The 72,089-nt window shown below is 40.7% G+C and overlaps 5 protein-coding genes across 7 annotated transcripts in view; 4 read left to right on the forward strand and 1 right to left on the reverse strand.

The window, feature by feature from the left end:
- The first annotated feature begins 5,701 nt into the window (after positions 1–5,701).
- snrpb2 (small nuclear ribonucleoprotein polypeptide B2) lies at positions 5,702–13,716 on the forward strand. The gene is made up of 7 exons (XM_084074999.1): positions 5,702–5,752; positions 6,932–7,000; positions 7,232–7,404; positions 9,119–9,256; positions 10,108–10,143; positions 12,069–12,157; positions 12,765–13,716. Exons 2-7 carry the CDS (start codon positions 6,937–6,939, stop codon positions 12,922–12,924), a joined length of 660 nt encoding a protein of 219 aa, XP_083931125.1. The 5' UTR covers positions 5,702–5,752; positions 6,932–6,936; the 3' UTR covers positions 12,925–13,716.
- A 23,993-nt stretch (positions 13,717–37,709) lies between these two features.
- aplf (aprataxin and PNKP like factor) lies at positions 37,710–55,558 on the reverse strand. Of its 2 annotated transcripts, XM_084073935.1 has the most exons (13): positions 55,502–55,558; positions 54,243–54,339; positions 53,381–53,452; positions 47,287–47,453; positions 46,210–46,387; positions 45,563–45,640; positions 45,141–45,234; positions 43,420–43,499; positions 43,219–43,380; positions 41,371–41,636; positions 39,632–39,763; positions 39,010–39,056; positions 37,710–38,033 (listed from the first exon to the last, which is right to left on the reverse strand). In XM_084073935.1, the coding sequence occupies exons 2-13, from the start codon at positions 54,333–54,335 to the stop codon at positions 37,801–37,803; spliced, it is 1,602 nt and encodes a 533-aa protein (XP_083930061.1). In that variant the 5' UTR covers positions 54,336–54,339; positions 55,502–55,558; the 3' UTR covers positions 37,710–37,800. The 2 variants fall into 2 exon arrangements, with proteins under 2 accessions (XP_083930061.1, XP_083930060.1); XM_084073934.1 differs by having other exon boundaries at positions 43,219–43,499.
- An 858-nt stretch (positions 55,559–56,416) lies between these two features.
- fbxo48 (F-box protein 48) lies at positions 56,417–61,145 on the forward strand. The gene is made up of 4 exons (XM_084081632.1): positions 56,417–56,508; positions 58,390–58,472; positions 59,302–59,592; positions 60,319–61,145. Exons 2-4 carry the CDS (start codon positions 58,416–58,418, stop codon positions 60,478–60,480), a joined length of 510 nt encoding a protein of 169 aa, XP_083937758.1. The 5' UTR covers positions 56,417–56,508; positions 58,390–58,415; the 3' UTR covers positions 60,481–61,145.
- Positions 61,146–62,456: 1,311 nt separating this feature from the next.
- cnrip1a (cannabinoid receptor interacting protein 1a) lies at positions 62,457–67,219 on the forward strand (the record flags this gene model as incomplete). The annotated part of the gene is made up of 3 exons (XM_084076631.1): positions 62,457–62,635; positions 65,048–65,192; positions 67,055–67,219. 3 exons carry the CDS (start codon positions 62,457–62,459, stop codon positions 67,217–67,219), a joined length of 489 nt encoding a protein of 162 aa, XP_083932757.1.
- Positions 67,220–70,078: 2,859 nt separating this feature from the next.
- ppp3r1b (protein phosphatase 3 (formerly 2B), regulatory s1ubunit B, alpha isoform, b) overlaps positions 70,079–72,089 on the forward strand; it is a 16,781-nt gene continuing 14,770 nt past the window's right edge. The window contains exons 1-2 of one of the 2 annotated variants that reach the window (XM_084074020.1): positions 70,079–70,096; positions 70,176–70,296. In XM_084074020.1, the coding sequence (XP_083930146.1) occupies positions 70,294–70,296 (3 nt within the window). In that variant the 5' untranslated portion in view covers positions 70,079–70,096; positions 70,176–70,293. Of the gene's footprint in view, positions 70,097–70,126; positions 70,297–72,089 lie in introns of those variants that run through there. The other variant, XM_084074019.1, reaches the window with a different exon arrangement.

Here is a 72,089-nt window from a genome sequence, read left to right on the forward strand (position 1 = left end):
GAGACAAACAATCAGACCTGATCATCTTGAAGAGCAAAGAAAAACAGGTGTGTGTGTGTGTGTGTGTGTGTGTGTGTGTGCGTGCAACTCACTGATTGTAGCTTTAAGTAACCAACAGCTTTTCTGTCCAGGACCTTGTTGAGAGAGTTGTTCCCAGAGGCCACCACGTGTGGATTGGTTTGACTGACAGAGAAGAGGAAGGATCCTTTAAGTGGGTGGATGGAACACCACTGACGTCACCAACGTAAGACTTACGAGAGAGAGAGAGAGAGAGAGAGAGAGAGAGAGAGAGAGAGAGAGAGAGAGAGAGAGAACGAGAGAGGGGAGAGTACAAGAGAGAGATATGAGAGAGAGAGAAAGAAAGAGAGGGGAAAAAGAGAGAGAGAGAGGAGAGAGAGAGAGAGAGAGAGAGAGAGAGAGGGGGGGGCGGGAGAAAGAGAGAGAGAGAGAGAGAGAGAGAGAGAGAGAGAGAGAGAGAGAGAGAGAGAGAGAGAGAGGCTTTTCACAATATGTTCATCTATAGTAACATGCTCCACATAGAGACTCCAGGGTTTAAGAGGTTAAAAAAAACTAAACATTTAGAGAGAAAATAAATCATTGTTGTAAATGTATTGAAATGGTTGAAATGTTCTTTATTTCTACAGGATCTGGAGAGATGGTGAGCCTGATGACTTTAGAGGAAAGGAAGACTGTGCTTTCTATTATAATGTTGGAGGGTCTGATAGAAGATGGGGTGACACTTCATGTTCTGACCTTCGCCCTTGGATGTGTGAAAGAGTTGTGTAGTGAAATCATCATTGTCACAATGTATCAGTTATGTACTGAAACATGTATTAATACCATGTTTCAGTGTTAAATCTACACTGGTTATGTGTACTGAAACATGTATTAATACCATGTTTCAGTGTTAAATCTATACTGGTTATGTGTACTGAAACATGTATTAATACCATGTTTCAGTGTTAAATCTATACTGGTTATGTGTACTGAAACATGTATTAATACCATGTTTCAGTGTTAAATCTATACTGGTTATGTGTACTGAAACATGTATTAATACCATGTTTCATTGTTAAATCTATACTGGTTATGTGTACTGAAACATGTATTAATACCATGTTTCAGTGTTAAATCTATACTGGTTATGTGTACTGAAACATGTATTAATATCATGTTTCAGTGTTAAATCTATACTGGTTATGTGTACTGAAACATGTATTAATATCATGTTTCATTGTTAAATCTATACTGGTTATGTGTACTGAAACATGTATTAATACCATGTTTCATTGTTAACGCGGACCCCCATCTCAACGTGTTTTGTTCCAGGGACCCCCAGAAGCACAGATCAGAGTTACAAATGTTCTCTTTAAACACATTTTCAAGATTTTTCAAAAATAGCAGATCTACAAGCTCGTTTTGAATAGCCCAAACTATACAATAATGGATATAGCTTTCTATATATAGATTTCTTTTGCTATTCAAAAATAGCAGATCTTCAAGCTCGTAGCTTGTAGATTTGCTATTTTTGAATAGTCCAATGTATAAATTAAATAACCTTCATATTGTTGTAAAGTGTGTTTATTTCTCTATTTTAACAATGTTTCTTGACAATAACCTTTATATTGTGGTAAAGCGTGTTTTTATCATTTGTAAAGAACATATATCTGTGGGATGTTATTTTGGGGTGAACTACTCCTTTAATCATTGTGTTTTTATTGTTTAATATAGTTTAATCTGTTTCCTGTTTTTATGCATTTTATGTAAATCACTTTGAGCTGCTTGCTTTGCATGAAATAATAAATAATAAAGTTTATTTCGGAGACACCAATAATAGTTATTATTATTATTATTATTATTATTATTATTATTATTATTATTATTATTATTACTGTTATTATACCAGAAGCAGTGTTTTCAATGAATTTAACATGGTAAAAAATTGAAGTTACAATGGGTTTACATAGGAAGTCCTATGTCTGATAAAATTAATATCAAATATGTAAAAACTGATTCAGCAACTTATAAAGTGTCTGATGTGAAACACAGAAGCCTGAGTAAACGTTAAAATGACTCTAAACATGTTAAAATGACTCTAAAGTTTAGAGTCATTTTAACATGTTTAGAGTCTAAACATGTTAAAATGACTCTAAACATGTTAAAAAAGTGTCTGTTGTGAAACACAGAAGTCTGAGTAAACTTGAGGAGGTTCCAAAGGGTCCCTAGCACAGCTGGTTAAGACAGTAGTGTCCTGACACAACAAAGTTTGAGAACCACTGATCTAGATCAGATCTTTATTGATCCCACGTAGTAGTTTTCAAAATGGCTGCAACTGTGCCATTGTTTCAATTCAATTCAATTCAATTCAATTTTATTAAAGTGTCAAATCACAACAAGTTGTCTCAAGACACTTTACATGTAGAGAGACCCGACATCCCACCCTGAGCAAGCAATTTTGCGACGGTGGCAACAAAAAACTCCCTCTTAACTGGAAGAAACGTCAGGCAGACCCTAGGCTCTAGGGTGACCACCTTCTGCCTCGACCGTGTCGGGGGAAAGAAGAGAGAGAGAGGGAGAGACAGAGGAGAGACAGAAAGAGATACAGAGACAGAGGATAGACAGAAAGAGATACAGAGACAGAGGATAGACAGAAAGAGATACAGAGACAGAGGATAGACAGAAAGAGATACAGTGCAAGTAGTAACAATAACAATAGTAGCACATATAATAGTGTAAGATAGTATATGATAATATAATATAGTACAGCAATAATGTGTATGCATGCAGTATATAATGGTATAGTATAAGAATGTTAAGATAATATACAGTATAGTGTAGTAGTGGTATAGTGTAGTGTAGTAGAAATCCACGGTCGTGCTCCATGTTTTGGACTATATCACTTTGCTGGGGCTTATTTTAATATATGAGAATATGTTCTGGAGGTATTTCTACCAAGTAAGATAAAAAATAACATTAGGTTCCAATTTGGCAGCATGTTTTCCAATATGGCTGCCGATAAATAGCAGAAATGTGCATCTTATGGTTAATCCACATGAGCTTGTAGTACATGTATTTGTATTAATTATCATACACAGAATCCATTTATGGAACATTTCAGACCAGGGCTGTGTGTGTTTGTTGTGTACCTTGCTGTGTGTGTTCGTGTGTGTGTGTGTGTGCGTGTGTGTGTGTGTGTGTGTGTGTGTGTGTGTGTGTGTGTGTGTGTGTGTGTGTGTGTGTGTGTGTGTGTGTGTGTGTGTGTGTGTGTTGTGTACCTTGCTGTGTTGGTGTGTGTTGCTTGTGTTGTTATGTTTGTGGAGATCTCCTCACACTCCTGCTCAGTCTGTTAGGTCTGCTGCTCATCTTCACCTTAAAGAACTACAAACTGACCGTAGAACTACAAACTGACGTCACAACACATCAGCCACAACGACGATAACGATCCTTATTCATGTAGATTTGATGTTAGTTAACCTGCTGTTGTGTTATATAGATCTATATACGTGTATATATGGGTCTGTAGATCTGTTTTAATGTTTGTTTTCAAACGTCCCGCCGCCATGTTGTTTTGCTCCTCCCATGATGCATTTCGGTGGGGACGTTCGGGCGCGTCGTAGTTGCGCCTCAGGCTGCCCATGCGTCGTTCTGTTGTTGATGTTGGAGAGAGTCAAACCTGCGCGGCGCAGCACAGGATATTTTTTTTAACTTTATTGGAGTATTTCTAATTGTCTATACTTCTACTTCTACTCCACTACATCTCAGAGGCAAACATTGTACTTTTACTCCACTACAATTATTTAAAAACTTTAGTTACTAGTTACTTTTCAGATTTAGATTATTATTACAAAACATACATTAACCACTTCAGCCCTATATATATTTCGACCATTTGAAAATAGCAGATCTACAACCGACGCATTGTGAGCTTGTAGATCTGCTATTTTCAAAATATATATATATATATTTTTTAAACTTGTTAAATGAGACATCCTGCATAATGACTACTTTTACTTTTGGTAATTTAAGTACATTTTGATACCAATACTTTTGTACATTTACTCAAGTTCATTTTTAATTTCGGACTTCTACTTATAACAGAGTATTTCTGCATTGCAGTAATACTTTTACTCAAGTGAAACACATTCATTACTTTTTCCAGGACCGAGGACATAAGGTAGTGTTTAGTGCCGTGTGTTTCTTACTGTCAGGCAGCCTGCTGTTAGCCCTGACACATGACTGTCACATATTATAGCAGTGGTTCTCACATTTTTTCATGTCAAGGACCCCCAAATTGACACTTATTAGCCCGTGGACCCCATTTCAAAAGATATACCAGATATGACCCCCACAAGAGAAGATTTTTTACGGCTCTAGCAGTGATTCTCAACCATTTTAATTTCAAGGACCCCCAGTTTGACATGCATTAGGGTACGGACCCCCATTTAATGGTATTTCTATCACTTGGACCGCAATTTATATTGTAAAATCTATGTCAATTTAACTCTGAGAGTGTACAAATGGAACGGGTCCATTTGGTTCCCTTTGTACACTCTCAGAGTTACAGACCCATAAGGGTCCATTTGGTGCCTAAATTAGGCACCTAGATTAGGCTAATCTATCATTTAGCTGGGGACCCCCTGGAACTCCCTCAAGGACCCCTGGGGGTCCCCGGACCCCACTTTGAGAACCAATGTATTATATGACTAGTCATGGATGAGCTTCAAAATAGTGTGTGCACTTTCTCCTTTCTTGGTCCGTACATCTATATAAACGTTCAAATTTCAAGTATAAAGTACTGACCTTATGCCTGCGGATGTTATAATTGTGTACGGGCACTCAGAAGTATCCGTATCTTCAGTATTGTTCAATAAAAAGCATTTTACACCGAGCGATGGTCATTTTCTCCGCGTTCTCTCCACGTGACCCTATCGGTTAGGAGGTGTATTGCACTCTGATACATATGAAATCATAATGAGAAAATAGGCACTGATCTGATTAAAATGCTTTTTATTGAACAATACGGAAGATACTGGTTCTTCTGAGGACCCGTAAACAATTCTAACATCCGTGACCATGAGTTAAACACTTTATATTTGAAATATGAACGTTTATGTAGATGTAAGGAGCAAAAAGGGAGAAAGCACAAACACTATTTTGAAGATCATCCATGACGGTCAGTCATAACGGTCAGGGCTATCTTTTACCAAAATAATGTATATATTTATTTAAACATTGAGTAGTGAAGTGAAGTCAAATTATTATTATTATTATTATTATTATTATTATTATTATTATTATTATTATTATTATTATTATTATTATTATTATTATTATTATTATTATTATCATATAAATGTGTCGTGTAGAAAAATAAGGCAAAAATCCAACCTGTGCTAACCAGAGAAAATTATAACTAATTTACTAATTACTAACTATTAACTAATATTAATAATTGTTGACTTGAATTAATCCACAGTTTAAATAATATAACTTATAATAAAATGTCTTATAATAATATGTCTTGCTATGAGCAGCACTAAGTTAAAGTAACTTTAATAAAACGTTAATTTAAAATGTAGTATCCTATCTGTTGTTGCAGCTGCTACTCCCAGCCTGTAGAGGTCAGTAAAGAGACGCTGTATTCAGTTATTAAACAAACAGATTACTGCGTTTCCGTTTCCGGTTAGTTCTTACCAGAAACGGAAACGCGTGTAGTCCACAGTGTTCAGTAGAAGTGTGTTTTGGAGGAGAGGTGAGTTACATACAAACTCATAACATTATTATTATTCCACACATAAATACACACTTGTATGTTCATAACGCTTCATTATTAATGCTTCATAATGTCTTTATAAATGTTTTATAAATCACGTGGTTGGTTATTTATGAATGAATGAGTGAGTTGTAATGTTAGCCAGCAGGTAGCATGTTATAGTAGCCATGGATCACATGACGCTGACGTCATGGAGCAACTTGTTCCTGCTGTTTGTGCTTTCTCCATTTACAGGCCGTACATCTACATAAACGTTCATATTTACAATATAAAGTGTTGACCTCATGGCCACGGATGTACAATCATGTACGGGTCCTCAGGAAAACCCGTATTTTGTGTATTGTCCAATGAAAAGCATTTTAATCCGATCGGTGGCCATTTTCTCTGAATTACCTTCATATGCTTTCAACCACGTGCCCCTATCGGGTTTGGAGGTGTATTGCACTCTGATATACGTTATAACTCTATGAAAATATGGCCGCCGATCGGATTAAAATGCTTTTTTATTGAACAATACGTAAGATACGGGTACTTCTGAGGACCAATATATGATTATAACATCCGTGGCCATGAGGTAAACACGTTATATTGTAAATGTGAACGTTTATGTAGATTTATGGACTGTAAAATGGAGAAAGTACAAACACTAGGTTGAAGTTCCGCCATGACTCTAATGATAGTCATGTTTCAGGGCTAGCATGTTAGCTGCTGTTTAGCTAGGCTAACGTTGCTAATGAATGAATGAAGCTAACTACTGTTCGGATCAGTGGTGGAAAGTAACTAAGTACATGTACTCAAGTACTGTATTTAAGCAGTGGTGGAAGAAGTACTCAGATGTTCTTTTGAGTAAAAGTACAAAAGTATTGGCATCGAAATGTACTTAAAGTACCAAAGGTAAAAGTACTCATTGTGCAGAATGCCCCATTTCACGTTTTGAAGTGTATAACAATCTTTTGAAAATAGCAGATCTACAAGCTTGCGACGCATTGTGAGCTTGTAGATCTCTGTGAGTAATCTCTTATTTTCAAATAGCCAAAATGTGAAGGGGCTGAAGTGGTTAATGCATGTTTTGTGATCATTAATAAAAATCTACAAAGTAACTAGTAACTAAAGTTTTCTAGTAATTGTAATGGAGTATAATTTCCTCTCTGTCCACAGTCATCATGGACATCAGACCCAACCACACCATTTATATCAACAATCTAAATGACAAGATCAAGAAAGACGGTAAGAACGTGGATGGATTTATCATTTCATACTTTGGCTTTAAAAAAAATAGCAGATCTACAAGCTCATAGAGCCGCACTGTAAGCTTGTAGATCTGCTATTTTTGAAAAATCGTGAAAGTTTGTGCACAGCTTTAAATGTATATATATATATATATATATATATATAAACAATGTATTTTTAAAGCAATAATTTTTAACTCTGTGTGTGTGTGTGTGTTTCCTCGTCCAGAGCTGAAGCGGTCGCTGTACGCTCTGTTCTCTCAGTTCGGGCAGATCCTGGACATCGTGGCTCTGAAGACGCCGGCCATGAGGGGGCAGGCCTTCGTGGTGTTCAAGGAGCTGGCCGCCGCTACCAACGCCCTGAGACAACTGCAGGGTTTCCCCTTCTACAACAAGCCTATGGTACGACGTTAGCATGTAGCGTGATGGTTAATAGGTCTACAACAAGCCTATGGTACGACGTTAGCATGTAGCGTGATGATTAATAGTTCTACAACAAGCCTATGGTACGACGTTAGCATGTAGCGTGATGATTAATAGTTCTACAACAAGCCTATGGTACGTACGACGTTAGCATGTAGCGTGATGGTTGATAGTTCTACAACAAGCCTATGGTACGACGTTAGCATGCAGCGTGATGGTTAATAGTTCTACAACAAGCCTATGGTACGTACGACGTTAGCATGTAGCGTGATGGTTGATAGTTCTACAACAAGCCTATGGTACGACGTTAGCATGCAGCGTGATGGTTGATAGTTCTACAACAAGCCTATGGTACGACGTTAGCATGCAGCGTGATGGTTAATAGTTCTACAACAAGCCTATGGTACGACGTTAGCATGCAGCGTGATGGTTAGTAGTTCTACAACAAGCCTATGGTACGATGTTAGCATGTAGCGTGACGGTTAATAGTTCTACAACAAGCCTATGGTACGACGTTAGCATGTAGCATGACGGTTAATAGTTATACAACAAGCCTATGGTACGACGTTAGCATGTAGCGTGATGGTTAATAGTTCTGCAACAAGCCTATGGTACGACGTTAGCATGTAGCGTGATGGTTAATAGTTCTACAACAAGCCTATGGTACGACGTTAGCATGTAGCGTGATGGTTAATAGTTCTACAACAACCCTATGGTACGACGTTAGCATGTAGCATGACGGTTAATAGTTCTACAACAAGCCTATGGTACGACGTTAGCATGTAGCATGACGGTTAATAGTTCTACAACAAGCCTATGGTACGACGTTAGCATGTAGCATGACGGTTAATAGTTCTACAACAAGCCTATGGTACGACGTTAGCATGTAGCATGACGGTTAATAGTTCTACAACAAGCCTATGGTACGACGTTAGCATGTAGCATGACGGTTAATAGTTATACAACAAGCCTATGGTACGACGTTAGCATGTAGCATGACGGTTAATAGTTCTACAACAAGCCTATGGTACGACGTTAGCATGTAGCATGACGGTTAATAGTTCTACAACAAGCCTATGGTACGACGTTAGCATGTAGCATGACGGTCAACTCCACTTAAATAATAATGTTTATAATATTGTTCCAGAGGATCCAGTATGCTAAGACAGACTCTGAGGTTTATAATAATGTGCATAATGATGTTTATAATAATTATAATGTTCCAGAGGATTCAGTATGCTAAGACAGACTCTGAGGTTTATAATGATGTTTATAATAATTATAATGTTCCAGAGGATTCAGTATGCTAAGACAGACTCTGAGGTTTATAATGATGTTTATAATAATGTGCATAATGATGTTTATAATAATGTGCATAATGATGTTTATAATGATGTTTATAATAATTATAATGTTCCAGAGGATTCAGTATGCTAAGACAGACTCTGAGGTTTATAATAATGTTTATAATGATGTTTATAATGATGTTTATAATGTTTATAATGTTCCAGAGGATCCAGTATGCTAAGACAGACTCTGAGGTTTATAATAATGTTTATAATGATGTGTATAATGATGTTTATAATAATTATAATGTTCCAGAGGATTCAGTATGCTAAGACAGACTCTGAGGTTTATAATAATGTGTATAATGATGTTTATAATGATGTTTATAATGTTTATAATGTTCCAGAGGATTCAGTATGCTAAGACAGACTCTGAGGTGATCTCCAAGATGAGAGGAACGTACGGAGACAAAGACAAGAAGAAAGAGAAGAAGAAGAAAGCTCTAGAACTATCCACCAACGTCGCCAAGAAACCAGCCGTGCCAGTGAGTCATACATACATCCACTAGGGGTGTGACTGCCGACACACTCATTTCACGATACGATACGATACTGGGCTCACAACTTCGATACGATTTCGATACGATACACACCTTTTTTATTATGAAAATATATGGGGGAGAAAAAAAGCAAATGCAAACAAATAATTCTGTTTTTGCATTATTCAGACATGCAAACTTGTAGCTTTTCAGCTACAATAGCCGTTTTGAATCCAAATAGGGCAATAATGTGACACCTGACCCCAAAAAAAACCCAACATGTTGTCACTCTTTTCACCTCGGGGCTGTTTGCATGCCTGATTTATTATGATTGTAAAAAAATATATGTTTTCTCAAAACGATATTTTTTGTTTCCAAAACGATACATATCGTCACGAAAACCGGAAACGGGGCGGACCGGAAACGAAATAATACTGTTTCCGGTTTTTGTCCCGCCTCCGTTTCCTGTCTAGTGATCAACTTTGGAAGCCATTATCTCTTGTTGTTTTGCTCTCCGCATCCTCCACTCTAACATTTTCGCCTCGTTCTTCAAAATGGAGGATCGGCTCGCGGCGTGGTTTTCAGCGTTTTGTTCCGTCGGTCCCGTGTTTGTGTCGAACCAAATGAACGCGGATTTTAAACGGATTTAGCGGGGGCTATGGCGGAATCAAAAAAACAAAAAAGGACAAAAAAAGCTTGGCACTACGTTGGACGTTCTGAGATTAGCCGTTGGCGGCGGATGTGTTAATGATACACACAGACCCTTCTTTACTTCTATAAAGCTGTGATGTGAGCATAATGAACGTCTACATGTTGTGTCATAATGAACTCTTTGTCTTTGTTCTCCACGTCTCCAGGGATCGAACAGCCAGACTCACACGCCTCCTGAAAAGGTAAAGTGCTTATATGTCACGATATACCGCTGGTTTTATGAAGCTGCATTTATCATTCATTAAACTGGTTTTATAAAGCTTCATTTACCATTCATTAAACTGGTTTTATGAAGCTTCATTTACTATTCACCATTGAGACCTGAAGCCGATTCTACATGTCTCCTAAATCTCAACAGTTTTCTCAAAATCGTATGTTTCTATATCAGTGGTGCTCAACTTTTTCATGTCAAGGACCCCCAAAATGATATGTATTTGGCCGCCGACCCCCATCAAAATATTTTGTTCCAGGGACCCCCCAGAAGCAAAGACTTGAGTTAAAAATGTTCGCTTTAAATATATATATATTCAAAGATTTGCACACATTTTCACGATTTTTCAAAAATAGCAGATCTACAAGCTCATAGCGCGGCACTCGGTGCCGCGCTATGAGTTTGTAGATCTGCTATTTTTGAATAGCCCAAACTGTAAAATAATGCTTTTTAGCTCAAATCTAAAAATGACACAGTTCCAGGTCAGTGGGTGGTTGGGAAGGTGTTTAGGCTCAGGGCTCAGACATCTAAATATCTCTTTCATCCACTGATCTCCTGAATGACATTATAACTTTACAGTACCGTACATTTATGGCTTATTATTATGTTATGTAAATATGTCAATATTTACCCATAAAGAAACAGTTTGTTTGATCGATTGATTGATTTTTTTATTAGGCAAAAGAATGTAAAACAACACAGTTACATTTATAATACTTTTTGTCTAAAAGGTCCGGCCAAAAAAGTCCTTGCGGGCTTGTTTCCGTTGGGGTCCTTGAATGAATTTCATAGACATATATAGTAGCAACCAAACAGTTCAAATATCAACATAAAAATACAGAGAAAAAATGTCACTATGTACAAAAAAAAAGCAGCATGAAAAAAAAAAAATATATACGAAAAAAAAGCATGAAGAATAAATATATATACAAAAAAAAGCGGAGGGGGTCGTCTGTCTACCGCGTTGGTTCTCAAAGTGGGGTCCGGGGACCCCCAGGGGTACCTGAGGGGGTTCCAGGGGGTCCCCAGCTAAATGATGGACAGGAACCAAATGGACCCTTATGAGTCTGTAACTCTAAGAGTGTACAAATGGAACCAAATGGACCCTAACGGGTCCATTTGGTTCCATTTGTACACTCTCAGAGTTAAATTAACATTGGTTTTACAATGTGAATTGGGGTCGCAGAGGTATAAATGCCATTAAATGGGGGTCCGTAGCCCTAATGCATGTTAAACTGGGGGTCCTTGAAATTAAAATAGTTGAGAATCACTGCAAGAGAGCTGTAAAAACCTTCTCTTATGGGGGTCCCTCGCACGTCTTTTCAAATGGGGGTCCGCGGGCTAATAAGTGTCAATTTGGGGGTCCTTGACTTGAAAAAGTTTGAGAACCACTGGTCTACCGGGAAACTGGTACTAGCTCCTCTTATGTCTCGGGGAAAACTTGACAGAATATCAGTTTCCATTATAGGACAGATTGAAAATTATTCTCTAGCTATGAGCTTGTAGATCTGCTATTTTTGAATAGCCAAATACATATCATTTTTGAGAGCCACTGATATTACAGCAACATACGTTTTTTTTCAAAAACAGAAGACATTAGAAGGCATTTATAGAATCCCCTCAGAAGCAAAGATTTGAGTTACAAATGTTCGCTTTTAAAAAAATGATATATTCAAATATTTGCACACATTTTCCACATAAAAAAAAGAAATAGCAGATCTACAAGCTCGTAGCGTGGCACTCGGTGCTGCGCTACTAGCTTGTAGATTTGCTATTTTTTTATAAGTCTGAAAATGACAAATTTCTAACATTATTTTAAAAGTAAACGTTAATGATATTATTCATATTATAATACATGTTAATGCCGTTATAATATTATAATATTGTCTTCCTCAGGTTCCTGACAACCCGCCCAACTACATCCTGTTCCTTAGCAACCTGCCAGAAGAGACCAATGAGATGATGCTCTCCATGCTGTTCAACCAGTAAGATTCATTTATGTTAATGAGATGATGTTCTCCATGCTGTTCAACCAGTAAGATTCATTTATGTTAATGAGATGATGCTCTCCATGCTGTTCAACCAGTAAGATTCATTTATGTGAATTATAAGGCCGTTTCAATTCATTTCCTATGGAATTCACGTGTTTTGATGAAGCTGACTTGCCTCGCCGCTCTCTGGCTTTCAGTGCAGTTGAAAAAAAGGCTTTAGAAATGTGAGAGAAAAACACCTGCCATGGCTCACTGGACTTGTTTGTTAAAAGTTTGTATACACGTTTGAAGGACCATGACAAAGACTTTTAATGTGTGGTAAAACTGAACGTCATGAAACCTTTAACTGTGTGAGCAGCGGTGGCCTAGTGGTTAGAGGGGCGGCCTTGATACCGGAAGGTCCCTAGTTCGATTCCCCAATTCATCACATCAATCATGAATCACCGCTGAATAGCCCTTGAGCAAGGCTTCCATGCAGGGTCCGGCTGGAAACAAGCTTCGTGCTTAGTCCGACACCCTGGGTAAATAACAAACTTTGCTTTGCTTTGAGGGGAAAGGCCTCAAAGGAATGAATGCACTTAAACACCCTGTTTTTTCCCAGGTTCCCCGGCTTCAAAGAGGTGCGTCTGGTCCCCGGCAAACACGACATCTCCTTCGTGGAATTCGAGAGCGACGGACAGGCGGGCGTGGCCAAGGACGCCTTACAGGGCTTCAGGATCACGGCCACCTGCGCCATGAAGATCACCTACGCCAAGAAATAGTTCCTTCTGCCTGAACCAGGAAATATAGTTCCCCCTGCGTTCTAGCGTTCCAGCTGAACCAGTGTAAGGAACTCAGAGACTCTGACTTAGAGACGTCTGCGTTTGAACCCATTAGGACCGGGAACGCATCTGTGTGTCGTTTTAACATTTCTTTGGGCTGTTCAGAAATAGCAGATCTACAAGCTCATACCGCGGCACTCTGTGATTTTTGAAAAATCGTTATTTTTGCAAATCTTTGAATATATATATATACATTTTTTAAAGTGAACATTTTTGCTTTGCTTCATGGGGGGTCCCTGGAACAAAATATTTTGAGATGGGGGGGGGGGGACGACGACAAATAATATCATTTTGGGGGTCCTTGACATGAAAAAGTTTGAGAGCCACTGATATTATAGCAACATACGTTTTTTTTCTTCAAAAAACTGTTAGGATTTAGAAGACATTTGTAGAATCCCCCAGAAGCAAAGATTTGAGTTACAAATGGTCGCTTTAAAAAAAATATATATATATATTTTCCCCCCAAAAAATGCAGATCTACGAGCCCAAAGAAATTAAAAAATAAATACACAGATGCGTTCCCGGTCTTAACTCTTAATGGGTTAAATTCCCTTTTTTTTTAATTCTATAAAACGATGCAGGATTTATTTTCCTGGAGGTTTGTTTGTTTGTTTTCATTTTTTTCATGAGTCGTCATTGAGCCGTTGAAAGAGATAACGTTTTGACCTCCCGTTTTTTATTTTGTTTTAGTTTTTTTGTAAGAATGGATAATAAAAGGCTTTTGTGTAATTTGTTGAGTTTATTGTTATGTTGTCTCCTGGCATCTTCACCGGGCCCCCACAGCCGTGACATTCCTGGAAGTATTTTGAAATTAAAAATCAGCGGTTCCGGTAGGATATACAAAGGAGACTCTTTGTGTCTCCTACCGGAACCGCTGCTGGTCATCAAATTATTGTCTCAGGAATGAGACAAAATATATAAAATATCCATGAATTCAAGTCTCCATGGGGTGAGTAATACATAGGGAAAAAAAGTCATTTTTAACATGGGTGAACTATCCCTTTAAACCCAGAAACTTCCATAACCTGAACCTTTACAGCATTGGTTCTCAAAGTGGGGTCAGGGGACCCCCAGGGGTACTTGAGGGGGTTCCAGGGGGTCCCCAGCTAAATGATGGATAGGAACCAAATGAACCCTTATGGGTCTGTAACTCTGAGAGTGTACAAATGGACCCTAACGGGTCCATTTGGTTCCATTTGGTCCTTGACATGAAAAAGTTTGAGAAGCACTGCTTTACAGGACTCATGAAATGATCAACCAACCCTGGAGGGTGGAGGTACGTCGTTAAACAAGTGTTTTTATGTTTTGCTGCTTAACGTTTTTTTTAAATTGCAAAAACATCTGATCTAGAAGTTGACCCAGAACTCACGTTGGGTTAAGGCGACTACATCCTGAGCAGGTTCTGATGTTAGTAGGCTGTACTACCAGGGGTCCCCAGCTACATCTTTTTAACACAAATCTTCTCTTCTAGGGGCCACAACATTTCCAGATGGGGGTCCGCGGCCTAAATACAAGTCTATTTGGGGAAAAGTTTAGGAGCCACAGCTTTCCATGATGGCACGGTTCACTGTAGGTGAAAAGAGGCCTTAAAGAGTCTTTAAAGAGTCTTTAAAGAGTCTTTAAAGAGTCTTTAAAGAGTCTTAAAGAGCTTTAAAGAGTCTTAAAGAGTCTTAAAGAGCTTTAAAGAGCCTTAAAGGAAAGGAGTTTCATACACAATAGCCCGTCTGCCAAAGATGACCTCTGTCACATCTTTTTGAAATCTGTAATTTCTTATAAACTCTGTATAATTGTAGAAACCTGTACAAAAAGACACTAGGTCTAAAATATGGTGGGCATACATTTGCACGTGCATGAATGTGCACGTCCATTTCAGCGGTCCCAGTTTGGGGGGGGGGGGGGGGGGGATGTGATTCATTGTTGATTACTGAAGTAACTGATCTGTTCTCATGATTTATGTAAGAAGTGATCATCTGAAAAGAGTCATCAGAATGAAATACATATTATTTGATCAGTAATACTCATTAGGCGATCCGTTGGTTATAAAAAATAGATTTATTACAGTGAAAGCATAAAAGCATTTAGTAAAGAATAATAAAGCACAAAGAATGCAGCCTGTCAAATCATGTTAGCTAGGCTGGGACAGAAGGCTGTGATGTGTAGACACCACTAGATGGTGCTACAGTCATCCAAACCTATATATATATATATATATATATATATATATATATATATATATATATATATATATATATATATATATATATATATATATATATATATATATATATATATATATATATATATATATATATATATATATATATATATATATATATATATATATATATATATATATATATATATATATATATATATATATATATATATAGGGGTGCGGGGTTTGTTCAAAAAAGTCCCGGTGGCCTTGTTTCCATTGAGGTCCTTGTTTCAATTCATAGTCATATATAGTGGCACCAACAGTTCAGATATCAACACAAAAAATACAATAAAAAAAATAACACTAAATGTATGTCTAATATCTAATATCTCCCCCGAGCGAGAGCGGTTAAGATGTTGGCTTTCCACGTGGGAGACCCGGGTTCGAATCCCGGGCGTTACATGTACAACGGGAAAACATAATGATACTATATGTACAAACAATGGGGGGGGGGGGTGAGAGTCAAAGCATAAAGGGTGGTCCATGGCATGAAAAGGTTTGAGATCTATGGAAGTATCATATGTTATGCACCAAAAAGTAGCCGATCTACAAGCCCATACATGGTATTAATACATGTTTCAGTACACATAACCAGTGTAGATTTAACACTGAAACATGGTATTAATACATGTTTCAGTACACATAACCAGTGTAGATTTAACACTGAAACATGGTATTAATACATGTTTCAGTACACATAACCAGTGTAGATTTAACACTGAAACATGGTATTAATACATGTTTCAGTACACATAACCAGTGTAGATTTAACACTGAAACATGGTATTAATACATGTATAACTGATACATTGTGACAATGATGATTTCACTACACAACTCTTTCACACATCCAACAGGTAGGGTCAGAACATGAATGGTCAAACCATCCTCTATCAGTCCCTACATTATTATAATAGCCAACACAGTCTTGGTGTCCTCCTCCATTAGGCTGACCAAATCCCCAGAACCTGTAAAAATAAAGAACATTTCATTCATTTCAATACGTTTATAACAATGATTTATTTTCTTTCTTTCTTTCTTTCTTTCTTTCTTTCTTTCTTTATCTCTCCCCTCTCACGTTCTCTCTCGTTCTCTATCTATCTCTCTCTCTCTCTCTCTCTCATAAAGAGGGTTAGGGTTAAAACATTTTAAGTGCAGAACTCCAAAAAGTTAGTGTCTGGCTAGCAGAAAACAGTCTCTCCACCTCGGCAAAACTGAGTCCATTCTTTTTGGGTCAAATGCCAAACTAAAGAAGTCCCCTGGGTTTAAAGTGGTGGTAGGTTAACTGTGAAGTCACAACAAAGGAATCCATTACTTATTTGGGGTGCATTCTGGATAACAAGCCATCAGGAGAGAGTATGGCTCTAAAAGTAGTCTCAAAGGTAAGCCAAAGAACTAAGTTTTTAGGTAGAATATCCAATCTTTTAGACACAAACACCCTAAAAACCCTGGCAGGGGCCCTTGTACAATGTCACTTTGACTATGCGTGTACATCCCGGTACACTGGCATTTCTATGGGCCTAAAGAAAAAACTTCAGACCTCTCAAAATAAATTGGTTAGAGTGATCTTGAAGTTGCATCCTAGAACTCATCTCCTCCATGCTCATTTCACCAGTCTTGGGTGGCTTAGAGTAGAGGAGAGAGTATCCCAGTTTAAAATGTGCTTGGTTCACAAAATTAGAAGTAATGTAGCGCCCAATTACTTCTGTGACTATTTTAACAAGGTCAGTGATACTCACAGCCATTTCACCAGGGGGAGCCCTACTGATTTTAAGCCCTACAAATTTTCCACCAATCTGGGAAAAACATCATTCCTTTACTCAGCAGCAGTTCAATGGAATGATTTGCCTTCCAGCCTCAAATTGACTGGTTCTTTTGACAATTTTAAAATGGCATTAAAGAGATGGTTGGCCATTAACATGATGTAACTTTTAAACAAAAACATTTAGATATTTTTAAAAGTAAAAAAGAGAGAGGGATCTTAGTTTTTGTTTAGTTGATGTTTAGTCTTCTGTTTGTCCTTTTAGAATTTGTAAGTTTTATTTGGCTTTGTTTTATGTTTTTTATGTTATTATATTGTATTGTATTTGTATTGTTGCTCCCTATGTCCCCTTTCCCAAAGGACCACAATTGAAACAAGCCTACGGGCTTTCTTGTGTTTTCTATCCTTTTGAACTGTAATATTCAATAAACTGATCAATCAATCAATCAATCAATCAATCAATCAATCAATATATCTCTCTCTCTCTCTCTCTCTCTCTCTCTCTCTCTCTCTATTAAAGGGACTACACCATGCATTTTTACTTTTCCTTCTTTTTTGTGTGTTTTTGGTCTTCTATCCCAAAAATACCCCAGTTTGAACACTCAGGCTTTCACAGCATATCTGTTTTTTTTTGTAAATTGGTCTCAAAACAGACCAAACTGATTTTCACCGTGACGTCACGTCTGGTACAATCCCTCCTGTTTTTTCAGTTCCAAAAAAAATGCTCCTATATATATATATATATTTTTTTTTAAATTATTATTATTATTTGTTTTAACTTTTTCCACACAGAACCAGGAGATAACATGCATACAAACTGGCTTAATAGCGCCCCGTGCCAAACAGGACAATGTGGTATTGCAGGTGAAAGTGCTTTATAAACCAGAGAGAAGTTAGTTGGAATGAGTATATCTGAGGCTTGATTTAGGCTCAAACATTTTGGGAAAACGTTTGAGGGATATAAACAATATATATTATTACACATATATATATATATTTTTTTTTTATTCATGGTGTAGATCCTTTAATGAAGGTAAAGTCTTACGTTGGTGAGGTCAGTGGAGTTCCATCCATCCACTTAAAGGATCCTTCCTCTTCTCTGTCAGTCAACCCAATCCACACCCACTGGCTGGGAACAACTCTCTCAACAAGGTCCTGGACAGAAAAGCTGCTGGTTACTTAAAGCTACAATCATGAGTTTTATGTCTTCTCCTTGCAACTATAAATGGTAAATGGTGCATTTATATAGCGCCTTTATCCAAAGAGCTTTACATAGATTGTGCATTACATTCACCCATTCACACACACATGGAGGAGGAAACCATGCAAGGCACCAATATGCTCATCAGGAGCAACTAGGGGTTCAGCGTCTTGCTCAAGGACACTTCTACACTAACTCTAGGGGAGCGCTCCAGCCCGGGATCGAACTGGGAACCTGGCGGTTTCCAGTTCACTCTACCCGGCCACTCTACCCCTGAGCCACTGCCGCCCCTCTAAGACACAGGATTTGAACCCGGGTCTCTGGTGTGGGTAACACCAGAACACATAACCTTGTCAACCAGTAGGTTTAGTAGGTAGTGTAGTGAGACAACCTCCAACCACTGTACATGTACTTTAACATACTCTACCATACAGATTGTATAAGTTATATTGTATTAACATACTCTACCATACAGATTGTATGAGTTATATTGTATTAACATACTCTACCATACAGATTGTATGAGTTATATTGTTTTAACATACTCTACCATACCGATTGTATAAGTTATATTGTATTATTTGTTAAAATAATATATTATTCATGAAATAAAATACTGCTGCTTCATGTGCAATATGTACACTAGATGTATGTATTAAAGTGGAACACACACACACACACACACACACACACACACACACACACACACACACACACACACACACACACACACACACACACACACACACACACACACACACTCTCTCTCTCTCTCTCTCTCTCTCTCTCTCTCTCTCACACACACACACACACACACACACACACACACACACACACACACACACACACACACACACACACACACACACACACACACACACACACACACACACACCTGTTTTTCTTTGCTCTTTATGATGATCAGGTCTGATTGTTTGTCTCTACAGTATTGTCTGCTCTCATCCCAGGTTTTCTTCTCAGTAGAATTAGAGATGTAGTAACACACACCACCATCCAATGTAAATCCATGTGGTGCTAATAACACAGAGAATAATATTAGGCACTGTTTTCTTTTTTTCTTCATTTGCTCATAGATAAATGATGAACAACATGAAATAACAACTAGAAATATAGCTGCAAGCAGCGATAATACGGGGCCAGGGATTGCAGAGAGAAGAAAGAAAGAAGCAATGATAAGTAATACGCACAATAAGCCATAGAAACATAGAAGACTGAACTTGAGAGAAAGAAGACCATGCAATTAACAAATGAGCATTTTAAACCCATAACCCTAACCTCAGTAAAACTATGCCTTCCCCTAACCTCAAGAAATACTACGCGTAAGCCTACGAATGCCAAATCACGATCACCTCGACACATCGCCGGGGCCAGGGATCGTACCGGTGACCTCTGGACTCCTAGGTTGCCTTTCTTCTCATTGAGCTAGAGATATGATAGGTTGTGTCTGTTGATATTTATAACTCATTCCGTCCCTGACGGACCAGGTCTCTGTTTTGCTAACTACTCTAGATCAATGGTTCCCTAACCATCTACCGACAGAGAAATTGTATGTCTCCTCGGAACAGAAACCAGTGAAAGTAGCCGATCTATATGATGATGAGAGAGTGAGAGGCAGAGAGAGAAAGAGAGAGAGAGAGAGAGAGAGAGAGAGAGAGAGAGAGAGAGAGAGAGAGAGAGAGAGAGAGAGAGAGAGAGAGAGAGAGAGAGAGAGAGAGACATGGAAACGGAATACATTGAAGAGAGAGAGAGAAAGAGAGAGCGAGAGAGACATGGAAACGGAATAGATTGAAGAGGGAGAGAGAGACATGGAAACGGAATAGATTGATGAGAGAGAGCACTAAGATCACTCGTTCACAAACCATTTACCAATGAAGAAATTGTACATCTCCTCAGAACCAAAACTTGTGAAAGTAGCATATCTACAAGCTCACAAACCATTAAAAGTTATGAGATTGTAGTTCGGCTATTTTCACAATGAAGTATGTTATACATTGAAAAAACATACTCTCGTTGCTATTTGAAAAGTTGTGAGATTGTAGATCAGCTATTTTCACAATGAAGTATGTCATAAAAACACACTCTCAAATAAGCATTTCATGTTATCTTTAAAAATTGCAGATGTATTCATTGATACAGTCTTGTTGTGTGAAATGCAACTTAAATGAAGTGTGCACCAAGTGAGGATTGAGCCTGCGTCCTTGAGGTTGTGAGACATACACTTAAGCGGGAAGCTATCGGATCAACAGATGAGAACCTCTGAAAAAAGAGATCACACTGATGATACAGTTTCACGCAAATAGCTGAAAAATCCTGGGTTAAAGTGTTTTTCAAACTGCTCAAAATTGCGGACAATCTAAGGGCGGAGCTTACTGGTCCAAGCGATAGATGTGTTCCTCATGAGTCAAGGCACAAGTGTAAGCAAGTTTCACGACTTTCGGCCAAACGAGGCATGACTTTTGCCTGTTTAAAGTTTGCATTTAAAAGAAATTGCTATAGCGCCCCCCTTTGGCCAATTGGAATGAGATTGTTTTCAGTGATATTTGGAATGACCCTCTACATTACTGCAAAGTTTCAAAGTAATGTGAGTCTTGCATGTATGTGTACAGTTAGGGGCAGATGAATAATTTTCATAAAACTGCAATAGTTAAAACCTCCTGCGATTTTTGAGTAATCTGCACGAAACATTTTACACATGAACTTAGGACCTTTGCCGACATAACGATGGGAGCGGAAAAAATGCAGAAGTTAGGAGCCAATGACTGTTTTTCATATAATTCAATTTGGTGGGAGATCTAAAGGTCAGAGGTCAAAAGTTGTTCATCATAAGGAGACGCATGTGTGTATCCAAGTTTCATGGCTGTAGGTCAAACAGGGCATGAGTTGTACCTGTTCAAAGTTGGCACTTTCAATTGAGTGCTATAGCGCCACCTTTTGACGAAAGATTGTGTGAATTATTTATTGATAGTTTTTCATGACCATCTACCATATGGCCGAGTTTCATAAAAAGCGTATGTACGGTTAAGCCAGAACTGCGAAAAGTGGCAGAAGAAGAACTAAAATACAGGCAATCTTAAAACAGGTCCAGAGCTGAGAGCTCTGGCCCCGTAAATAGGACGGAGCATGCTGCCATGCTGGCAGCCTGGCCCCGTAAATATTGTTCCTGAAGAAACAATGTGGGTTTGCTTTAAAGCCCCAAAAAAAGTTATAAAAAGTACAAATTCAGTTTGAGTTGGTATCTCTGTATTTATGTTATGTGTGGGTGCAGACTGGCTGATCAGATCGGGAGCACCTGTTATCATTCTCCTAATTGTCATCAGTTAAACACCTGCTTGAATAGCTGATGGTAGTAAGGGGATGGAGGGGTATAGGGGTAGGAGTGATGGGTGCGCGGTGCTTCCCCGCTGGCTCCAGTGAGCTTGTAGATTAGCCTTTACTATGGTTTAAAGTGTGTGTGTGTGTGTGTGTGTGTGTGTGTGTGTGTGTGTGTGTGTGTGTGTGTGTGTGTGTGTGTGTGTGTGTGTGTGTGTGTGTGTGTGTGTGTGTGTGTGGTGGGTTTATGTTGACCGATAGAGGATATGCGCATGCTTAAAGTGAATGGCACATCGAGTGGCAAAGCGAGTGGCAAAGCAACATGCAAAATGAGTTTAACATTGTTTAATGTTGTTTAATGCAATCAGATATGACTTTTCTGTTTGGATGCATGGGCTGTCAAGGCCAGAAAGTATTTTTTTGACACTCAGTAGGCATTCCTGCATAACTTCCGGGTTTGATGATGATGTCACACGCATATCCTCTATACACACCATTTGTGTTAAATTGGAGCTTGAATTGGATTTACTAAATGATTGCCATCAAAATTTCACCCATTCATACACCGATGGAGGAGGAAACCATGCAAGGCACCAACCTGCTCATCAGGAGCAATTAGGGGTTCAGCGTTTTGCTCAAGGACACTTCGACACTAACTCTGGGGGCGCCCGGGATCGAACTGTGAACCTCGCAGTTGCCATCCGGCCGCTCGACCAGCCACTGAGCCACTGCCGCCCCCTGTACTCACACTTTCCAAAGACTGTCAAGGTTTTTTACAAAATAGCAGATCTAAAAGCTCACAACGCATCACATTGTAGATCAGCTTTTTTAAATAGTTAAAAGTATGACAGAAGGGGGTATGTCATGTGGTGTGGGAGGTGGGGTGGCGGTGGAATATAGGGTGTGTGTGTGGGGGTGGAGCTTGAAATCTACACACGTTTTAGCATCAAAATATACTTTGAGTACCAGAGTAAAAGTACTCAAATTTTCAGAAAATAGCAGATCTACAAACGCGTCACATTGTAGATCGGCTGTGTGTGGTTGCTGTAGGTTTTGTATTAATAATCAAATCAGAGAGAGAGAGAAGGGGGGGGTGGGGGTAGGGATCTGTCCCCACATGGGAGGAAAAAAAACCTGTAAAAAAAAACAATAAACAGATATATTTAAAAAAAATAGAAGTAACATGATTGTAAACAAGTTAAAGAAAAAGGGGTTTTCAGTTGAAATAACATTGACTTTCTCATAGACCTTTTGGGGTGTTTAAAGTTGCTGCTGCAGCGAGCCCACAATGAATAAAAACAGTAATGTCTCACTGACCACACAGGTCAGTTAGAATCTTCTTGATGTCATCTCGTTTAATTAGTCGGTTGTAGCTGGACTGTATCTGGTCCATGTCTTTGACCAGGTTGTCTTTCTCTGTCATCCAATCAGAATTTGTAAGAAGAATCAACAAACTGATGAGTTTTACATACATTACAGTCATTTAGCAGACGCTTTTATCCAAAGTGACAGTAAGTGCATTCCCCCTTACATAGGTAGGGAACGAAACCCCTAATCACCAGAAGTATTAAGTGCATTCTCTTCTAAAACAAGCAACTATAAGAGTATACCTAGCACTAAGGTAAAAGTGCAATATCAGCTACCTACTTTCTTAAACAGACAAATAGGAACATCAAATGAGCAAGAGCTAAAACAAATAAGTGTATCAAATAAACAAGATCCAATAAAACAAGAGCTCGTACAAATAATTGACAACAAGTAGGCAAGGCGAAGAGGAAGGGTAGTGTTTCCTGAAGAGGTGGGTTTCCAGTCTGCGGTGAAAGATGGACAGTGACTCTGCTGTCCTGACATCAGTGGGGAGTTCATTCCACCACTGTGGAGCCAGAACAGAAAAAAGCTGTGACCGTGTAGATCGGCAAGAAGGACCCTTAAGCGACGGGGAAACCAGTCGCCCTGAGGTGGCAGACCGAAGTGGTCGGACAGGGGTGTAAGCCTCAACCATAGCCCGGAGGTGAGAAGGAGCTGTTCCTTTCACTGCCCTATAGGCTAGCACCAGGGTTTTAAACTGGATGCGAGGCGCTACGGGGGGCCAGTGTAGAGAACGGAGAAGGATAGTTGTGTGGGAGAACTTGGGACGGTTGAACACCAGACGAGCCGCAGCTTTCTGAACAAGCTCCAGAGGTCTGATGGCAGATGCCGGAGCACCAGCAAGGAGGGAGTTGCAGTAGTCCAGGCGGGAGATGACAAGAGCTTGGATGAGAACCTGCGCTGCCTTCTCCATGAGGAAGGGGCGAGTCCTCCTGATGTTGTAGAGGAGGAATCTGCAGGACCGTGTCACCGATGCGATGTTTGCCGATAACGACAGTTGATCGTCCAGGGTCACACCCAGGTTCCTCGCAGTCCGAGTTGACGTCACCACAGCATTTTCAATGGTGATGGCCATGTCTCAGTGCGGACAGCCCTTCCCCAGGAGGAACATCAGCTCGGTCTTGTCTAGGTTGAGCTTCAGGTGGTGTGTCGACATCCACTCCGAGATGTCAGCCAGTCATCCTTAACTGTTTAGTTCATAGATACGTATGAATATGAGGTTCCCATTTATTCAACATAACAGGGAATTACAGCAAGGTTTTGTCAATGTATATAGTAAAGGTAAAAAAATGTGTGATCTCCTCAGTGTACCTAAACCATGCCATCATTAACTGGCTTGTTGCACCTGTGCCTATGAACCTGCCGGTTGCTACGGCAACCCCCCCTCAAGGTGAACCCGCCCACAACTGGCTTAAAGGCACACAGGCAGAATGTCTCCTTCACCCCGGCCCCTAATTGTGAATGTACAGGTGAACAATTACCAAACCAAAAAAGGAGCCATAATTCATAGTTCAACATTAAATCATACATTACAATGCTTCTGCAGGAAGAGCTTGGATAAGTAGTAGTGAATCGGTTGATTCAAATGAAGCCCTGACCGGGGCCTCCACATTGCCCTTCTAAGGCGTCTTCTGACCAAGAGAGTTAGCCTCCTCCCCAGACATGTCCAGCTTGAGCAGAACGTTGTAGTCCTCTGTTAACACTGTGGTGTCGTTTAGCCGTACGGCATGTGCTGTAGGCTCCCACTTCCCTATGGCCCACAAAGGCTGGCGGAAGCCCTCAGATAGTCCTCCGCAGCCTGAGAAGACATTTGGGCATTATCAGGATCACGCGGAAAGAACTTCAAGTCATCCAAGTACTAACTGTTATCTGGACATTTAGGACGTGGTGTCTTGGTGCACAGGCTGGCTTAGTTCTTATTTCCATCTTAAGATATTTCTCTTTCCGAAAGTCATCTTCAAGAACTTCTTTAACCTCTGTAACTTCCTTTTGTCCATTTGTAGCTTCTCCAGTCACATTTGACTTAAGCCTTTTACCTTTGGGGAACATAGACACGATGGTGGGCTGTTCCCATTGTTCCCTGTGACCCTGGCAATTGCAGGAGACCCTTTCCTTCTGGGAGCAGCCGAGGTGAGAGCACTGTTTGCCTATGCACTGGTTTGGCATGGCGAGGTCCTCCTTTACCATCTCTTGCTTCTCCAGTGCCTTCTTGTTGACATCTTGGTAATGCTGGGAAACCAACAGCTCCTCGAGCCTGATGGATGTGCTATTTACATATATGGTTGAGCAGCTTCTCTGGCAACCACTATTGCCCCTCACAGGACCATTGATGACCCACCCCAATAAGGTCCTTACTGCATAAGGTCCATCGCCTTGGCTGTTTATTATTTCCCAGGGTTCCATGAGTTTCGACACATTAACACCGATCAAAATTTCAAAGTCAGCGTCCAATTCTGGGATTTTGACATTCTTCAAATATTCCCATTTGTCAATGTCCCGCTGGGTGGGAATGTTGCTCCTTGACACAGGGATTGTGTGATGTGTAAATGTTTCTGGGAGCTCCACAAATTGGTTACTGTCTAATTTAGACACCTCCAGTCCAGTAAGGATATGGCTTTTGACAATATTTTCTTGCCCCACAGTACGCAACACCACATTGGTCTTTGTACCTTCCTGTTCACCCTCTACACCTCAACAACCTTCCTGTTCACTCTCTACACCTCAACAACCTTCCTGTTCACCCTCTACACCTCAACAGCACCTTCCTGTTCACCCTCTACACCTCAACGATCTTCCTGTTCACCCTCTACACCTCAACGACCTTCCTGTTCACCCTCTACACCTCAACAGCAGAGGGCTTAAGTGATTGAGTTGAGCTGCAAATATGAATATTTTTTGTATTGTAAAAATGTACAATTTTATGTTGATTAACTTCATTTGTTTATTTAGGGTTAGGGTCAACTGAACTAAATAATATAGAAAGTTCTCCAAAAAGTCGAGAGAAAAGTAGACAGTGAAGAACCAACAAGAACTCACCTTGTTTGCAGTTTTGATGTAAGACACCTGCGATCACACTCACACACACAACTGCAACGACTAACACACTCACAACCACACATGCACAGCCTACACACACACACACACACACACACACACACACACACACACACACACACACACACACACACACACACACACACACAGACGCACGCATGCACGCAGACAGACAGACAGACAGACAGAATGAGAAGTTAGTTGGAATGAGTATATCTGAGGCTTGATTTAGGCTCAAACCTTTTGAAAAACGTTTGAGGGACATAAACAATATGATATTAAATATTATTATTTTTAATTCATGGTGTATATGAACCGAACCATGTCCCGCATTCTTATTTTACTTTTGATGCTCCTTTAAAAACCCCATCCCTCTCTCTTCAGAAGAGAACTACCGCGGCATCCGTGTTATAAATCAATGAAGCCAGCGGTGTAAAGTAACTTAGTACATTTACTCAAGTACTGTACTTAAGTACAATTTTGAGGTACTTTTACTTACCACTTTAGCCCTTTTTTATATATAGGCTATTTTCAAACATTTTAGTACTTTTACTTTTGGTACTTTAATATAAGTATATTTTGATGCCAATACTTTTGTACCTTTACTCAAGTAACATTTTGAACACATTTACTTGTAACAGAGCATTTCTACATTGCAGTATTGATACTTTTACTTAAGTAATACATTTGAGTACTTTTTCCACCACTGTGGCTAGTTGTGCTGATTGAATGTCTATTGTCTTAACTTGAGATGAAAACTGGACAAAGTACTCAAATGTTTTACTTAGGTACAAGTATCAATACTGCAATGTAGAAGTACTCTGTTAAAAGTAAAAGTCCGGAATTAAACATTTACTTGAGTAAAAGTACAAAAGTATTGGTATCAAAATGTACTTAAAGTAAGTAAAAGTTCTAAAATGTTTGAAAATAGCAGATCTACGAGCTCACAACGCGTCGTGATGCGACGCGTTGTGTGCTCGTAGATGGACTATTTGCAAATAGCCTATAGGTATAAAATAGGGCTAAAGTGGTTAATGTGTGTTTTATAATGTAATAATTTATATCTGAAAAGTAACTAGTAACTTAAGTTTTCAAATAATTGTGGTGGAGTAAAAGTACAATATTTGCCTCTGAGATGTAATGGAGTAGAAGTAAAAGTATAGACACTTGGAAATAGTCGAGGAAAGTAAAAGTACCTAAAAATTGTACTTAAGTACAGTACTTGAGTATATGTACTTTCCACCACTGAACTGGACTGAGTCTGTCATATGGACCATGTGTTCTGTTGGTCCTGTTACCACATGCGGCCCGGCCACAGGACAGACAGATGTCAGCGCCAACAGATCCAGTCACAACAAAGTGGACACTGAAGTTCACACAGCTAAAGCTGTCTATTTACAACAACGTTCAAGTAACTACCGAATAGAGTATAAGACCACATTCATTTACAAGCTTGTTTTAAAACCAGCGGTTCAAATAGCAAAAATGTAGGTCTGTCCTGATTGGCTTTCCGTAGTGTCTTTGCATACATGTTCCTGTGTCAGGCTGTGAGAATCAGTTTTAAGCCTTTTAAGATATTCCAATATAAGAAAGATTCCTTCTGTTTTACAGCAGAGGTACCAACATGTGCTTTATTACTGCATAGGAAATAATAAGCTCAATAATACAGGAAATTATAGATTAATATTGTTCGCCAGACAAACAATAAAAAATGTACATTTTGGCAACCCACCCAATTGGAGACGCGCGCACTCACCCACCCACCCACCCACCCACCCACTCACTCACTCACTCACTCACTCACTCACTCACCCACTCACCCACCCACTCACTCACTCACTCACTCACTCACTCACTCACTCACTCACTCACCCACTCACCCACCCACTCACTCACTCACCCACTCACCCACCCACCCACCCACTCACTCACTCACTCACTCACTCACTCACTCACCCACCCACCCACTCACTCACTCACTCACTCACTCACTCACTCACTCACCCACCCACCCACCCACCCACTCACTCACTCACTCACTCACTCACTCACTCACTCACTCACTCACCCACCCACCCACTCACTCACTCACTCACTCACTCACTCACTCACTCACTCACTCACTCACTCACTCACGTATTAAGGGCTTTCTGGCCGGAGGCTCTGGTGGACGTGGAACATCAAGATATAGTCTACCTTCCTCTTCATCCTCCTCATCCTCCTCATCCTCCCCTCCACCTCCTCCTCCAGATGGTCTATCCATGGCTCCATCACCTCCACATGGTCAAGAGACACAAAATCAGTAACATCATAACATAATATCTCTCTACAGTATGGTCTGCTCTGCTCCCATTTCTTCTTGGTAGAAGAGATGTAATAACACACACCACAATCTAATGTAAATCCATGTGGTTCTAAAAACAAAAATAATAAGATTAGCCACTGTTTTTTTCCATTTGCTCAGATTAATGATAAATGATGAACAACATGAAATAACAATGAATAAAAACTTTGATGTCTCACTGACCACATAGGTCAGTTCTATGACAATCTCGTTCAATTAGTTTGTTGTGTCTGGACTGTAGCTGGTTCTTCTGGTCGGTCAGGTCCTTGCAGCTGGACTCTGGGTCTTTGATCAGGTTGTCTTTCTCTTTCATCCATTCAGAATATGTAAGAAAGACAATCAACAAACTGATGAGTTTTACATATAACTGTGTTCTGATGTGACCTCCTTAAGGAGGTTGTAGGGAGCGTGTCTGTGTTTCTTCAACCTTATGTTAAACTGAACTGTTTATTACATACATACATATTTAACTTGATGTTAAACTGAACTGTTTATTACATACATACATATTTAACTTGATGTTAAACTGAACTGTTTATTACATACATACATATTTAACTTGATGTTAAACTGAACTGTTTATTACATACATACATATTTAACTTTATGTTAAACTGAACTGTTTATTACATACATACATATTTAACTTTATGTTAAACTGAACTGTTTAGTACATACATACATATTTAACTTTATGTTAAACTTAACTGTTTAGTACATACATACATATTTAACTTTATGTTAAACTTAACTGTTTAGTACATACATACATATTTAACTTTATGTTAAACTTAACTGTTTAGTACATACATACATATTTAACTTTATGTTAAACTTAACTGTTTAGTACATACATACATATTTAACTTTATGTTAAACTTAACTGTTTAGTACATACATACGTATTTAACTTTATGTTAAACTTAATTGTGAAGTACATACATATGTCCAGCCATGAGCATTAGTGAGGACCAATTATAAGAAGATAGGTTGAAAATGGGGGAAGTTATTAGCCAAGTATTTTTATTATATATTTCCATATATTGACCATCCTATAATGTTTCCACTCTACTTGATGGTGGCCATCTTGGACTTCTGAGTCAAATGGTGTTACAGCATGAAGATAATGTTACAATCAGAAACCTCTTGTGCTCAATGTGACAATATTCACAAATATCACAAGATTAAACATCCACATTCTGGCAAACAAAATATCTAGATAGAAACACTATTGTTAAAATGCGAGTTTTTTTTGGGGTTCAGTCTTTTTAAACATTGTCTCCTTTTGGTCTCAATGACTTTGACCTGAAACCATTCGTTTTTTAATGTATTTTAACCTGGTTGCTTAGCATGCTATTCACGAATTAACCTAGCATCTGTCTAAATAACACGCTATCTAAATTACACCTTAAACTTTGCATAAGTCTGCATGATCGTCAAGGCTAAGTCAAGTGCTACGGGCTGAAGTGGAATCTGAAGACTTGAGTCTTCAGATTCCAGAGTTTGGGAACCGGGAGGGAGAAGAGTCTAGGACGTGTGGAGCGTTGTTCAAGGTGTTTTAGAGAAGAGAGAAGAGTCTAGGACGTGTGGAGCGTTGTCCAGGGTGTTTTAGAGAAGAGAGAAGAGTCTAGGACATGTGGAGCGTTGTCCAGGGTGTTTTAGAGAAGGGAGAAGAGTCTAGGACGTGTGGAGCGTTGTCCAGGGTGTTCTAGAGAAGGGAGAAGAGTCTAGGACATGTGGAGCGTTGTTCAGGGTGTTTTAGAGAAGGGAGAAAAGTCTAGGATGTGTGGAGCGTTGTCCAGGGTGTTTTAGAGAAGGGAGAAGAGTCTAGGACGTGTGGAGCGTTGTTCAGGGTGTTTTAGAGAAGGGAGAAGAGTCTAGGACGTGTGGAGAGTTGTCCAGGGTGTTTTAGAGAAGAGAGAAGAGTCTAGGATGTGTGGAGTGTTGTCCAGGGTGTTTTAGAGAAGAGAGAAGAGTCTAGGACGTGTGGAGTGTTGTCCCGAGTATTTTAGAGAAGGGAGAAGAGTCTAGGATGTGCGGAGCGTTGTCCAGAGTGTTTAGAGAAGAGAGAAGAGTCTAGGACGTGTGGAGCGTTGTCCCGAGTATTTTAGAGAAGAGAGAAGAGTCTAGGATGTGCGGAGCGTTGTCCAGGGTGTTTAGAGAAGAGAGAAGAGTCTAGGACGTGTGGAGTGTTGTCCCGAGTATTTTAGAGAAGAGAGAAGAGTCTAGGATGTGCGGAGCGTTGTCCAGGGTGTTTAGAGAAGAGAGAAGAGTCTAGGACGTGTGGAGTGTTGTCCCGAGTATTTTAGAGAAGAGAGAAGAGTCTAGGACGTGTGGAGCGTTGTCCAGGGTGTTTAGAGAAGAGAGAAGAGTCTAGGACGTGTGGAGCGTTGTCCAGAGTGTTTTAGGGAATGCTCTTACAGCATTTCTGTGCTAGCTGATCTGAGTGGTTGTATGGTTGGATCAGGCCTTGATGGCCATGGGGTTGCCCTGCCTTTGGTCAACAGCTACAAACATGCATGATTTGTAAAGGCTGCCCAGGCCTGAATAAGCGTTAAAGTATGTTTTGTATTATTCACTGTATTACACATGAATTGTAGAAAATCAGTTTATAGTCCTTACACATACTCATTCTACAGGGGTGTTATAATTTAACACTAACATTAACATCTCTACCCTCTCTTCACCTACCTGTGGGTGTGTTTTCAAACGTCTTCACTAGATCACTCCTTTTGATCTTCTTCAAAACATTCACCACGATTTGATCTGCATCGCTGGGATAATTTTGAAACATGAGATCCACCATGTCCGTGGTCACCACGGCCTTCTCCAGAGCTTTCTTTGTGAGCGGCTGGAGACCTTCGACATTTTCAGACCGTTGAAGACGCCACTTGAACTCATTGAACTCCTCCGTACTCAGCTCCTTCAGAGTGTCTAACATACGATCCATATGTGTGTCCATGGTGGATTCCTGCAACAAACAGATGATGTTAACGTCTCAGCTTCATTCTTTTAATGCTTTGGCTGTGTGAACTGTAATGGCCTGACGAAAATAGAAGAAATTAAAACACTCCTAATTTCTACAACCCTCTATAGTTTCAGCAAAACCTATAAACCCTATGAATTTAAACCCAATAAGTGTAGCTGTGCCGTTGCACCCCAGATAGCGCGTGAGATCATATCACTCCTTCATTGGCCTCTTTGCACTGGCTCCCGGTTAAATACAGAATAGAGTTTAAAGTTCTCCTCCTCACATACAAGGCTCTCAATGGACAGGCACCAGTATATCTCAAAGAACTCATCGAGCCCCATAAACCAGCCAGAACACCACTGCGTTCACAGTATAAAAAAATGCTTAAGGCTCCAGTAAACCCCCAAAAAACTAGAACAGGAGGCAGAGCATTTAAGTTTCAAGCACCTCAGCTGTGGAACCTTCTCCCAGTCTCAGTCCGTGAAGCAGACACACTCTGTATATTTAAAACTAGACTAAAAACCTTTCTCTATGATAAAGCCTATAGCCGAAGTGTATAGACTCAGTCTCCCTATAGTCATCCTCTCTCCCCCACCTCCCCCTTTCTCCTCTCTCCCCTCGTCCTCTCTCTTCTCGTCCTCCCTTTGGTTGTGTGGGTTTGTGTCCCATTGGTACAATCGTAATTAACCCTGTACGGATTCACGCTCTAGTAAGGCCTGCCACTAATTCTACAACCGGGGACTCGTTCCCCGGAGTTTCTTCTACCTCCCACGTCGCAGGTCCATGGACTATTACTACGGACCCCCAGCTGCGGCTCAAGACTGTGACTGCGGACCGGGCCTGGGCCTCTCCATGGAGTCTATGGACTGTTACTACGGACCCCCAGCTGCGGCTCAAGGCTGTGACTGCGGACCGGACCGGGCCTCTCCATGGAGCACGACCCTGGACACGACCGTGGATTTCTACTACACTACACTATACCACTACACTATACTGTATATTATATTATCTTAAACATTTTTATATTATTCCATTATATACTGCATACACATTATTGCTGTACTATATTATACTATCATATGCTAGTATCTTACACTATTATATTTGCTATTATTGTTATTGTTACTACTTGCACTGTATCTCTTTCTGTCTCTCCTCTGTCTCTCCCTCTCTCTCTCTCTTCTTTCCCCCGACACGGTCGAGGCAGAAGGCCCCCACCCTAGAGCCTAGGGTCTGCCTGACGTTTCTTCCTGTTGAATTAAGAGGGAGTTTTTCGTTGCCACTGTCGCAAAATTGCTTGCTCAGGGTGGGATGTTGGGTCTCTTCTCTACATGTAAAGTGTCTTGAGACAACTTGTTGTGATTTGACACTTTAATAAAATTGAATTGAATTGAATTGAATTACCAAACCCCTCCAGAACAGAGATATACAGCAGTATTTATACAATTTTGGCTTCATCCGACACACCAAATATGGGATCGCCTCCCTCCGGCTTAGATCATTTCAGTACCTAAACCTTATATGGTGCCGGTTAGATTATTTCAATAGGAAAAACCTAATATGGTTTTTCCTTCTACCAGTTGAAACATTTCAGCTGTTGACAGGGCAAGTTGGTCAAGTGAGCAAAAAGTACAGCTTGTAGCAAGTCATTGCGTATGAGGAAGTTGTGGCTGTGGTGTGACTGCTGGCATCAAGGCGCAGAGCTGGTGTCCACAGCAACAGTGAGTTGATTGGCCATCCAACGCCTACGTTGTCGCCCCCCCGCGCTTGTTCCTCTTATTCAGCAGAGCGCGTTGCTGGTTAAGGTCACCCAGCTGCCGCGGGGTCAAAAAAGGCCGCGGAATGACACGGCCATATCTTAGCCCAGAGAAAGATCTCTGTCTCTAAACCTAATATATTCTCTAAATGTTTAATCCTCACTATTCTACCCCCCCCCCCCCCCCCCACACGCACACACACACACACACACACACACACACACACACACACACACACACACACACACACACACACAGCAACAACACAGCAGTGAAAGGCAAAGAGATAAATAGAAGGTTGTAAAGTCTATTGATTGATACCTGGTTGATGTTCTCAGCTCCTCTCTGCCAGGGGAATGTTTCACGAAAGCGGGATTAAATCATCCTGGATGTGAAGTTAAATCCAGGTTCTACCAGCCTGCTCAGCTCCTGGTTTATTCAGGTCCACCAACACTAAACCAGGCTGAGAAGGAGAGACTTTGTGGAGCCAGACTGAAACACAGATTCACTGATGCTGAAATGGAGAAAAAGGAGACATGGGTAACTTCAGGCAAAGTTGATGCTGGAACACGGGCGTGTTCACACCAATGGGCGCGTTAACACTAAGTGCCGTCACAAGTGGGCGTATTTACACCAAACTGTGATTGGTCTTTTGAAAAAATATCATTGGGCAGAATTGTTACTAGGTAGATTTGCTGAAACGTTTCTAATTCAGATCTGATATACTGAAATCACGTTTTAAATCTCATCTCGCCATACTTCCCCCCCGCCATTCTGGAGACCGGAGGGCGGAAGTTCTGCGCCTGTTCCTCTTCTTCAGCAGAGCGTGTTGCTCGCCAAGGTCACCCAGCTGCTCCGGGGTCATCAAAGGCCGGGGAATGACTAGGCCAGGGGTCTGCAACCTTTAAAGTAAAAATATATACAAAATCTGCCTGGATGCATGTGTTACAGGCTTTGACGCAAATTTGACAGAAAAAAAAGGTAGATTAAAATCATCTCTTTGCCTTGTGGGGTAGGACTCAGTGAATGTCAGAAGTAACGAAAACAATTATGAAAAGAATAAGGAATGTCTTGTTTACATTTTTTTAAATTTGAACATAAATAAGCAGGTTTGAAAAACATGAACCTTATCTATTGGCAATAATGAATATTTAATAAAGAGAGGTGCAGATGGCTCATGTCTATTTGAGTGTGAAATCATTCTCAAAAACCTCTTTTGAATGATCAGTAATTTAGTTAGATAAGGATATGTAGCAGCCCAAACAATATTACAGTAAAATGTTTGGAGACTATGACGAGTGGTGGTTTAAACAATGGTGCAATAGCGGTGGTGTCTTAGAAGGGATGACAGAGGAAAGTTTGGAGAGTTTGAACACCCAGCATAGAGCATGTGCACAGTAGGTGTCCACTCTTATCAAGTGTTTAGCAATATTTTCTTAATTTATTTTTCAGAATAGAATCAATTCAACAACACCCCAATCCCCTACCATGTATTATACACTGTGCTGTACATTACAGCTTAACAATTAACCAATATACCAATATTATATGGCCAGAGAGACATTTTTACTCAAACATAATGGTTGGAATGGATTCAGCTTGACTGGAAGAATATGTACAGGTCAAGATTTGAGCCAGAAAATGACATGAGACATGAGACTCCACTATAGCCAAGAAGAGACAAACATGGACCACCCGTGATCATGTCATGGACCACTAGTTGAGAAACAGTTCACTCAATGACCTGTAAGATAACACTTCAATGTTGTTGACAGCAGTTACTGGAACTTCCACAGAAAAGGGAACTGAATCTCAAGAAGTGGAAGTGTGGCCTGGTTGCGCCATCATTATTAGTCAATGAGCCCTTATAATAGCATGTGTCTGCTAACTCATCAGTTAACATGAGTTTAATATAGGGCTTGATTAAATGTGTTGCGCATAGTATCGTGCAATGAATTATATCAAGCTCTTTACAGTCATTATTTAAGATCATGTGTTTATGGACAAGTGGGAAACAGTGTTATAAAGGGTTATGCATATTTTAGTTCTTATAACTCTAATCATACAGAGTTATAAGCTGATCATAATATATTATAGACCTGAGATGCATAGTGTTAGTGTTACCAAAAAAACTCCCATATCCCCTCCCAACACAACAGTGGTCCCCAGGTTGAGTCTTAGTCAGGGTGGTGGTCCCTGGTTCACAATCAGCTGAAAGCCCCTGCCCTAGTTAGACACCTCACAAGTTAATTTTAGACTTACGAACTGAAATGAGTTAAGCCCCAAAGGCACCACTTCCTTCACACAGGGTGTGATTTTTTTTTATATCTTTCACCAAAGCCCTCTGGGCTCCTTAACTTTGATTGGCTCTCCAGGATTTTCCACGAGGATTTGGGTTTGCATTAATTGAGAGGTGATTCTAGACACCTATAAGAACACATTGGTGAAGAATGTTATTGGTAGTACATTTTTTCACAGATGGTCCAAACATCTTGCTAAAATTCCCTATAGGACCTCTAGTACTGCTAGTAGGAGATAAAACCATTAGTAGGCCTACTAGAGGTCCTGGTAGGAGATGAAACCATCAGTACTAGAGGTCCTGGTAGGACATAAAACCAGCAGTACTAGAGGTCCTGGTAGGAGATAAAACCAGCAGTACTAGAGGTCCTGGTAGGACATAAAACCAGCAGTACTAGAGGTCCTGGTAGGAGATAAAACCAGCAGTACTAGAGGTCCTGGTAGGACATAAAACCAGCAGTACTAGAGGTCCTGGTAGGAGATAAAACCAGCAGTACTAGAGGTCCTGGTAGGAGATAAAACATCAGTACTATGATACTAGTGCACAGGACATCAAGACAAAGAATACATTATTTTGTCAGAAGTATATTTGCATTAAGTATTAACCAATAACATGTACAGTAAGCATTACAGCTGCCTTATGCCTGTAAGTAGAGAAATGATTGCTACATAGTTCTGAACATAATTACATATTTACAGGGAGAGGTTTGAATGCAGCTCGTATGAAGAACAGAACGACTACGAACCAAGAAAACATTCAACTCCAAGGCCTCCCCTCACACAGTTAAAACAATCGTTTTATGGCTGCCTTATGCCTTACGTCAGTGGTTCTCAAGCTGTGGGTCGGGACCCCCAGGGGGGTCCCCAAATTATTTTGGGGGGGTCCCCAGATGACAGTGAAGTGACAATCTAAAGACTTTTAAGACCTTTGTAATACTCAACAAAAAACGAAAGAAAAGAAAAAGACCATTACAGCATCAAAAGTAACGATTTTTATACTATAAAAACTGGTGAAACATTTGCCAAATTGTCAAATTATGTAAGAAAAAGCCAAATATTAAAAAAATAGCAGATCTACAAGCTCACAACGCCTCGCGTTGCAAGGCGTTGTGAGCTTGTAGATCGGCTATTTTCACAATGTTTATCTGTGGAACCGAGTCAAACTCACTGTAATGCCTCAACTCCTACATTCCAAGTGCTTAACAGGGTGGGGGGGTCCCCAGTTCAAATATGATTATTTTGGGGGGGTCCCCAGTTAAAAAAATATGATTATTTAGGGGGGGTCGCGTCCTGAAAAGGTTGAGAACCACTGCGTTACGTGAAGCGTAAGGCCGCTTCAATTCATTCCCTATGGGAGTCACATGTTTTGATGAAGCTGACTTGCGTTATCGGGGAAAATGAATTGAAACAGCCTTATGCTTCACGTAAGGCATAAGGCAGCCATAAAACCATTGTTTTAACTGTGTGAGGGAGGCCTAACAGAATTGTACAAATCAGTATATTTTTTTCCCCCTCAAACATGTCTTTGTTTCAGGGGGAGGACGGCTGTGATATCTCCAGTGTAAACTACAGTCTAAACTACAACCAAAGGATAAACAACAACAATAACAGAACGATAACCAACATCATTCATTCATTCATTCATTCTGCTGCATAGTATAAGAAATTAAAGGAACTGTAAGTATTTTATGTTATAAAATAAGTGTTAAACAGCTAAACACACCCTTAAATGGGTGTGTACTCCGGGAGAGATTTTTTAGATTTCTTTGGCTATTCAAAAATAGCAGATCTACAAGCTCGTAGCCGCGCTATGAGCTTGTAGATCTGCTATTTTAGAAAAATCGTGAAAATATGTGCAAATCTTTGAATATATATATATATATATATATATATATTCTTAAAGCAAACATTTGTAAGTCAAATCTTTGCTTCTGCGGGGATTCAACATGTCTTCTAAATCCTAACAGTTTTCTGATACAAGCTCATAGCGCGGCACTCGGTGCCACGCTATGAGCTTGAGCTATGAGATCTGCTATTTTTGAATAGCCCCCAAAAAAATGGACAGAGATGCGTTCCCCCTGGTCTTAACCCATTGAGACCTGAAGCTGATTCTACATGTCTCCTAAATCTCAACAGTATTCTGAAAAACGTATGTTTCTATATCAGTGGTGCTCAATCTTTTTCACGTCAAGGACCCCCAAAATGATATGTATTTGGCCGCGGACCCCCATCAAAATATTTTGTTCCAGGGACCCCCCAGAAGCAACGATTTGAGTTAAAAATGTTCGCTTTAAAAATATATATATTCAAAGATTTGCACACATTTTCACGAATTTTCAAAAATAGCAGATCTACAAGCTCATAGCGCGGCACTCGGTGCCGCGCTATGAGCTTGTAGATCTGCTATTTTTGAATAGCCCAAAGTGTAAAATAATGCTTTTTAGCTCAAATCTAAAAATGACACAGTTCCAGGTCTCAATGGTCTTAACGGGTGTTAGAAGGATCAAAGGAGTTCATCTGATGTTCTTCATGAAGGCCTTGGCTTCTCTCTGCAGCGTCAGGACGTTTTCTCCGTCGCTGTCGTCCCCCGAGCCGGCCGGCGGGGCGTAGTCCTCATCGTTCCACACGTCGTCGCTGTCCTCGTCGTTAATGAAGCTGTCCTCATCGTCCCACGTCTCCTTGTCTCCTTCCTCGTCGTCGTCCTCCTCGTCTCCACGGCGTCTTGTAGCTCTGGTTGAGCTCCTGGCTGCAGAGAAATAAGTGATTAAAGTGAATGTGAATTCATTGTTTTGTTAAAAAGGACAAAAATAGAGAGAAGCCAAGGACATACAGTATACACCACAATTAAAACACCTCGCAAAGTACTTCAATTCTACGCATGCTGTGCAATTTTTTTTTATTTTGTTGGCTATTCAAAAATAGCAGCTCATAGCGCGAACATTTGTGCAAATATTTGAATATATATATATTTTGAAAGCGAACATTTTTAACTCAACTCTGTGCTTCTGGGTGATTCTACAAATGTCTTCTAAATCCTAACATTGAAAAAAACGTATGTTGCTATAATATCAGTGTTTCTCAAACTGTCAAGGACCCCCAAAATTATATGTATTTGTCCACAGACCCCTCCCATCTCAAAATGTTTTGTTCCAGGCACCCCCCTGAAGCAAGGATTTGAGTTAAAAATCTATATATTATATATATAGATATATATAGAAGCTCACAGCGTTTCGCCGTGAGCTTCGTCAGGTGCAATACAAAATATTTTTTTGTATAGCACCTGACGAAGCTCACGGCGAAACGCGTCGTGCTAATAAAATACTTATGCAATAGTAAGTTGTCCATCTCTGTTCCCTGGAGTGTGCAGTCCCTTCTTTGAAGGTTCATCCCCTTTTTTATATTTTATATACCTGCTGACTAGACTTGCACCTTCAACAGGGTTTTTTGGATGTGCAGGAGTCCCCTTTTTGTTATATATATATATATATATATATATTTGCACACATTTTCCAGATTTTTCAAAAAATAGCAGATCTACAAGCTCATGAGCTTGTAGATCTGCTATTTTTGAAAAGCCCAATAAATCTAAAGTGACACAGATTGATTGGGTTATTCCATGCATGGGTCTCATTCTCACCACATCACACGGTCCATTTTAAAACCTATTACCAACATCAGCGTTTATTAGAATATATGAAATGAAGGTTTTACATAGAGATTACCTGCTCTTTTAGTGTGTTTGAATTCTTTCCTGTGAAGAGGATTCTGCCTGGAAACAGAACAATAGAAAGACTTAAATTGTGAAGCCACAACATTTTCACAACGGAGGCACTCCAAAATAAGACGTTCTCTTATAGGCCCCAGCCTTCATCAGCCTCCCTTCACTTATGTTGGAGTGCCGGTTCTTTTCCACCGTGGTGTGGTTCCTTTCTTTTAACTCTTTAACTGCCAGAGAACCGCCTGCATCCAGAGGAAACACACCTGCTCATTTTACAAACTTTTCATAAAGTTCTTCTTATGGAAACAAACAGATAGATCCAGCTTCAATTTGTTACTGTATATCACTGTTATTATAATGAATACTAATAATATAACAATAATAATAATAACAGACCTATAACAGTCAGTTCCATAGGGACATTAAAAGTAATATTAATAATAATATAATAATAATAATAATAATAATAATAATAATAATAATAACAGACCTATAACAGTCAGTTCCATAGGGACATTAATAGTAATATTATTAATAATAATAATAATAATAATAATAATAATAACAGACCTATAACAGTCAGTTCCATAGGGACATTAATAATAATACTAATAATAATAACAGACCTATAACAGTCAGTTCCATAGGGACATTGTGGACGATCTTCTTCATCTTCCTCATCATCATGTTTGTCAGAGTCTTCCTCATAGTCTGTGTCTCCATGGTGACTGAACTCCTGGAAGTGAAGAGGGTTCTTCCTGGAAGGAAACAGGAAACAGGAAGTCATTAAACTAAACCGGTTTTGATACTGGGGCACAGCATAGATATAGAAACCTAGACACCTCATTGGCCGCTGCAATTCGTTGACGCGATCTCACTCAAAGTGACCACTGGCCAATCACAGCGCGTCTTTTCAAGGACATGTCAGAATCTAGTTGTCCCGCCCCCACCTGCCTCTGATTGGCCTACCGAACGCCTCCTTCTGTGACGCACGCGGAAGCTTCCCGTTTGCCCCGCAGAAGCGGAAGCCGAACCCGAGATACAGACGGCTCAGAGCCGGAGGAGGCTCTACCTTTATATGTCTATGGGGCAGTTATTTAAAATAATAGAGAGGTACCGTGTATCCCCTCCCATCCACTTGCATTGAGTTGCTCACCCAGCGCACTTTCCTAAACCACCCCTTTTTCAGGGTTGTGAAATGTGATGGGCGGGGCCTATTTAGGGCTTCTGTGACAGGTTATGCGTCACCTCTGTGACACGTTTTGAAACCGTTTTCACTCGTGTACAGTGGGCCCCAGGCCGTTCTAAGCTGCAGTACCTATAAATGACCAGCATGTCCAATACGCTTCAATGCAACCTCTGGGTTCTGTGGGGCTTGTTTCTGGGGACCTTATATTTTATAGTGTTCCAGTTTCTATTGTGTGTCTGCTCGTTTATTTAGTGTCATCACTTCCAGTTTCACTGTTTAACCCTTTAAGACCGGGAACGCATCTATCTGTGTCTCTTGTCATTTTAAGATTTTCTTTGGGCTATTCAAAAAACAGCAGATCTACAAGCTCATAGCGCGGCACCGAGTGCCGCGCTATGAGCTTGTAGATCTGCTGTTTTGAAAAATCGCGAAAATGTGTGCAAAATTTTTGAATATATATTTTTAAAGCGAACATTTTAAACTCTGTTACAGCTTTTGAGGGTCCCTGGAACAAGACATTTTGAGATGGGGGGGGGGTCCACGGCCAAATATATTATAGCAAATTTAGTTAGGATTTAGAAGACATTTTGTAGAATCCCCCCAGAAGCAAAGATTTGAGTTACACATGTTTGCTTTAAAAAAAAATATATATATTCAAAAACAGCATCATGATCATGAACGACCATTCACTAACACAGTGGTTCTCAAACTTTTTCATGTCAAGGACCCCCAAATTGACACTTATTACCCCACGGACCCCCATTTGAAAAGATAAGCCAGGGACCCCCAATAAGAGACGATTTTTATGGCTCTCTAGCAGTGATTCTCAACCATTTTAAATTCAAGGACCCTCAGTTTAACATGCATTAGGGCTACGGACCCCCATTTAATGGCATTTCTATCTCTGGGACCCCAATTTATATTGTAAAATCAATGTTAATGTAACTCTGAGAGTGTACAAATGGAACCAAATGGACCCGTTAGGGTCCATTTGGTTCCATTTGTACACTCTCAGAGTTACAGACATATAAGGGTCCATTTGGTTCCTGTCCATCATTTAGCTGGGGACCCCTTGGAACCCCCTCAAGTACCCCTAGGGGTCCCCGGACCCCACTTTGAGAACCAATGCACTAACACACACACACACACACACACACACACACACACAGTGTGTACCTGTAGCAGCCCCTCCCATAGGGGCAGGCCTTCCTGCCTCCACCCGTCGACTGGGCGGAGCCTCCAGCCGAGCCGCGAGATGACTCCGCCCCCGCGGCAGCAGTGGCCGCCTCCCCCTGTCCGTTTGTGGACTTCCCGTTCCCGTGCTGCTGCTGATTGGCTGTGGTGGTGGTGGTGGGGGGCGTGGCCTGTTGTTCCATCTCGGTCACATCCATGCCGTCTGACTCCTCCCCCTCCTCGTCGCTCTGCAGCCTGCGTCTGAACGCCTTGGATTAAAGGACCATTTCATACATTTAAAGCTAGAGTATGGGATTTTATTTTCTTTGTTAAAATACCAAAAGTAAAAGTACTCATAATGCAGAATGTCCCATTTAAAGTTTTCAAATGTATAAGAATCATTTGAAAACAGCAGATCTACAAGCTCACAATGCTGGACTAAAATGTACTGTACTACAAATTCGACACCGCGCGTTGAAGGGCTCGCTTATTTTGGGGTTGTTTTCATTCACCTGGTTGCTTGTTTCTCTCGCTAAACCTGTCAGCTGTAGGAAAAGGACACAGAGCGCATGGGGCCACATGCAGAGCTGTTGTTATTAACGTGCTTCAAATACATGGCGGACCCCTCGGGGGTCCCTGGAGACCTAGTGTGGTCTAGCTCTGAGATTAATGGAGTACACAGACATTATCACGGCTGACTGACTCCCTCCTCTGTGTGTGTGTGTGTGTGCGTGCGTGCGTGCGTGCGTGCGTGCGTGCGTGCGTGCGTGTGTGCGTGCGTGCGTGTGTGTGTGTGTGCGTGTGTGTGATGTTACAATCTTTGAAATACGCTGCCCATTTGATTTGTATATGGACATTTGTTTTACATCTAAACGTATGAAATATCAGCCTTTGGTGGAACATATTATGGATTATTATTATATTATAATAATAATATACATATAATAATATACATTATTAATTAGTAATATTAGTAATACTTTATTAGTTATTACTAATACTAATTATTAATTATTATATAATAATATTATATAATTATATTAATATTAATATATTATTAATAATATATAATATTATATAATTATTATATTATATTATTATTATTAATAATTACTTATATATATATATTACTTTATTAGTATACATTAATAATTAGTAATAATATTATATATAATATAGGTAATAATGTTAGGATATAACTGTCAACTTATTGTCCTTGTGTTTGGGAGTCTGGGCCGTGTGAATATGGTCTATTATGGGCAGTCTGTCTATCTGGAGAAGGCCATGTTTCGTTTATCCTTGATAAATCCGTGTGTGTGTGTGTGTGTGTGTGTGTGTGTGTGTGTGTGTGTGTGTGTGTGTGTGTGTGTGTGTGTGTGTGTGTGTGTGCTCTGGAATAGCCTTCCTTTTAATATAAGAGCCTCTCAGTCCATAGACATTTTTAAATCACTACTAAAGACCTATTTCTTTTCCCTGGCTTTTGAACACAGTTAAACCATTACACTACAATTACCGTCACTACCTCACTATGTTCTGCCATGTTTCCTAATCGCCGCTTGTATTTTGTATTTTTATATTGTACTGTTGCATTGTATGTATTATAACACTGTTGTTCATTGATGTGTTGTATAGCACTTTGGTTGGCCTTGGCCATTGTAATGTGCTTTATAAATAAAATTTGAGTTGAGAAATAAATTTGAGAGTTGTGTGTGTGTGTGTGTGTGTGTGTGTGTGTGTGTGTGTGTGCCTCTCCTCCTCTCTCTCCTCGCTCTCTGTGTCCCTCTCCCCCCTCTCTTTTATTTTTAATATTGGAATATTCCATATTCGTTGGCAGCTCTGGTTAGAACTGACCGTTTGAGAAGGTCTGCGCGCATCTTCATCACTGGTCTTCCTCGCCTTGGGGGTCCCGTCACCTTCATCACTGGTCTTCCTCACCTTGGGGGTCCTGTCACCTTCATCACTGGTCTTCCTCACCTTGGGGGTCCTGTCACCTTCATCACTGGTCTTCCTCACCTTGGGGGTCCCGTGATCTTCATCAGTGGTCTTCCTCACCTTGGGGGTGCGGTCAGTCTGTCCTGATGAAGTCCCACCAGCAGCTCTGGGTCGTTTGGGGGCTCTGACCCCTCCCCCAGCTGATTGGAACAACATGCAATGACATACATTCTGTCAGCATTGTAAAGTAACTAAGTGCATTTACTCAAGTACTGTACAGTACCTGAGTACAATTTTGAGGTATTTTTACTTTACAATTTCCAATTTTAATTTCAAGTATTTTTCTTTCCTTTTTTGACTGTTTTGACTGTTTTGACCTCTAGGCTGTATTATGACCTCAGGTTATTAATTTCTTATACAGTGATGTCATCATTTTTTATGCAAATGTTTATTGTAAGCACTTTACATTACATTACATTACATTACAGTCATTTAGCAGACGCTTTTATCCAAAGCGACTTACAATAAGTGCAATCAACAAAGGTAGGGAACGAAAGCTACTAATCACCAGAGGTTATAAGTGCATTTTCTGCAATAACAAGCAACCAAGAGCATACCTAGCGCTAAGGTAAAAGTGCAATATATCAGCTACCTATTTCCTTAAACAGATGAGACAAAGTAGTCAAATGAGCAGGAGCTAAAAACAAATAATTGTATTGACTAAACAAGATCCAATAAACAATTCAACAATAAAACAAGCATTCGTACAACTAGTTAACAACAAGTAGGCCAGGCAAAGAGGAAGGGTAGTGTTTCCTGAAGAGGTGGGTTTTCAGCCTGCGGCGAAAGATGGGCAGTGACTCTGCTGTCCTGACATCAGTGGGAAGTACATTCCACCACTGTGGGGCCAGAACAGAAAAAAGTCGTGACCGTGTCGATCGACCAGAAGGACCGTTGAGTGGCGGGGGAGTCAGTCGCCCCTTGGTGGCCGACCGGAGTGGTCTTTTGATTGATTGAATATTTTATTAGGCAAAAGAATGTAAAACAACACATTTACATTTAAAATACTTTGTCTAACAGGTCCGTTCATAAAAGTCCTTGCGGACTTGTTTCCAATGAGGGCCTTGGTATTCAATTCATATACATATATAGTGGCACCACAGTTCAAATATCATTACAAGGAAATAAAAAAATAAAAAAAAAACAGCAAAAAAATTATATATATATATATATATATATATATATATATACATACATACATACACATACATATACATATATACATATATACATATATACATATATACATATATACACATATACATACATACACACATACATATACATATATATATACATACATACATATATATATATACACATATACATATATACATATATACATACATACATACAACACTATGTACAGCCAATGGAATAAAAAAAAAGGGGGGAAAGATATGTACAAGAACAGGGGGGGGGGTCGGCTGTCTAACGGGAAAATGGTACTACCTCCTCTTTTGGCCTCCTGAAAGGTGATTTTTTTAAGGCTCTTTTAAATGAGCCCAGCGAACTGCATTTTTTGAGGGATGGGGTTAGACCATTCCAAACCTGGGTCGGGAAGGGTTGTGGGCATTGACCAATACACTTGCACATGCATTATAAATAAAATGCATTATTATTATCACTCATTAATTAAGGCATTGGTTCTCAGACCTTTTCATTTCAAAGACCACCTAACTGAACTCTGAGAGAATACAACGGATCCTTGTGGGTCCATTTGCACAACTCTCAAAGTCACACACACACACACACACACACACACACACACACACACACACCTTTAGGTGAAGGAGAGGCAGCAGACATCCAGGATGGTAAAACTCTTCTCTTCACTTCAGGAGAACAAACCGTTCTTCTGTCTTCTGACTGTGTCTGTAAAACAAGAGAAAGAGATCTGATTGTTGAGCATTATTCTCTTCTAGTCTTTTAGTTTCCTGTCGTGTAAAGTAACTAAGTACAACTACACTAATTTGAACATTTTGGTAACTAGTTACTTTGTACATTTTATTAACACATTTTCCTTAACACCACTTCGATTAACAGCAGTTAATCAGAGTGTACCGGGGGTAGGTGGATTAACTTCAAATCAAAGGGAAATCAAACAGGAAAAAACTAACAAACAAACAAACAAAAGCTGCTCGAATCAAAGAATCTCCATCGACTGAGGGATCTCTGGTTGAATACTGGAATTACAACTCACCTTATTGAAGTTACATGAGCCGTTATCCTCTTCTTCTTCTTCTTCTTTGAGTTGTGTGACTTCCTTCTCAGACCTGGCCTGTCACAATTATCACATCATCGCCAATTAATCACAATTATTTCAGAAAATCACAATTCCGATTTTTTTTTTGCACAGTCATCATAATCAAAAAGGTGGAAATAACAGATCTACAAACTCACACACATCGAGTATACAATTATAAAATATTGTCCTATTTTGACCTTTGGTACATTTGATTATTAATATTGGTAATTTCTTTGTGTATTGAAGTTATTTGTCATATTCTGCCCTGTGCACATTTGTGTATAAATGTATGTATTTTTGTTTTTCTTTGAGTTTAATTCTATATATGTGTATATATAAATGTTTAAGATCTTTGTCTTTTTTATTTTTTTGTATTTGCATATTTATTGTTGCATAATTATGTCTCTCAGAATTGTTATTTTCTTTTGGTTTGATATGCAAAATGGCCAATTAAAAAAATCAAAAAAAGAAAAAGCTTAAAAGCCAGATAGAAATATTTCCATCGTACAGAATAACACATTGAAATGGTTAATCAGAAATTATTTGAATGACAATTTTAATCGTCAAGTAAAAATGTTCACGATCGCTACAGGCAGCTCTACCTCAGCGAGTGAGACAGGTTGTTTGTGGTCCTCAGAGAGTGAGACGGGTTGTTTGTGGTCCTCAGAGAGTGAGACAGCTTGTTTGTGGTCCTCAGAGAGTGAGACAGGTGGTGAGACAGGTTGTGAGACAGGTAGTTGTGTAGCGCTGGTCTCCTCTGGGTCAAACTCCTGGCTGTTTCTGTGAACCGTTCAATACATTTATTACATCGTTTTGATGGTTGACATCAATATTCTGAGGAGAACATGATCTGAAAATAGTAGGGCTTGCAGATCTGCTATTTCCATGAGTCGTGGTGTTGAGTGTGGTGTTGTGAGGGGGGGGGGGGGGGGGGGGGGCGGGGGTGAAGGGTCCGTTCCAAGAACGAGACCCAATGAGCTGTGATGAGATGACATGAAAGGTGTGTCGTCATAATTAACCTTATCGACCTAGCGGTAAGGCCGACGGGTGTGGCAGTGGATGTGTTGGATGTGTTGGATGTGTTGGATGTGTTGGATGCAGCTCAAAGTGAACTTTACTCAGGTATCTAGTTTGTCGCCGTACGACCTTCCTAGCCCCGTGTTATTACAGAAAAACGGACGTCAATGGCCAAAGTTCAACCGAAAATCGGCAAAAGTGTCCGTTTTCAAGATGTTTTGTCCATTATCTCTGGAACAGAAGGTCCAATCTGCTCAGTTCAAAATTTCAAAGCTTGGGGCGGCCATAGCTGAGTGGTTAGTGAGCCCGCCTAGGGAGCCAGAGGCCCTGGTTGCCCAGGTTCGATTCCAGGCCACGCCAGCATATGTGTCGATGAAATGAAATTTGTCCCTGAGCAAGACTCTTAACCCCTAATTGCTCACAGGTTCTCATTGGAAACAAGACCGCAAGGACTTTCATGAACGACCTGTTAAAAGGAATTATACTTATCCTTATTCTTGGATGCGTGACTTTGAGGACATTAAGGACACCTTTTCGGGGGTTTGGGTTTTCGGGCCTAAAGTTTAATTGTTCGGGCCGGGCCGAGCCTTGGGCCGGCCCAGTTAGGGCCGGGCCTTAATTTTCAGGCCTGTTTAGAACTCTAGTTGCCATGGAAACGGTACCTGGGCGTGTCCTCCTCCTCTCCTCCCACGCTCTCCAGACGGTACAGGAGCCTCCCGGGGAGCAGGGAGAAGATGTCTCCATGATGGAGGGAGTACCAGCGCTCTCTCTCTAAGGCCCGCGGGGCGTCCTCCAGAGACGACTGGACGAAGCAAGGGTTGGAGTGGGTCTGAGGACAGAACAATACAGGATAATAATAATAATCATAATACACTTTATTTATATAGCACCTTTAATGAAATGAATGCAGCTCAAAGTGCTTTACAGAGCACACAAATTATAAAAAATAAATAAGGCAGAAGTGCTTTACAGAAAAAGCTATAATAATTTAACAATAAAGCTAAAAGAAGAGCAAAAGCAAAACCAACATTAAAACCATTTAAAATAATGGCATTAAATAATGGCATTAAATAATGGCATTAAATAATGGCATTAAATAATGGGCAAAACAAAAAGGCAGTGAATCAGGAAAAACAGGGAAGAAAACGCAGGAGTGAAGAAGTAGGTCTTGAGCTGTACTTTAACCCTTTTAGACCTGAGGCCCATTCTAAAAACGCCTTCTAAATCCTGAGGTTTTCTGAAAAGAATTACAACACATGTATGTTGTTGTCATCTCCCGCCTGGACTACTGCAACTCCTTCCTGGCTGGTGCTCCGGCATCTGCCATCAGACCTCTGGAGCTTGTTCAGAAAGCTGCAGCTCGTCTGGTGTTCAACCGCCCCAAGTTCTCCCACACAACTATCCTTCTCCGTTCTCTACACTGGCTCCCCGTAGCAGCTCGGATCCAGTTTAAAACCCTGGTGCTAGCCTATAGGGCAGTGAAAGGAACAGCTCCTTCCTACCTCCGGGCTATGGTTGATGCCTACACCCCTGCCCGACCACTTCGGTCTGCCACCTCGGGGCGACTGATTGCCTCGTCACTCAAGGGTTCTTCTGGTTGATCGACACGGTCACGACTTTTTTCTGTTCTGGCCCCACAGTGGTGGAATGAACTTCCCACTGAAGTCAGGACAGCAGAGTCACTGCCCATCTTTCGCCAAGGAAACACTACCCTTCCTCTTTGTCTGGCTTACTTGTTGTTAACTAGTTGTACGAACTCTTGTTTTATTGTTGTACTGTTTTATGGGATCTTGTTTAGTCGATACACTTTTTGTATTAGCTCGTGCTCATTTGATTTTGCTATTTTGTCTCATCTGTTTAAGAAAGTAGGTAGCTGATATATAGCAGATTTACCTTAGCGCTAGGTATACTCTTGGTTGCTTGTTTTTTCAGGAAATGCACTTAAAGGGGAAATCCACCCATTTTCAATATTTAACTATGTCATTAATATAGCATAAAGGAGTTGTGTGGAAATAAGAAAAAAGTTCCCCCCTTTCTGTGTTGCCTTGAACTGGAGGATTGATTGTGGGTTTAACATTGCAAATTACAACGTGATGACTCATCATGTTGTAATTTGCAATGTTAAACCCACAATCAATGCTCCAGTTCAAGGCAACACAGAAAGGGGGGAACTTTTTTCTTATTTCCACACAACTCCTCTATGCTATATTAATGACATAGTTAAATATTGAAAATGGGTGGATTTCCCCTTTAAGACTTCTGGTGATTAGTAGTTTCGTTCCCTAACTATGTTGAATGCACTTATTGTAAGTCGCTTTGGATAAAAGCATCTGCTAAATGGCTGTAATGTAATGTAATGTAATGTTGCTATATACTGTACATACTGTCCTGAAAGGTATAGTTACAAATAGCGGTTCCCGCCCAAAATGGGTTAAAGCTATCCACCGAGGCTGCCTGTCTTAGGTGTAATGGGACTTTATTCCACGCTGTCGGCCCGTAGAAGCAGAATGCCGTTTCACAGTGTTTTTTATCTGACATTGTAGGCACCTCGGATGACATTAAACAAGAAGCATTGGAAGAGTGATCAATAGGAGTGTTTAGAGGTTAGTCATGCAGTTGGTCCAGTAGACCAGTGGTTCTCAACCTGTTGATCGTGTGATGCCCCATACATATATTAGTCTGGGTGGTTGTGTGCTGTGTATTAACTCTTGCCCTATAGGAAGCAGGGTGGGGCTGATTAGTGATTGGAGAGCACCTGGGCCCGGTGCCTCCAGGAGGCTATAAAAGCTCAGCCCTCACCAGTGTCTGCCAGAAGCTGAGAGAAGCAGACCAGATCTCCACCAGCTCCAACCCCTTGGTCTCCATGCCATTATGATTACGATTATGTTCTTCCTTTCCATCCACACACCTTGCACCACACCATGTCTCACACATCCACATTTACACCACTGATTACTGACTCCACACTCCATAGGATCCTTGTGTTTGTTTATCCATCCTCAGTTCTTTATCATTAGTCTTTGTTTAATAAATATGTTTTGATTATAACTACATCCTGGTCTCCGTCGTCCCAATGTTTGTCACGGCCTAGAGCCAAGCTGTGACAAATGGGGGCTCGTTCCGAACTTAAGTGAGTATTGTTAAACTTTAAAGTCAGTTAAAGTTTTTTTTGTTGCGCACAGTCACTGAATGTTTTTTTTGAAAACCGGTCTTGAAGTAAGTTGGGGTATTCCCCGTGACGTAATGTAAAGTTGGGCCAATCAAATGCGGTTTGGGAGGGCCTAACTCGGGATTCCCTTTTTCTTTGTTTGAAGCGGTTTCAAAGTGTTTCAGTGCGTGCGGTGTTTTGTTTAACGTTGCGTTATCGTTAAATTTCTTTGATTCCCCGTATTTTTTCTTTGAGCATGGAGTTATTTGAATGTGTATATGGGCTAAGTTTTGACATACTGATACTGAGAGATTGAGTAATCATATAGGAGCTACTGTTGTCCCATGTTAGGCATAAGCCACGTTAGTCTTTAGACTTTCGTGGATTTATTTCTTTTCTTGTATTTTGGTAATGTTGGGGTGAAGCGGTAGTAGCAGTTGTCTCGGGAGCACGGTATGTGGCTGACGGCGTAATTATCAACTGATTGCGTTGTCTCCTGCATATATTTAGTGCGTAAATACCCCCGCGAAACCCCATGAAGAGCTAGGGATGAGTTATATAAGATTTAATGAGGCAGATAGGGGACGCTTCTGATTGCTCAGTCAGTTGGTGTTGGTGTTGTATTGAACTGGTGTCAGATATACATTCAAGTGATAAGTAAAATGGCTCAAATTGATACATTTATTGCGTCGCCGTCAGTAGATTTTTTAGAAAGCTGTACAAAGGAGCAGCTTCTAGAAATTGCTGACCATTACAAAATTGACATTGGGGACAGGAGACGGAAAGTACATACAATTAAGGTAGTATTAAGTGACATCTTGGAAGATATTGGTATCTTACCAGGTAATGAAACAGGGAAGGGAGACGGTGCGGCGGTGCCGCCACCGAACCAAAATCTGTCTTTTACAGAACAAAAAGAACTGATGCTTATTCAGCTGGAAATGGAGAGGATTAAACAACAGCGAGAAGTAGAGCGAGAGAGAATTGAAATAGAAAAAATGAGAATGAATTTGCAGAGGGAGAAGGTAGAGCTAGTAAAGGAAGGTAAGATGGACCAGACTATGTTGGAGGGAGGAGGAAATGTAGCTTCAGAAAAGCAACCTTTTGATTTGGTGAAGAGCTTGCGTTTGATGCCAAAGTTCAGTGAGAAGGAGCCTGAAACTTTTTTTTCATTATTTGAAAGACTAGCAAACTCGAGAGGTTGGCCTGATGCGGACCGGACGGTGATGCTGCAGTGCGTGCTTACTGGGAAGGCACAGGAGGCGTATTCGGCATTATCAGTCACAGAAAGTTTAAATTATGCCACTGTTAAGTCTGCTGTTCTGAAAGTGTATGAAATGGTGCCTGAGAGTTACCGGCAGCGCTTTAGAAACAACAGAAAAGACGACAAACAGTCACATTTAGAATTCTCACGGGAATTAGTGATCAACTTTAACCGTTGGCGTATGGCTGCAGGTGGGAGCACATGTGAGGGGTTGTGCGACTTGATGCTGCTAGAGCAGTTTAAAAATGCAATTCCCAGTCACATAGCGATTTATATCACCGAGCAGCAGATTAAAACTGTGGCAGAAGCAGCCGCTTTGGCTGACCAGTATGTCTTGACGCACCGTGAATGGGTACCACGGGGCTCCCATATTACGCATCAGGAGGGCACCGCATCCAGCCATGGCGACGGCTGGCGCAGTGCACCTTTCAGTAGGAATTTTAAAATGGAGGACGGGACAAGTTGGGCTGCCCGTGACGGTGATAAAACATGTCACTATTGTGGCAAGAAGGGTCACATTAAAGCAGACTGTTATTCACTGAAACAGAGAGAAAAAATGGAGGTGAAGTCGGCAGCGGCGGTTGCGCCGGTGTCAGTGGTGTCAAGGTCGGAAGGTCCTTTACATGGGAACGAGAGGAGTCTCGACGATGTAGACGAGGCGTACCGTCCATTCGTGGAGAGGGGATTTGTCTCCCTTGCTGGGTCCAGTGAAAAAGTGCCCGTGACAATTCTGCGGGACACTGCTGCACTGGGCACATACGTGCTTGACTCTCTCCTACCATTCTCTGCACAGTCTGCTACTGGGGGTGACATGTTGAGCCGTGGTATGGGCATGTCCATAATCCCTTCTCCTACACACAAACTCAATCTTGAGTGTGGGCTGGTTCAGGGCGAGGTGGAAGTGGCGTTGCGCACGGCGTTGCCAATGGCTGGGGTCGATGTTCTCCTGGGGAACATGCATGCTGGGGGCCGCGTGTGGGCAAATGTGTCGCCACCACCACTGTTGAACCATGTAGGTCCTGCTACGCATTCGAAAGAGGTCAGTTCAAATGCTATTGTGAAAATTAAGCGTTCATTTGGTCGGCGGGCTGAACGTCGGCAGTTCAGACCGGGTGAACAAGTGCTGGCTCTGTTGCCTTTCCAAGCAAATCTTTCAGGTCCATATACTGTTGTTGAGCGTATGTCAGAGGTCAGCTACCTCATTTCAACTCCGAAGCTGCGAAATGCTACTCAGTTGTGTCATGTAAACCTGTTACGACCTAGCTATGGTCCTAGGTCAGCCACCTTCGGTCCTTCTTCTCAGTCAGTGGCAGTGACTGAGGTAGAGGACAGTTGGGTCAGCTACCCAAGGTTTGGTGTCTATAGTAAACTGGAGCCAGAGACAATGCACCAGTCAAAATGTCTGTCTAATCCTTGATGTGTTTTTTTTTTTTTAGAGCCTGGCCTTGTGGTCCCTGGCCTGTCCTGCTCCTTGACAGCCCTATTGCTAGCTGAAACACCAGGATCCAGCTGTTGAGGGGGGAGGAGAGTCCAGGGGGGTTGCAAGGCCAGGGCTCTAAGGGTGGTATTACACTCTAGTAGTAGACACAATATCTGAAAGTATCTAAGTCTAAAATGTAGTAAAACCATGGTAAAATATAATGTTAAATTGTGTGATGTAAAGTGCACTTAAGTGATGATTGAATTTTGGGTTTGATTATTTTGTTTTGTATTAAGTATTGTTCAGTGGGGAGCCGTGGTTCCTAGTGGGACCACGACTTTAAGGGGGGGGGTGTGATGCCCCATACATATATTAGTCTGGGTGGTTGTGTGCTGTGTATTAACTCTTGCCCTATAGGAAGCAGGGTGGGGCTGATTAGTGATTGGAGAGCACCTGGGCCCGGTGCCTCCAGGAGGCTATAAAAGCTCAGCCCTCACCAGTGTCTGCCAGAAGCTGAGAGAAGCAGACCAGATCTCCACCAGCTCCAACCCCTTGGTCTCCATGCCATTATGATTACGATTATGTTCTTCCTTTCCATCCACACACCTTGCACCACACCATGTCTCACACATCCACATTTACACCACTGATTACTGACTCCACACTCCATAGGATCCTTGTGTTTGTTTATCCATCCTCAGTTCTTTATCATTAGTCTTTGTTTAATAAATATGTTTTGATTATAACTACATCCTGGTCTCCGTCGTCCCAATGTTTGTCACGGCCTAGAGCCAAGCTGTGACAATCGGGACCGTCGGGGGGGGGGGGGGGGGGGGGGAGGAAGGTCCCCCGGGAACCAATGTGTTACCACTGATGTTATGTTTATTTTACGCTCGGGTTCAGGTGGTTTTAGGAAGAACCTACCGGTTTGAGACGAAGGCGTCCGTCCAGGTTCTCCAGGACAGCATGGTTTCTGGACACTCTTTTGTCGTTAACCTGAAGAAAATGTACAGAAACATGTTAAAAATGTAAACCTGTCATTAACCTGAAGAAAAGGTAAGGTACATAAACATATCAAACATAAGCACAGTGAAACGCAGATCACAGAATGTACGCACGCTAACACACCTGCAGCGATTGAGAAGTGATTTGGTGACCGTTTTTTCTTCTAAAAAAAGAGCCATGAAACCGGAATCTGAACAAACATTGCTCCTCTCCTTGAATACCACAATTGTTGTAACCCATTTTTTCACCCAGTGCCAATTGCCTAAGCATGTAATTCTGGGCGCTACTCTCCCTCTGCCAGCCTGGGGAGAGCCCCGAACTGAGCTCATGCTTCCTTCAACGCATGAGGAGTGAGCAGGCCGCTTCTTATCACCTGACAGGGGGGAGGTTCCCCGGTAGGACGTATAGCTTCTTGTCACCTGACAGGGGGGAGTTTCCCCGGTAGGACGTAGCTTCTTATCACCTGACAGGGGGGAGTTTCCCCGGTAGGACGTAGCTTCTTATCACCTGACAGGGGGGAGTTTCCCTGGTAGGACGTACCGCGTGGAAGGAACACGTTATTCCAACCAGTTCCTTTCCCCTCCATCAGGCGCCCCGGCTGACCAGGGGGAGGCAGTATAGAGACCAGGATTACTGCATGTTTTTGTGAGGGTATTAACTACCCTAGGAGACACGGGGAGAACATGCAAACTCCACACAGAAAGGCCCTTTCACCAACCCCACCTAGGGTATGGGCGCTGATGACGCGGAGGAGAGAACACGCCCACGGCGTCAGACTCACCCCTAGGAAAGGACCTCGTCCCACCACAGTCTGTCCGTCAGGCAGGTTGATGGGAGCCCCTCCCTCTAGAGGAACCAGCTCCAACCAGGACATCACACTGTACACACACACACACACACACACACACACACACACACACACACACACACACACACACACACACACACACACACACACACACACACAGGCAACGCGCGTTGTGAGCTTGTAGATCTGCTATTTTCAAATAGCCTAGGTATAAAATAGGGCTAAAGTGGTTAATGTATGTTTAGTAAATGTACTTAGTTACTTCCCACCACTGCACTGTACACACACACACACACACACACACACACACACACACACACACACACACACACAGTTGTAATCTTGCAGATCAGCTATTTACACAATCTTTACAGTTTCTTGACAGTAAAATATTATTAAATATGTCTGTAAATATGCATGTATGTATTTAAGTTATTTGTGCAATTTGTGACATTAATGAAGCCTAAAAAAATAATTAAAAGTTGTATTAGCCTTAGATAAAGACTATCGTATAGATGCATTTGATCGTTTTTGACATGTATCTGTACGAGTCTTAGCTCCACCCCCCAAGTTTGTCCTGGAATGTCACCAGTAAAGCCCGTATTTCTCCAAACATGTTTAAATGCTAAATATAAGGTGTTTACCCGCTTGACCCACATGTTAACTAGGTGTCCGGAGTATTTGAGTAATGTATTTGTGCATATTTTACAATAAAGAAGTGTTTTAATCCCGTCTGTGGCCGAGCGCCATTTCTTCCCCCTCGTTTACCTCCTGTTTACGTTGAGTGTAATTCCGGATTTCACCGGATGCGCCCCGTCACAACCACCCATAGGGAACTTCAGACAGAATCGGCCACAGACGGGATTAAAACACTTCTTTATTGTAAAATATAGACTAATACATTACACAAACACTCCGGACACCTAGTTAACATTTGGACCAACCGGGTAACAACCTTATATTTATCATTTGTAAATGTTTGGAGAAATACGGGCTTTACTGGTGACATTCCAGGACAAACTAGGGGGGTGGAGCTAAGACTCTGGTAGATACTACAGTAAAAGTCAAGACTCGATTAAATACATCTATGATAGTCTTGATCTAAAGCTAAGCTCAACGTCCACAAACACAACTAGAACACATAGTTCTTATACATGTGTCTCAGCTTCAAAGACTACAAATATTAATATATAATAGAAAGTCCACAGAGTGACGTCATAATGTTCCTGTACCTGAAAGATGAAAATAAACAACAAACTGTTTCTCTGCTTCACTGCGAGCACTTCCTGACTCTACGGCGCATGCGCAGATCCAGCGTTACACGGAAACCGGTGAGTGTGTGCCAAATTCACTTCCATGTTTAAACATTAGATAATAATAATAATAATAATAATAATAATAATAATACATCAACAAAGTAAGATAACAGCAAATAATAACTTTGAATAAACACCAACATTATATATTATTTTATTATAACTAACAGCATATATTAATAACTTTAAATAAACACCAACATTATATATTGTTTTATTATAACAGCAGATAACTTCAAATAAACACATTTCTCTCAATGCGAGTTTGATTCTTTTTAATGGCGACCCTGTGGAGTCACTAATGTCAGTGTAACACCCTTCATGGAGTCACTAATGTCGGTGTAACACCCCTCATGGAGTCACTAATGTCGGTGTAACACCCCTCATGGAGTCACTGATGTCGGTGTAACACCCCTCATGCAAAGAGAGAAACAAAAGAGTAAAAAAAAACAGTAAAAACTGAAACATTGATTCAGTTTTAATCATAACAAGAATAATAATAATAATAAGACTTTAATTTATAACTTTATGTCTTTGTGTACGTTGGGCCAGAGAGGGTCAAAGCTACCTTTTTTTTACAGATATTTTCTTAAAATAAAAACTATTTAGACTTTTCATTTGGGTCATGAAACAATAAAAATAAAAACATAAAAAAGGAATTCCACAATTTCCCTCAAAATTACTTTTGGTTTAATTTTTGTTTTAAATAATTTGTAAAAAAAATAAAAATAAGGAAAGAGCCGGACACTACCGACCGAAATTACTCCAGTACAGTAGGTGGCGGTATGCATGCGCATGCGGTTCTCCGCGCATGCGCAGTAGTCGGCGTAGTGACGTCATCGGTGTGCGTAGTAAACAACAAGGAGACCTTTAAACGCCCAGCTGAGAAGAACTGTCACAACAAACCGTTCACCACGTTGAAGGTATTTAAAGATCTATTACTTTACATTATCTATAATGTTAGGTAAAGATCTATTACACTATCTATAATGTTAGGTAAAGATCTATTACACTATCTATAATGTTAGGTAAAGATCTATTACTTTACAGTATCTATAATGTTAGGTAAAGATCTATTACACTATCTATAATGTTAGGTAAAGATCTATTACTTTACAGTATCTATAATGTTAGGTAAAGATCTATTACACTATCTATAATGTTAGGTAAAGATCTAGCTCTGGTTCAGAGCGTTAGTGAGTTCCCTCTAACGCTCTGGAAGACCCCTCGCTCTGCGCATGTACAAGGAATTCCACTGTCCTGCCAGCGTTCAACTATAGTGAAAATAAACAAAACCATTTCGCTAATCACCGAAGCAAAGGCTGTTTTGTGTTGTTGAAAGTCTATTCTCGGAATGCGCAAGCCTCTCAGCACCCCACCTACTCTGTAAAATACACTTTTTGGGCAGAAAATAAAATATGTCAGCGAGACGGACATTATTTGTATTTACTCCACAGTGCCTCTACCGATCTGGGGGATTTGAACTTACCATTAACCAAAATGTAGAGGGCACTGTGGAGTAAATACGAATAATTTCAGTTTCGCTGACATATTTTATTTTCTGCCCAAAAAGTGTATTTTACAGAGTAGGTGGGGTGCTGAGAGGCTTGCGCATTCCGAGAATAGACTTTCAACAACACAAAACAGCCTTTGCTTCGGTGAGTAGCGAAATGGTTTTGTTTATTTTCACTATAGTTGAACGCTGGCAGGACAGTGGAATTCCTTGTACATGCGCAGAGCGAGGGGTCTTCCAGAGCGTTAGAGGGAACTCACTAACGCTCTGAACCAGAGCTAGGTAAAGATCTATCATTACACTATCTACTATAATGTTAGTAGCCTTGGATCTAGAAGAATATCATAGATGTATTTAGTCATATTGTAGATATGAAACCATAAAAGTCAGACTCAATAAAATAAAATCCATATGATAGTCTTGATGCAAATATGTTCACGTTACACGTCAGTAGCTGTTCCTGAACTTATATATTATGTATTTGATCAATTTTTTTTATCTCGACAAGAGTCTTAGCTCCCCCCCCCCCCCCCCAGTTGGCCCTGGAATGTCACCAGTAAAGCCCGTATTTCTCCAAACATGTAAAATACTAAATATAAAGTGCTTACCAGCTTGCCCAAAATGTTAACTAGGTGTCCGGAGTATTTGTGTAATGTATTAGTCTATATTTATCTATAAAGAAGTGTTTTAATCCCATCTGTGGCCGATTCTGTGGGAAGTTCTCAATGGGTGGGACTGACGGGGCGCATCCGGTGAAAGCCGGAATTACACTCAATGTAATCAGGAGGTAAACGAGGAGGGGGGAATGACGTTCGGCCACAGACGGGATTAAAACACTTCTTTATTGAAACATATGGACTAATACATTGTACAAACACAACGGACACCTAGTTAACATTTGGGTCAAGCGGGTAAACACCTTAAATTTAGTATTTGTACATGTTTGGAGAAATACGGGCTTTGGAGCTGACATCTCAGTGCAATCTGGGGACTCTCGTAGAGATAGAACATGTCAAATACATCTAGGGGGGGCTTGTCTTCATATCTGTGGGATCCAACACTCTTGTCTGACAACGAGAGAGAGAGAGAGAGACACAGAGAAAGAGACTGTGTGTGTGTGTGTGTGTGTGTGTGTGTGTGTGTGTGTGTGTGTGTGTGTGTGTGTGTGTGTGTGTGTGTGTGTGTGTGTGTGTGTGTGTGTGTGTGTGTGTGTGAGAGAGACACTTTCCTAATAAAAGTATTATAATATAATATTAATCATACAGATGTGTCTTCTTTGTTCTTCCCCCAGGTGGCGCTGTTACCCTTCATGCTACTATGCAGAACCGCTCCAATGTTTATTATATCTATGAAAGAAGAAGTCGTCCCATAAAGGTTATTATTTATTTTTAGGTATTTTTTACTTTACTGGAGTATTTCCAATTTTAAGTCTTTTTACTTCTACTCATCCACTAACAATATTATACTTTTACTCCACTACAATTATTTGAAAACTTTAGTTACTAGTTACTTTGTAGATTTTGATTATTATTACAAATCATACATTAACCACACCCATGGCTTCAATTTTACCCATGCATACTGTGTTTGAGAACCACTGATATTATAGCAACATTTTCCTTTTCTTAAATATTAGGATTTAGAAGACATTTGTGGAATCCCCCCAGAAGCAAAGATTTGACTTAAAAATAATGTAAATATTAAAAGATTTGCCCAAATAGCTAAAGTATAAAATAATGGTTAACCCATTAAGACCTGGAACTGTGTCATTTTTAGATTCGAGCTAAAAAGCATTATTTTACACTTTGGGCTATTCAAAAATAGCAGATATACAAGCTCATAGCGCGGCACCGAGTGCCGCGCTGTGAGCTTGTAGATCTGCTATTTTTGAAAAAACGTGAAAATGTGTGCACATCTTTGAATGTATATTGTTTAAAGCGAACATTTTTAACTCTATTCTTCGCTTCTGGGGGGTCCCTGGAACAACATATTTTGATGGGGGTCTGCGGCCAAATACATATAATTTTGGGGGTCCTTGACATGAAAAAGATTGAGCACCACTAATATAGAAACATACGTTTTTCAGAACACTGTTGAGATTTAGGAGACATGTAGAATCGGCTTCAGGTCTCAATGGGTTAAAGTGGTTACACAGATGCGTTCCTGATTTTAATGTGTTAAATGCTTGCCGCCTGTCCCACAGTCACCCGCTGAAGGGTCATCGTCCTCCCGTAACCTCTTGACCTCCGCTGAAGGGTCATCCTCCTCGTCCTGCCGCCTCCACAACTTTGCGGAGACGCTGCCCATAGAGATGAGCGTGAGGATCTTCAGTGAGCTGGACGCTCAGAGCCTGGTCCAGGCCTCTCTGACCTGCAGGCTGTGGCACCGGGTCATCCAGGAGATGGACGCCCTGTGGAAGAACCCCTGTCTGTCTGTCAGGACCGTCTGTCAGAGAGAGGTCGACAGGGACAGGAGAGACGGGCTGTCCTGGAAGGCGAGTGAACGACCGACCGCTCACATAACCTCTGTTATTAAAGAGCGTCTAGTTTACTACAGATGGTTTTATGTCCTACCAGGACCTCTAGTACAGCTGGTTTTATGTCCTACCAGGACCTCTAGTACAGCTGGTTTTATGTCCTACCAGGACCTCTAGTACAGCTGGTTTTATGTCCTACCAGGACCTCTAGTACTGCTAGTAGGAGATAAAACCATCAGTACTAGAGGTCCTGGTAGGACATAAAACCAGCAGTACTAGAGGTCCTGGTAGGAGATAAAACTATCAGTACTAGAGGTCCTGGTAGGAGATAAAACTATCAGTACTAGAGGTCCTGGTAGGAGATAAAACCATCAGTACTAGAGGTCCTGGTAGGAGATAAAACCATCAGTAGACCTACTAGAGGTCCTGGTAGGAGATAAAAACTAGCTGTACTAGAGGTCCTAGAAGGATATATAACCATCAGCATAGAGGTCCTGGTAGGATATAAAAACTATCAGTACTAGAGGTCCTGGTAGGAGATAAAAACTAGCAGTATACTAGAGGTCCTAGAAGGATATAAAACTAGCAGTACTAGAGGTCCTGGTAGGATATAAAGCATAATTGGGTCCCAGGAAGATATCAAACGTGTTTTTGGGGTCTCTAACTGTAATGTTTAGGAACCCCTGAAGGGTTAACTTTACACCTTTTCATTAAACAGGTGACCTTTCACCTTTCATTAAACAGGTGACCTTGGTGAGGAACTACCAGCGGAGCTTCCTGAAGAGGGATTGGCTGAGAGGTCGCTATAGCAACGTGAGGTCAGCGGACGAGCTGCGGGACCGGAGGATGTGTCCTCTGGACCTGGAGACCTGGGGGGAGATACTGGAGGCGGAGCTAGAGAGATGAACGCCTTTTATATACACACTAGAGACGGAGCTAGAGAGATGAACACCTTTTATATACACACTAGAGGCGGAGCTAGAGAGATGAACGCCTTTTATAGACACACTGGAGGCGGAGCTAGAGAGATGAACACCTTTTATAGACACACTGGAGGCGGAGCTACAAATTGTTTATAGGCCCGCTCCATCGCACGACGATGTCGCTACAAGCTAGCAACACGTCGCTATGCTAACAACTGTCGCTACAATGACGCTGTAGCCACACGTATTACAGATTATATAATTTTGTATTTTATTGTAAATTGATTCCTTAAGCACTTCTAAGAGTTTTGATGGTTATCCTTAATATATGTTGTACGTTTGTTGTGATTATGCATGAAACTGTATAGGCTATAGCTATACTTTCTAGTATAAATTAGGTAGATGGAAGGATGATCTGTGAAGTGTTGTGATCAGGTGCCAGACAAGGTTTCCCACAGCTGCCTTAAGCACTTATTAAAACATTTCATCATATTTGTAATATATTTTATCATTGTATTGTATGAATGCCAGCAGCTGTACATACAATGGCTATTTTTCTATGTTTTTGTATAATATGATGTGAATAGTGTTTCTGAACACAACTGTTTCCTACAGACCAGTACAGTGAATAAACTGGAGGCATTTTGACCAGTGTGTGTGTGTGTGTGTGTGTGTGTGTGTGTGTGTGTGTGTGTGTGTGTGTGTGTGTGTGTGTGTGTGTGTGTGTGTGTGTGTGTGTGTGTGTGTGTGTGTGTGTGTGTGTGTGTGTGTGTGTGTGTGTGTGTGTGTGTGCATGTGGTTGTCAATGGAGGACTAATTTAAACCTCAGGGTTTGGATAGTTCACCCCAAAAAAATACTTTTTTTCTATCAATTAGTCACCCTATGGAGACTTGAATTCATGGATTTTTTTTCATCTTTTTGTTGCATTCCTAAGCCAATAATTTGATGACCAGTGGACCGGTAGGCAGCGGTTCCGGTAGGAGACAAAAAGGAGTCTCTTTGTGTCTCCTACCGGAACCGCTGCTGTCTTAGGAATGAGACAAAAACTAAAGAATATCCATGGGTTCAAGTCTCCATGAAGTGACTAATCGATTAGAGGGAAAAAAAATATTTTGGGGGAGAACTATCTTTAACTTTGACACAGATAAAATGTTTCAATGGCTTATATATTGTCGTCCAAATTTTCAAGAAATATTGAGCATTTTATATTTTATTTTGTGTGACTAGTGGTAAGACCAATGATACAAAGCATGCATTTATTTATTGTTTTGTTGAAGGTTAATCTTAGGACATTTTTAGTGTCAGCATTAGATATCAAGATGGTAATGATACAAATCAAACCACTTGATGCTAATTAATATCACATAAAACAGCATTATGTATGTGAGTATGTTAACGTAAAGTGTGTGTGTGTGTGTGTGTGTGTGTGTGTGTGTGTGTGTGTGTGTGTGTGTGTGTGTGTGTGTGTGTGTGTGTGTGTGTGTGTGTGTGTGTGTGTGTGTGTGTGTGTGTGTGTGTATAAACATGTCATGCACTGATAGATAGATAGATAGATAGATAGATAGATAGATAGATAGATATATGTAAATGTGGTGTGTGTGTGTGTGTGTGTGTGTGTGTGTGTGTGTGTGTGTGTGTGTGTGTGTGTGTGTGTGTGTGTGGGGGGAGGGGGGGGGTTATCTTTGCTCCAGTGAATGGAGCAGCAGGCTGACTATTGATGCCATAGTAAACCATTAACCGCGGTGTGCGCGCGCGCGCGCGTGCGAGAGGTGGTGCGCGTGTGACAGCATCCCTCCTTTCTGCTGGATGTGAAACAGCTGAGTCTCTTCCTCTCACCATCATCATCATCTGTAGCTACAGTGTATATATAGATCTGATATATACGTCGCTCCGCAGAGGACAGACAGACAGACAGACATCATTATTAACCACCACAATAACATAGTTATAGCCTCATAATGGACGACGTCCCTGATGTGATCCACATCTCCATCTCTCTGCAGATCCAGCCTAACGACGGGCCGGTGTTCTTCAAGGTGGACGGCACCAGGTTCGGACAGAACAGAACCATCAAGCTGCTGACCGGCTCCAAGTACAAGATCCATGTCGTCATGAAACCTGGCAACCTGCAGGCCACGTAAGATCTATTCATTATATGTACTAAATCATAATAATATGTTTAAATAGAGACGAGGTCCACAGCGGTAGTCAGGTCTCTCTAACGCTCTGCTCATAGAGACAACATTACACTGCCCTGGCTGAGAGGGCTCCGTCTTTAGTAAAACATAAACTAAACTACTTCGTTACTCACCGAAACAAAGGCTGTTTTGTGTTGTTGGAAGTCTATTCTCCAGGGTGGGAAGCCTCTCAGCACCCCACCTTCTCTGTAGAATACACTTTTTGGGCAGAACATAAAATATGTCCGCCAGACGGACCTTGTTTTATTTAGCTCCACTGCGCCCCCTACAGATCTGGGCAGTATAAATTACCATTGACCATATCTGTAGGGGGCGCAGTAGAAAAAATACAATAATTTACATCTGGTGGACATGGTTTTATTTTCTGCACAAAAAGTGTATTCTACAGAGTAGATGGGGTCCTGGGAGGCTTCCCACCCTGGAGAATAGACTTCCAACAACTCAAAACAGCCTTAGTTTCAGTGAGCAGTGAAGAAGTTTTGTTTATTTTTTATAAAGACGGACAGTGTAATGTCTCTATGAGAATCTCATTGCGTCTGGCAGAACGTTAGAGAGAACTCACTACCGCTCTCTGGACCAGAGCTACTATGGCAACCTATAATAGGCCTACAGGCCACGTAAATATATACTATTATTATATACTAATAATATGTTTAAACCTAGAGGCCACGTGAGAATCTATACTAAATTATGTTTCAAAAATAAATAAAAAAGGTTTATTCTACTGTGAGCATTATAGCCTACTGTTGTAGGATATTATTCATGTCGGACTGAAGGATAGGATGTCTTTTATTTCATTGTTGACGCCCTGGCGATGATTTAGAGCAATTAATCAATCTATAGCGTAATAATATATGAATGTATGGATGATGCTAATATGAGTGTATAATTATGGGTGATTGTCAGTAGGCATACATTACATTACATTACATTTAGACCGCGGCCTACATTCATATGAGAGGCTTTGTGTCTTTAATAAATGATGCTGTTGACGCTGCGCACTGTCTGCGCGTGCATGTTTAATTCATGTTCATTCTGCTGTGTCTGAATACAATGGATACAGTTACAGTAGGACTACAGTAGGACTACAGTAGGCTGGTGTAGTGTAGGATGGAGAAAGTGCTTTTCGTGCTTTGATCATTCACAGGTATCTCATCATGGGTGGGGTCTTTTATTATAGCCTGGGATAGATTCTGACATGTATCTCTGTCAGTCTCGGACATTAACCCCCAAATAGCCACTGCAATCTCGTGTTTTACTGCCCGTACTTCTCCGTTAATGTACAAATTCTAAATAAGTGCTTAAAGAAGTGCTTAAGCTAAATCCATGGATGTTACCCGACTGTACGGGCCCTTTGTGTTCCGTAATATTCCGTATTGTTCCATAAAGAAGCGTTTTAATCTCGTTTGTGCCCGAACGCCATTGTATTTCCTCCTTCCCGTGGAGTGTAATACCGGATCTCACCAGCTGTAACATCGCCACTTCACTCGTTGAGGAGTAGGGAACTTCAGGGCACAGACGGGATTAAAACACTTATTTATTAAACAATACGAAATATTACGGAACACAAAGGACCCGTATGGTCGGCTAACATCCTTGGCTTTTAGTGTAAGCACTTTATATTATGAATGTGTTCATGTGTGGAAAAGTACGTTGGCATTAAACATAGAATTACAGTGTCTATTTGGGGAATACACATAGATACACATACTGTCAGGAAGGATAAAACCAGGCTTGGTCCAAAAGGCTAGACGTGGGTCCAGTATGTCACTACTGACTGTGAACCTCAAAACATCATCAGTGGTAACTAAGTACATTTAATCAAGTACTGTACTTAAGTACAAATATAAGTGTTTTTTTTTTTTACTTTACTGGAGTATTTCCAATTTTCAATACTCTTACTTCTACTCCACTACATCTCAGAGGCAAATATTGTACTTTTACTCCACTACAATTATTTGAAAACTTTAGTTACTAGTTACTTTGCAGATATACATTATTATATTATAAAACATACATTAACCACTTTAGCCCTATTTTAAACATAGGCTATTTGAAAATATCAGATAGACAAGCTCACAACGCCTTGTAGATTTTCAAACATTTTAGCACTTTTACTTTTAGTACTTTAATTATATTTTGATGCCAACACTTTTGTACTTTTGCCCAAGTAGCATTTTGAACACAGGCCTTTTACTTGTAAAAGAGTATTTCTACATTGCAGTATTGATACTGTTACTTAAGTAAAACATTTGAGTACTTTTCGCACCACTGATGTCTTCTTCTTCTACATTCAGAAACATGATCATAGGAGGCGTGGTGTTTATACTGTATTCTTCTTCTTCATTCAGAAACATGAACATCGGAGGCGTGGTGTTTCCTCTGGAACAGGAGTCTAAAGATGAGCAGCAGGTGGTCTATCTGGGTCAGTACGACACAGAGGGAGTTCCTCACACCAAGAGTGGAGACAGACAGCCTATACAAGTTAGCATAGAGGTAAGAATACTACACACACGCACACACGCACACGCACACGCACACGCACACGCACACACACACACACACACACACACACACACACACACACACACACACAGACAGACAGCCCATACAAGTCAGCATAGAGGTAAGAATACTTGGGAAAAGTTTTATTAGGACTAAGGTACGGTATTATTTTATTGGGATTAAGGTAAGGCAAACAAAAACAGTTACGAGGGCCACGGTGGCGCAGTCGGTAGCGCTGTCGCCTCACAGCTCGAAAGGCCCTGGGTTCAATGCCATGAATACATAATTCATGGCATTCCTTGAATTTGTATTAGTTTAAAAAGACAAAAACGAATCTAAAAAACATTTCCTATACAAACATGTTTCCTACTTTAAGGTCAAATAAAATGCGTGCGGTGTGCGGTGTGCACGCGCGTGCGTGTGACGTCATTAAAATACCGTCCTGCCAGGAAAAAAATCACCAATACACCACTGACTACGACCCGGTGGGCAAGTAGGGCTCACGTTCGAGACGGTATACGGCAGCTCAACTATAGTACTACTACTTCCTCACGGAGAAGGCAGCCCAGCTGTTCATCCAGGCCCTTACCATCTACCGCCTGGACTACTGCAACTCCCTCCTTGCTGCTGGTGCCCCGGCGTCTGCCATCAGACCTCTGGAGCTTGTTCAGAAAGCTGCGGCTCGTCTGGTGTTCAACCGCCCCAAGTTCTCCCACACAACTATCCTTCTCCGTTCTCTACACTGGCTCCCCGTATCGGCTCGCATCCAGTTTAAAACCCTGGTGCTAGCCTATAGGGCAGTGAAAGGAACAGCTCCTTCTTACCTCCGGGCTATGGTCGACGCTTACACCCCTGCCCGACCACTTCGGTCTGCCACCTCAGGCCGACTGATTGCCTCGTCACTCAGTGGTCCTTCTGGCAAATCTACACGGTCACAACTTTTTTTTCCGTTCTGGCCCCACAGTGGTGGAATGAACTCCCCACTGATGTCAGGACAGCAGAGTCACTGCCCTACCCTTCCTCTTCGCCTTGCTTACTTGTTGTTAACTAGTTGTACGAACTCTTGTTTTATTGTTTTATTGGATCCTGTTTGTTCGATACACTTATTTGTTTTAGCTCTCTCATTTGATTTTCCTATTTGTCTCATCTGTTTCAGAAAGTAGGTAGCTGATATATTGCACTTTTACCTTAATGCTAGGTATGCTCTTAGTTGCTTGTTTTAGCAGAGAATGCACTTCAGACTTCTGGTGATTAGTAGTTTTCGTTCCCTACCTATGTTGAATGCACTTATTGTAAGTCACTTTGGATAAAAGCGTCTGCTAAATCAGTGGTTCTCAAACTTTTTCATGTCAAGGACCCCCTACTTGACACTTATTACCCCGCAGACCCCCATTTGAAAAGATATGCCAGGGACCCCAATAAGAGAAGGTTTTTACGGCTCTCTAGCAGTGATTCTCAACCATTTTAATTTCAAGGACCCCCAGTTTGACATGCATTAGAGGCTACGGACCCCCATTTAATGGCATTTATACCTCTGGGACCCCAATTCACATTGTAAAACCAATGTTAATTTAACTCTGAGAGTGTACAAATGGAACCAGATGGACCCGTTTAGGGTCCATTTGGTTCCATTTGTACACTCTCAGAGTTACAGACCCATAAGGGTCCATTTGGTTCCTGTCCATCACTTAGCTGGGGACCCCCTGGAACCCCCTCAACTTCAAGTACCCCTGGGGGTCCCCGGACCCCACTTTGAGAACCAATGTGCTAAATGACTGTAATGTAATGTAATGTAATGTAATGTAATGTAACTAGTCAAGTATACTAACCTTCTCTCTCTCCTCTCTAACCAGTTCCCTGTGGCGGGTCAGTTCGAGACGGTGTGGCAGGTCAAGTTCTACAACTACTACAAGAGGGAACACTGTCAGTTTGGCAACAAGTTCAGCGACATCGAGTACGAGTGCAAACCCAACGAGACGCGCAGCCTCATGTGGATCAACAAGGAGGCGTTCAACTGACCGCCCAACCCCTACAGCCTCATGTGGATCAACAAGGAGGCGTTCAACTGACCGCCCAACCCCTACAGCCTCATGTGGATCAACAAGGAGGCGTTCAACTGACCGCCCAACCCCTACAGCCTCATGTGGATCAACAAGGAGGCGTTCAACTGACCGCCCAACCCCTACAGCCTCATGTGGATCAACAAGGAGGCGTTCAACTGACCGCCCAACCCCTACAGCCTCATGTGGATCAACAAGGAGGCGTTCAACTGACCGCCCAACCCCTACAGACACCTCTTAAAGGGGAAGTTCACCCAAAAAAATGACTGGTTTTCTATCAGTTACACACCCCATGAAGCCATGAATTCATGGAGATGTTTTAGTTTTTTTCTCGCATTCCTAAGCCAATAATTCCATGACTCTTTGAGTCATGTCTCTCACAGCCTCCGACGGTCATCAAAGTATTGGCTCGATCAGGAATGCGACAAAAACACGAAAATCTTCTTGAATTCAAGGCTTTGTGAGGTGTGTAATCGATAGAAAATAAGTCCTTTTTTGGGGGGTGAACTGCTCTCTTATCCCTCCTCTATCTACTCCCCAAAATACCAGAACAATCTACTAAACATCAGCTTAGCAGCCAGGCCTCCCTTACAGGCCGTTAAGGAGCATCAATACGTTTTATTCTAATTAAAACAGCAAGACTGAAGGAAGCCTCCAGGGTGGGACAACATCGACCCCTAGTGGCAAAACATCTGCAGGACATGTGTGAATGCTGGGGGTCAAAGACACCTTTGGATGGGAAAATATATATATAATATTACTGTATGTGTGTGTGTGTGTGTGTGTGTGTGTGTGTGTGTGTGTGTGTGTGTGTGTGTGTGTGTGTGTGAGTGTGAGTGTGAGTGTGTGTGTGAGTGTGTGTGTGTGTGTGTGTGTGTGTGTGTGTGTGTGTGTGTGTGTGTGCGTGCGTGCGTGCGTGCGTGTGTGTGTGTTGAGCAGCACAATGTTGAGCAGAATCAGTGACGGAAGCAGTACTCCATTATTTTTGTTTTACTTAAGTAAAAGTAGCGATACCGCAATACCTACTCTGCTACAAAAGTACAAATGTAGGCCTATTGACATCAAAATATACTTAGAGTACCAAAAGTAAAAGTACTCAGTTCATTATGTATTATTTTCCAACATGTTTTAATGGTCAAAGTATACATTAGGGTTTTCAAATACGAACGGAGTAAAAAGTACAATATTTGCCTCTGAGATGTAGTGGAGTATAAAAAAACATTGAAGAACAGAAATTGAAGTAAAAGTACCTAAAAATCGTACTTAAGTACAATTACTTGAGTAAATAATGTAGTTACTTTCCCGCACTGATGATCACTCTTATGATACGTTTTTTTTTGTTCCATGTGATTTTATGTTATTTTGTGTAATTTATATATTTTCTGTGTCTCATGTTTTATCTTGAAGTGCATGGCTCTGGCTGATTGGCTGGAATAATTTTTTGCCAAAAAAAAAGAAGAAAGGTAAAATGTTTGTGGTTTACAAAGATGTGACAATATGAAAACAATGTGCAGTTTGTTTCTTATATTTATTGGAATGAGTATAAACTGTTCATGAATAAAACAGTAAGCCGTAATAACTGGAACACCACAACGCAATAAAACATAATAAGTAAGTGGGATACTTCACACTGTGGTTGTTATGTAACTAATTATCTAGTTCAGTGGTGCTCAAACCTTTTCATGTCAAGGACCCCCAGATTAATATGTATTTGTCCGTGGACCCCCCCTCTGAATATATGTCGTGCCAGGGACCCCCTCCATACAAGATTTGTTTCTTTGAAATGTTTCAAAAACGTTCCAAATCTTTCACGATGTTTGAAAAATAGTGGATGTATATATTAACAACATTTGGCTGGGGACCCCCTGGAACCCCCCTCAAGGACCCCCGGGGGTCACCGGACCCCACTTTGAGACCCAGCTGGGGCAAAACTGTCACATTATCAGCAAAAGGAGGTGCTTGGAATGCAATTATTTATTAAAGAAATCTACACACCGAATAGTGTTTATTTTATCATTCAACAATTAATATCCCAGCTAGGGCCCTTTATTCACAAAAACAACAATTCAAAAATAATGACACATTAATAATAATAATAATAATAATAACAACACTATTAATAATAACTTTTTCATATAATACAAAAATATGTAATAGAACCATAGAGTTATAATAAAATAATATCATATAAAAATGATATCTTCAGCTGCCAATAAAACATGCGTTACACCACAAGTGCTAACCTGTCAAATTCAGTGACACCAGAGGTCAGTGTTTTTTAAAGCGTTGATTTTAAACCGTATGTAGCCATCAGTTCACGACGTTCAACCAAGTAAATCACGATTTAAGGGCGTGGCGACCATGTTACGTCGCTATGCCCGGAGTCTATACGTTTAGCTGAGAATCTATAGGTCACCAACGTCGGTGTAACGCCTCTGTCACTGAACCGGAAGTATAGTGAATGTAACATTATGTTAGGTCACCAACCTCGGTGTAACCCCGGTGAACAGGAAGTGTAGTGAGTGTAACAACATTCTATTAGGTCACCAACCTCGGTGAACAGGAAGTCTAGTGATTGTAACAACATTCTATTAGGTCACCAACCTCGGTGTAACTGCGGTGAACAGGAAGTGTAGTGAGTGTAACAACATTCTATTAGGTCACCAACCTCGGTGTAACCTCGGTGAACAGGAAGTCTAGTGATTGTAACAACATTCTATTAGGTCACCAACCTCGGTGTAACCTCGCTGAACAGGAAGTTTAGTGAGTGTAACAACATTCTATTAGGTCACCAACCTCGGTGTAAACTCGGTGAACAGGAAGTGTAGTGAGTGTAACAACATTCTATTAGGTCACCAACCTCGGTGTAACCTCGGTGAACAGGAAGTGTAGTGAGTGTAACAACAGGCTCCTGAAAAACAAACACAAATCATCAAACGTTTCAAATGAACTTTCATTAATAACCGTCTGTCAGAGAAACAACCGACACGTTTATATATTAATAACCGTCTGGAAGAGAAACAACCGACACCATGGTGAGAAAAACATGATAAATAATGTGTTTTAATTCATGACATTTCCACCTTAACGTTCCACTGACAGTGTTATAGTAGCATGGAGGCTAACCCCCTAGCTACATGTATTAGTATACTGTTTGTAGACTTATTATGCGTTTGTTTGTTGTTTTATAATAAGAACAACATAGAAGACGCATTACTGAGGCTTGATGTGGATGTTTAACATTTTACATGTTAGCAATGATGGCGTGAAGATCTGCTATGATTTACTGACATAGATATGTAGATTAGTTGTGTTTCTGATGGTAAATATGTAGATTTGTTGTGTTTCTGATGGTAAATATGTAGATTAGTTGTATCTATGATGGTATATATGTAGATTAGTTGTGTGTCTGATGGTAAATATGTAGATTAGTTGTATCTATGATGGTAAATATGTAGATTAGTTGTATCTATGATGGTAAATATGTAGATTAGTTGTGTTTCTGATGGTAAATATGTAGATTAGTTGTATCTATGATGGTAAATATGTAGATTAGTTGTGTTTCTGATGGTAAATATGTAGATTAGTTGTATCTATGATGGTAAATATGTAGATTAGTTGTATCTATGATGGTAAATATGTAGATTAGTTGTGTTTCTGATGGTAAATATGTAGATTAGTTGTATCTATGATGGTAAATATGTAGATTAGTTGTATCTATGATGGTAAATATGTAGATTAGTTGTGTTTCTGATGGTAAATATGTAGATTAGTTGTATCTATGATGGTAAATATGTAGATTAGTTGTGTTTCTGATGGTAAATATGTAGATTAGTTGTGTTTCTGATGGTAAATATGTAGATTGGTTGTATCTATGATGGTAAATATGTAGATTAGTTGTATCTATGATGGTAAATATGTAGATTGGTTGTATCTATGATGGTAAATATGTAGATTAGTTGTATATATAATGGTACATATGTAGATTAGTTGTATGTATCTATTTCTCATGATAAATATGTAAATCAGTTTGTATCCCTGATGGCTGTAGATTAATTATGCAAATTAATGGTGTCTCTGACTCTCTACTGATGTGATTGATTGTATCTACTGGTGGGGATTTGCATCCATTGATTTGGTGTCTTTATTGACATAATGCATTGGTTCTCAAAGTGGGGTCCGGGGACCCCCAGGGGTACTTGAGGGGGTTCCAGGGGGTCCCCAGCTAAATGATAGATTAGGCACCAAATGGACCCTTGTGGGTCTGTAACTCTGAGAGTGTACAAATGGAACCAAATGGACCCTAACGGGTCCATTTGGTTCCATTTGTACACTCTCAGAGTTAAATTAACATTGATTTTACAATATAAATTGGGGTCCTAGAGAAATAAATGCCATTTAATGGGGGTCCGTAGCCTAATGCATGTCAAACTGGGGGTCCTTGAAATCAAAATGGTTGAGAATCACTGCTAGAGCCATAAAAAACCTTCTCTTATGGGGGTCCCTGGCATATCTTTTCAAATGGGGGTCCGCGGGCTAATAAGTGTCAATTTGGGGGTCCTTGACATGAAAAAGTTTGAGAACACCTGACATAATGCATACATGTGTATAAACCTGTCAGAACGGTAAACACACAGCTACGCTAGAGCAGGGGTCTTCAACGTTTTCAGACCAAGGACCCCCTAGCTGAGAGAGAGATCAAGCAGGGACCCCCTACTCTATTTAGTTAGTCTGCTTTTTTCCCCTCTACACCTATACCTCTTTGCCAAAGGCGTTGAGAGCTTGTAGATCTGCTATTTTTGGCTAATGTTCCCCTCAGAAAAATGAT

This window comes from Gymnoscopelus microlampas (assembly GCF_963454915.1).
Source record: "Gymnoscopelus microlampas genome assembly, chromosome: 2".
Lineage (NCBI taxonomy): Eukaryota > Metazoa > Chordata > Actinopteri > Myctophiformes > Myctophidae > Gymnoscopelus > Gymnoscopelus microlampas.

What these genes read in the sequence shown, in the direction of transcription:
- snrpb2 (XM_084074999.1), top strand. Translation starts at nt 6,937, where the DNA reads ATGGACATCAGACCCAACCACACCATTTATATCAACAATCTAAATGAC. An exon ending in TGACAAGATCAAGAAAGACG is followed by an intron (nt 7,001 to 7,231) that starts GTAAGAACGTGG and finishes TTCCTCGTCCAG; the next exon opens with AGCTGAAGCGGTCGCTGTAC. An exon ending in CTCACACGCCTCCTGAAAAG is followed by an intron (nt 10,144 to 12,068) that starts GTAAAGTGCTTA and finishes TGTCTTCCTCAG; the next exon opens with GTTCCTGACAACCCGCCCAA.
- fbxo48 (XM_084081632.1), top strand. Translation starts at nt 58,416, where the DNA reads ATGCAGAACCGCTCCAATGTTTATTATATCTATGAAAGAAGAAGTCGT. An exon ending in GAAGAAGTCGTCCCATAAAG is followed by an intron (nt 58,473 to 59,301) that starts GTTATTATTTAT and finishes CCTGTCCCACAG; the next exon opens with TCACCCGCTGAAGGGTCATC. An exon ending in GAGACGGGCTGTCCTGGAAG is followed by an intron (nt 59,593 to 60,318) that starts GCGAGTGAACGA and finishes TTCATTAAACAG; the next exon opens with GTGACCTTGGTGAGGAACTA.
- aplf (XM_084073934.1), bottom strand. Translation starts at nt 54,335, where the DNA reads ATGTCCTGGTTGGAGCTGGTTCCTCTAGAGGGAGGGGCTCCCATCAAC. An exon ending in GAGGAGGAGGACACGCCCAG is followed by an intron (nt 46,388 to 47,286) that starts GTACCGTTTCCA and finishes AACGGTTCACAG; the next exon opens with AAACAGCCAGGAGTTTGACC. An exon ending in TATGGAACTGACTGTTATAG is followed by an intron (nt 39,057 to 39,631) that starts GTCTGTTATTAT and finishes TTCTGTTTCCAG; the next exon opens with GCAGAATCCTCTTCACAGGA.